Source organism: Homarus americanus, unplaced genomic scaffold, assembly GCF_018991925.1.
Source record: "Homarus americanus isolate GMGI-L3 unplaced genomic scaffold, GMGI_Hamer_2.0 scaffold58748, whole genome shotgun sequence".
Lineage (NCBI taxonomy): Eukaryota > Metazoa > Arthropoda > Malacostraca > Decapoda > Nephropidae > Homarus > Homarus americanus.
This window is the reverse complement of record NW_024729645.1, coordinates 219544-291632: the sequence shown is the minus strand read 5'-3', so window position 1 is coordinate 291632 and position 72089 is coordinate 219544. Positions and strand designations below refer to the sequence as shown.

General features: G+C 43.9%; 1 protein-coding gene across 1 annotated transcript; it reads right to left on the bottom strand.

Moving 5' to 3' along the window:
- Window positions 1–41533: 41533 nt before the first annotated feature.
- Window positions 41534–58587, bottom strand: LOC121866772 (spore wall protein 2-like). The gene is made up of 3 exons (XM_042366469.1): window positions 58428–58587; window positions 56373–56565; window positions 41534–42884 (listed from the first exon to the last, which is right to left on the bottom strand). The coding sequence occupies exons 1-3, from the start codon at window positions 58585–58587 to the stop codon at window positions 41534–41536; spliced, it is 1704 nt and encodes a 567-aa protein (XP_042222403.1).
- Window positions 58588–72089: the final 13502 nt, after the last annotated feature.

The window sequence follows — 72089 nt, the reverse complement described above, 5'->3', positions numbered from 1 at the left end:
CCTCTACCAGGCGATCAATATCTTTTACCTCATACTGCAGTTAACACTCGGTCATCTTTACCCCAACCCTATAACACCGTGTTTAACTCTTGGCCAGCGCATCTAATTGTAGCCTTATCGAGTAAAGGAAATGTTTTGGTATTTAAGGGTTCACCCAGTTTGCCTGACGATCTTGTTCATTGTTATTTCAAAAGAAAGTACTGCTCTTGCTTCCATGTCTTCAGTAGGTAAACTCACATTTTTGGGGAAGAACCATTTTCTTGCAGTATATGTTATGCATGGCGATTTTTCCTGCTTGAACCTTAGACCTATTATTTGTTTGGTATTTTACAGCTTGGAGAAGTAGTTTCGGCTCATGTTTCCCATCTAGTTAGAATTTGAAGGTGTCTGAGATCTGCCTTGTTTCATTGTTTTGCCTCAGTTTTTGTTCCATTTGTCATTGTTTCTTTCATATTTGTCTTATATTTGTACCAATGCTGTCCTTTTATTTGTCAGATTGTTTGTTATTTTGTTTGTTCCATTGTTCATTGTTATTTCAATCTTTGTCTTTTGTTCCCGTGTTTGTATCAGTGTTTTTCAGTTTTTGTTTCAGTATCTCAGTGTTTGTTTATTTCACTGATCGTTTCAGTGGCTCAGTGTTGACTTAAGTTTCGTCCTGGTGTTTCTTCAGTAAATTTGTAATTTTCTGTGTTTGTTTCTTTGTATGTGTGTGTGTTTCTTACCAAGGTTTGTTTGTTTGTTCAAGTGTTTTTCACCGTATAGTTCAAGATGTTGTCATCTGGTGGTTAGACTGATTCAGGTCATCTGGTGATCCTTTGAATTAAGTAAGAGCTTCGTGTGTTTTAATTCACTTGAAACTGTTGAACAAGCCCACAACATCTTTCTTGACTACCCTTTGTAACTCATAAATCTCCTATGTTGGTTCGTGTTCCGCAGTCGACCCAGCTGAGAAAGGGTATCTGATTTTATAGTTGAGGCAGTGCCGGGGGTCGCGTTCAGTGCCGGTTTCATGGTCGCGTTGTGTACTGAGGATTAATATTCTCTGCTTCTCACTCCCCCTAATGGGTCACCAGGCCTATGTGACCCATTTTCACAGATTCAGAAATTTACTCGCCATTGTAGATTACGTTTTACATTGGAACTAAGTTGATTGTGGAATATGCAGGAAAACGCAGTATGAGCATAAACAAGGGTGACGAAGAATTTATTATTATTTATTAGCTGTGTCGTCACCCCTTGATAAAACGTCCCATCACGCGTGGAAAGCTTATCCCAGGCAGGCCAGTTTATGGCTACTAAACATAGCCAAAATTAACGTAAAGATGGTACCAAAGTAGAATCGTAGGAACACATTACAAACAAGTTTATACGTACTGTTGTACTTGCTAACCCACAGTGTAGGGCTGACAGACAGACCCCGGTCATAGTTCCTTTAGTGTGGATGGTCGTACCTCTGGCAGTGTACACGAAACGTAATGTATATGAAAAAAAAAATCCCTCGTTTGTGGGGAAATGTCGGTTAATCGGTCAGAAAAGGCGGGAATTGGACTGACTAATGCAGCCAGAAAACATATTAAACGTTTTCGAAACTTAGCAAAATTCGCAAATTATGATAAAAAAATTTCCCAGTGGAAATTTACCTCTCTGAAAATGTTCCGAAATTTTGTAACTCTAATACAAATGTTTTTTTTTCTGTTTTCTGGTGTTTTTTTTTATATTTTTATCTGGTTGTTTGTGTGTGTGTGTGTTGACCTTGAATGTGTGTGTGTGTGTGTGTTTACAGTATGTCGTGTTTATACTGAATGTATGTATGTACGTACGTGTGTGTGTGTGTGTGTGTGTGTTAGTTAAAGGAGAACGTCCCCTACTAGTCGGGTCAAGTGTGTTATGGTCCTCAGGACGAGTGGAAATTATTTCTTAATTTAACCAATCCTAACTTAATCCAACTTAACTAACCCAATCTAACCTAATATAACTTGACTGATTTAATCTAACTTGATTGATTTAACCGAACTTATCTAACTTCACTGACTTAACCGACCTTATTTAACTTTACTAACCCAACTCAACTTAATCTAACTTGACTAACCCAACCAAAGTTAATTTTACTAGACTGACTTAATCAAACTTGACTGACTTAGCCTTACCCAACAAAGACAATCCTAACCTAACTTGACCAAAGCTAACTTAGCCTAACCTAACCAAAGCTAACTTAGCCTAACCTAACCTTCCCAAGTCAAATCTAATCTCACTCAGCCTAACCTAACCTAACAGGGTATTGACACTTACCGAGACTTGAGTTGGGTGAGTTTTGACCATTTTCGTTCTGTTGGTAAAGAGATTTTGTCCAATGTTAAGATGTTCTAGTGGGATTTTGTTCACTGGTAAGATGTTCTAGTGGGATTTTGTTCACTGGTAAGATGTTCTAATGGGATTTTGTCCACTGGGAAGATGTTCTAGTGGGATTTTGTTCACTGGCAAGATGTTCTAGTGGGATTTTGTTCACTGGCAAGATGTTCTAGTGGGATTTTGTTCACTGGTAAGATGTTCTAGTGGGATTTTGTCCAATGGCAAGATGTTCTTGTGGGATTTTGTCCATTGGTAAGATATTGTACTGAGATTTTTTTAATCATTCGTGGCATCCTTGAGTGATCGTTGTGGAGGCACGCCAGACGCTGTTGACTGCTCGTGCTGGCGCTGTTTTTTTTTACAATGTGGGTCAACGTTACTCGTTTATAAATTAGCGGTGAGCGACTGAGGTCCAGAGTGTTGATTCTCAACGATTCCTACACTGAAATTTCCTCGTAACTGGAGATGTAAGAACGTTGCTGATTGGCTAACTCCAGCTACGACACATACTGTACAGTGTACATGGATTCTCAAAGATTCCTGCGCTGAAATTTCTTCGTAAATGGTGATGTAAATTGAACAGTTGATTTACTCAATAGCTGCTATACAATGATGAGTTCGTAGATATTCACACGCTGAATGTTCCTGGTAAAGCTGATGTAAGACCACACCCATATGGCTAATTGGTGAAAACTGAAGAAACATTGACACCCACAGTGGTATCAGATTTAAATTGAGACTACCGTATATAATTTCATTCTTTTAACACCATTTTAGGAGACTAAGCTTACAGAATCCCCATAATGATGTGAATAATAGCGTCAATACTATACATTTACTCATTTCTAGCTACGGGATAAAGTTAACTAAAATGTGATTCCGGGCCCCGTTGATGTTTATGGTGACGCTTTTCAAACATTCGTGCCTTAAGTTTGAGTAACACCGCTGTAGTCTACGTGATAAAAGTCAGGGGCACTAAATCTGTGCCATCCTGAGTGACTGATTAATCGTGGGTTGGCATCACTGGTTGGTTAGGTCAACAAACTATCTCTACTTTGGGGGGGGAGGGGGGTCGGGTCGATGAATTTCAGAATGAACACTACGACTCCTGTTGTCTTCGGTAGGGATGCCAAAATCCTTCTTCCGCTGTGTCATATTTTTTCAACACAATTTTGTATAGATGGTGTTTTGGAGTGACTATCTTTTTTAACTCACCATTTTTCCCTCTTATAAGAAAAAGAAATAGACGAAAAGAGTTTGGCTTTCTTCCCAGGCACACACTTTGAAGTTTGTCTAATATATATTTCGGAATTTATGCTGAGATTATACTGTACAAGGACTCGTATTACACTGCGGTTAGTCGCCATCTGTGTGTTCTTGTTTGAGTTTAGGGGTCATATTAGTGGTTCAAAGTTAGATTGGTGCTTCTTGTGTGTGTTTGTGTGGTTATGTATGTATGTGAATATATACGAGTGTGTGTGTGTGTGTGGTTATGTATGTATGTGAATATACGTGTGTGTGTATTTTATTTATTTTATTTTGCGTGATATTTAAAAAAAAACGTAAAACCAAAACAGTATTGCATCTTTCCAACTCTCAACTCTTCAATCATTTAAATGCCTTCCAGGTCACATCTGCAGGTGTAGCAGGAAGGTCTAGATACAGGGTGGTGGGGTGTTAGATACGTTCCCACATTTCTAGTTGGTAGGAGGAAAATACAGGGTGGGTGAGAAAACCTTGACCTCCCCCCCACCTGTTTGTCAGTTAGCCCACCCCCCACCCTGTGTAGTATGTAAGCCAAAGAACCTTCGAGAATCCCTTATTAGATCCGAGAGAGTGAGGAGTGAGAGAGTGAGACACAGATAGAGCCACTGTGGGGGTTCTTACATCTGTAGTTGTGGAGAAAATTTAATTAACGAACCTTACAAATCCCAGACCCTGAACCCTGACTCTTCAAAAAGTTCCTGTGTTAATTTTCCTCGTATCCGGGACAAGGGCGGCTCATTTAGTCGCTAACGGTGGAGGATCTGGACAAATTTGACGCCTTGGTTGATATCACTTTGTAGCTGTTAAATTCTTTCTCATATTTTCATTTTTTTCAGGGGGATAGGGGAATTAACTGGAAAATTTTTGGAGAATATATTTTACTGTGTGGGTTAAATGTACCAGTTAATTGCGCTCATAAGTCTCCAGTTATAAGGAAAATATAGCTGATGACATGAAAATTAACCCCCCCCTCCTATCTTATTTCACTCCCCCCCTAACTCGACATGGGAGGGGGGTTAGATAAGGTTATGTTAGATTGGGTTAGGTTAGCAATAGGGTGGTTAATCTTCAGTTGAAATAAGCTGTGGGGAGGGGGGGCAATCTTCAGGTAATCCAATTTACCATATGCATACTTGAGTGTCCGGTCCATCTTAGTGCAGTGAATGTGTTAGCTAAGTACTTAAAGTCTCTAGTTAAGGTAAGGAAGAAAAACAAAATCCTTATATTGGTGTCGTAGCTTAAGTGAATTTGTCAGATGAGTTATGTCTCCAGTTACGGTGAAAATTAAAGGTAGACAGGTGTGAAGGAGGCACTAGGGAGGAAGGAAGGAAGGGTGAGGTAGGGTAAGGGAGGGAGGGTGAGAAGATGTGAGGTAGGGTAAGGAAGGGAGGATATTGAAGGTGATAGAGAGAAGGTGTGAGGTAGGGTGAGAGAAGTTGTGAGGGAGGGAGATGTGAGGAAGGAAGCATAAGGAAGGAATGCTCAGGGAGGGAGGGTAAAGGAGGCACCAGAGAGGCAGGGAGATGTTCGTTGCTCCTCGCCAATATTAATTGGATCTGCGAAACTTGGCAGGTTTTTATTGGTGGAAAAGTTTGTGGCAGTGTGGAGTGGGTCGTGGTGGGTAAGACTGGTTGGAGTGGTGATGGCGGTGGTGGGTTGTGATGGGTAAGGTAGTGGTTGTGATGGTGGGTTGGGATTGTAGTTATGATTGTGGTAGTCAAGATTGTGGTGGCCTATATATATTGGTTGTAGTGATGGTGGGCAGGATTGTGGTTGTAGTAATGGTGATGGTCTTCACCGTCGTCATGATGAGGATGTGGTGGTGTGGATGAGTGGTTGACATGATAGTGGTGGTGTGGATGAGTGTGGGAGTCATGGTAGTGGTGGTGTGGATGAGTGTAGTAGTTATGGTAGTAGTGGTGTGGATGAGTGGTAGACATGATAGTGGTGGTGTGGATGAGTGTGGTAGTCATGGTAGTGGTGGTGTGGATGAGTGTGGGAGTCATGGTTGCAGTGGTGTGGATGATTTAACCCTTGAATATGATAATTTAACCCTTGAGTATGATGATTTAACCCTTGAGTATGATGATTTAACCCTTGAGTATGATGATTTAACCCTTGAATATGATGATTTAACCCTTGAGTATGATGATTTAACCCTTAAGTATGATGATTTAACCCTTGAATATGATGATTTAACCCTTGAGTATGATGATTTAACCCTTGAGTATGATGATTTAACCCTTGAGTATGATGATTTAACCCTTGAGTATGATGATTTAACCCTTGAGTATGATGATTTAACCCTTGAATATGATGATTTAACCCTTGAGTATGATGATTTAACCCTTAAGTATGATGATTTAACCCTTGAATATGATGATTTAACCCTTGAGTATGATGATTTAACCCTTAAGTATGATGATTTAACCCTTGAATATGATGATTTAACCCTTGAGTATGATGATTTAACCCTTGAGTATGATGATTTAACCCTTGAGTATGATGATTTAACCCTTAAGTATGATGATTTAACCCTTGAATATGATGATTTAACCCTTGAGTATGATGATTTAACCCTTGAATATGATGATTTAACCCTTGAGTATGATGTCATCGTACTTTCAGTAGGTTGTAAAAGCAAGTCAGTCTGCTGTATACGACTGATTTTTTTTTAAGAATCAAAAGCTTAATAGAGCAGTCAGCAGGAGTCAGAAGTAGTAGTCAGTCAGTGGTGGTCAGTCAGCAGTGGTTAGTCAGTAATGGTCAGCAGTGAACAGCCAGTAGGGGTCAGTAGTGATCAGCCAGCAGGAGTCAGCAGTGATCAGCCAGCAGGAGTCGGTAGTGGTCAGCCAGGTCATTATCCAGCGGGGGTTGGAGTGGTAATCAGCGTGAGTGAAACAGTGAACCAAAAAAATGTGTGTAGGTTTAACACGCTTATTAACGCCATAAATATCGTGGTGTCCGCCGTCTGTCGTTGTATGGTTTGTGGTCAAGGCTTTTACTCCACTAATGATGAGGATGATAATACAGTAACGCAATAATAATAATATAGTAACAACAATAATAATAATAAAGCAGGTATAATAATAATAATAATAATAATAATAATAATGATAATAATAATAATGATAATAATGATAATAATAATAATGATAATAATAATAATAATAATACAGTAATGCAATATTAGCAATAATAATGATAATAGTAATAACGCAATAGTAATAATACGTAATCTGTAATATTAAAACGCAAATAACTGGACTTTAGGAATTACAGTAAACAGTATATTTGTCATTAGTTTCAGTGACCACCGGTAGGCTAGGTTAGGTTAAATTAGGGTTGTGTCTGCCTTGCTCTAGTTAGGTTTGGATAAGTTAGGGTTTAGTGAGGTTAGGATTGGTTTAAGTTAGGTTTAAGGGCTTGGATAATTTATTCTAGGTGTGGGTGTTAGGTCAGGATTGGATTAAGTTATTTTAACTGGTTAGGTTTAGTTAAGCTAGGATAACTTAGATTTGGATAAGTTAACTTTGGAGATGTTAAGTTAGCTTTGGATAAATTAACTTACCTCTGCATAAGTTAATTTACCTTTAGACAAGTTAAATTAGGGTTAGTTAGGTTAGCCGCACATCGCTGGGGGGTAGGGGATTAGCATCATTTTTTAACCCACCTTTAAGGCTGGTTCGAGGGTTCGTGGTAAATTTAGTTGGTTACGTAATTGGAATGTTTGAAACTTTAATTAGTGTGTTCGAAATATTGTTTGGAACATTAATTGGAAAGTTGGTTGGTGCCTCAGTTGCCATAGTGATTGGTGCCTCAGTTGCCATAGTGACTGGTGCCTTAGTTGCCATAGTGATTGATGTGTTAGTTGCCATAGTGATTGATGTGTTAGTTGCCATAGTGATTGATGTGTTAGTTGCCATAGTGATTGATGTGTTAGTTGCCATAGTGATTGATGTGTTAGTTGCTATAGTGATTGATGTGTTAGTTGCCATAGTGATTGATGTGTTAGTTGCCATAGTGATTGATGTGTTAGTTGCCATAGTGATTGATGTGTTAGTTGCCATAGTGATTGATGTGTTAGTTACCTTATTGAAGGTGCGTTGTTGAGGTAAGGGATGGTGTTAGTGGTGGTAAGGGTTGGTGGTAGTGTTAGTAAGGGATTGTGGTATTTGTAGTAAAGGATGGTGGTAGTGGTGGTAGGGGATGATGTTAGTGGTAATGAGTGTAATGGTAGTAAAGGATGGTTGTAGTGGTGGTAAGGGATAGTGTTAGTGGTGGTAAGGGATGGTGGTAGTGGTGGTAGGGGATGATGTTAGTGGTAATGAGTGTAATGGTAGTAGTGGTGGTAAGGGATTGTGGTTATGGTGGTAATGATAGTGTTAGTGGTGGTGGGATGGAAATAATGGTGGTAGTGGTAATGAGTGTAATGGTGGTAGGGACGGTGTTAGTGGTAGGGACGTGGTAGTGGATGGTGTCAGTGGTGGTAAGGGATGGTGTTAGTGGTGGGGACGGTAGTGGTGGTAAGGGACGGTGTTAGGTGGTAAGGATGGTGGTAGTGGTGGTAAGGGATGGTGTTAGTGGTGGTAAGGGATGTGGTAGTGGTGGTAAGGGACGGTGGTAGTGGTGGTAAGGAATGGTGTTAGAGGTGGTGGTGGGAATGGTGTTAGGTGGTAGTGGTGGTATGGTGTTAATGGTGGTAATGGATGGTGGTAGTGGTGGTAAGGGATGGTTGTAGTGGTGGTAGTGGGTGGTAAGGGTGGTGGTGGTGGTATAGTGGTGGTAAGGGATGGTGTTAGTGGTGGTAAGGGACGTATAGTGGTGGTAAGGGATGGTGTTAGTGGTGGTAGGGATGGTGATAGTGGTGGTAGGGTGGTGGTAAGGATGGTGTTACTGGTGGTAAGGGACGGTATAGTGGTGGTAAGGAGTGGTGATGTGTGGTGGGGTGGTAGTGGTGGTAGTGGTGGTAAGGGATGGTGTTAGTGGTAGGGGGTTAGAGATAATGGTAGTGGTGGTAAGAGATGGGGGTAGTGGTGGTAAGGGATGGGGGTAGTGGTGGTAAGGATGGTGGTAGTGGTGGTAAGGGATGGTGATAGTGGTGGTAGGGGTTAGAGATAATGGTGATAGTGGTAGGGGGTGGTGGTGGTAGGAATGGTGTTAGTGGTGGTAAGGAATGGTGTTAGTGGTGGTAAGGGTTAGAGATAATGGCGGTAGTGGTGGTAGGGATGGTGATAATAGTGGTAGGGATGGTGGTAGTGGTGGTAAGGGATGGTGGTAGTGGTGGTAAGGGTTAGAGATAATGGTGGTAGTGGTGGTGGATGGTGGTAGTGGTTGTAAGGGATGGTGGTAGTGGTTGTAAGGACGGTGTTAGTGGTAAGGGATGGTATAGTGGTGGTAAGGATGGTGTTAGTGGTGGTAAGGGATGGTGATAGTGGTGGTAGGGGTGGTGGTAGTGGGTGACGGTGATAGTGGTGGGGTGGGTGGTAGTGGTGGTAAGGGATGGTGATAATAGTGGTAAGGGATGGTGTTAGGTGGTGGTGGGTTAGATAATGGTGGTAGTGGTGTTAGTGGTGGTAAGGGTTAGAGATAATGGTGATAGTGGTGGTAGGGGTGGTGGTGGTAAGGAATGGTGTTAGTGGTGGGGTTAGAGATAATGGTGGTCGTGGTGGCGGGATGGTGGTGGTGATGGTGGTGGTGTGGTAGTGGGGTAGGTAGGGTAGTGGTGGTATGGTAGGTAAGGATGGGTGGTAGTGGTGGTAAGGGATGGTGGTAGTGGTGGTGGTAGTGGTGGTGTGGTGGTAGTGGAATGGTGGTAGTGGTGGTGTGGTGGGGTGAATGGTGGTAGTGGTGGTAAGGGATGGTGGTAGTGGTGGTAAGGGATGGTGGTAGGGTGGTGGTATGGTGGTGGTGGTATGTAGTGGTGGGTAAGGGTGGTGGTGTGGGGTAAGGGACGGTGGGTGGTGGTAAGGTGGTGGTAGTGGTAAAGGATGGGATGGTGCTAGGGATGGTGGTTGTAGTGGTAAGGATGGTGATAGTGGTGGTAAGGATGGTGGTAGTGGTGGTAAGGGATGGTGGTTGTGGTGGTAAGGGATGGTGGTAGTGGTGGTAGTGGTATGATGGTGATAGTGGTGGTGATGGTGGTTGTGGTGGGTGTGATGGTGGTGGTAAGGGATGGTGGTAGTGGTGGTAAGGATGGTAGTGGTGGTAGGGTGGTGGTAGTGGTGGTAGACGGTGGTTGGTGGTGGTGGTAAGGAAGGGACGGTGGTAGTGGGTGGTAGTGGTGGTAAGGATGGTGTTAGTGGTGGTAAGAGATGGGGGTAGTGGTGGTAAGGATGGGGTAGGTGGTAAAGGTGGTGGAGTGGTAGTGGTGGGTGGTAGTGGTGGTGGGGACGGTGGTAGTGGTGGTAAGGGTGGTGGTGGTGGTAGGGTGGTAGGGTGGGGATGGTAAGGGGTAGTGGTGGTAAGGGATGGGGGGTAGTGGAGGTAGTGGTAAGGTAAAACAATCAATACGTGACAAGCGACAGAACAACCACGACTCAGGAAACAAACACTGTCCCACTCACCTTGACTCACTCCCTCACCTCACATTGACTCACTCCCTCACCTCGCCTTGACTCACTCCCTCACCTCGCCTTGACTCACTCCCTCACCTCGCCTTGACTCACTCCCTCACCTCACATTGACTCACTCCTTCACCTCACATTGACTCACTCACTGACTCACTGACAGCCACGCGTCCCCCTCTGCTCCTTCTACGTCTTAATGCAGCGCGCTTGTTGTCTGTTGCCTCTGTTATCTACACTTCCTCCTCCTCTTCATTCCTTTGTCTTCCGCTTTATCGTACACCTCCTCTTCTCCCTCGTTCAACTTCTCATAATTTAGTATTTTTCTTTATTGTCACTTCTTTTCCATTTCTTTCCTTTTCGCTGTTTCTTTTACGTTGTTGTGTCTCCTCTTTTCTTTCTTCTGCTATCTCTTCTTCTTCCTTTCATATTCATCTTTCTCTTCCCCCTCTTCTCTTTTTTCTCCTTCATTTTCTTCCTCTTACTCCTCTTTCTTCCTCTTTTCCTCCTCTTCCTCCCTATCTACTTTACCTTGTTTCTCCACGTACTCCTCCTCTTCTTGTTTTCTGTCATCCACATCATCATCCACTTTGTCTTTATACATCACTTTCTTCTTCATTGATTTATTATTAGTTGCCTCCTCTCGATTTTCCCTTCCTCCTTCCTTGTTTCCTCCTTCTCTTCTATCTCTCTCTCTCCTTCCTTCTAGTTTCCTACGTTTCCCATCTTGTTTCCCCCTCTTCCTTCTCTCCTTCATTCATTATCTTCTTGTTTCCGCCACTTCCTCTCTACTTCAAGACTACTTTCCTAATTTTTCTCCAATTATTCTTCCTCTTCCCTTCTTGTCTCTTCCTTCTTTCTTTCTCTTCTCTTCCTTCTTTTCTCTTCTCTTCCTCCATCTTTGTACTTCTTGTCTTCCTTCTTATTTTCTTCTCTCTGCTTTCTCTTCTCCTCCTACTCCACCTTCCCCTTCCTATCTTCTCTTCCCCACTGTCCTCCTTTTCTTCTTTAATTCCTTCCACCTTTTCCTCTCCGCCTTCTCTTCCCTTCCTCATCTTCCTTCCCCCTTTTTACCCCCTCCTCTTCCTTCCTTTTTTCTGCTACTTCTTCTTCCCCTCCTCTTTCCTCTCTTCCTGTTTCCCTCCACTTCCTCCCCTCCTCCGTTACTCCCTCCTCTTCTTTCCCCCCTTCCTCTCCCCACCAAGAGGAGAGTTACAACCCCCCCTCAAGTGAGTGTAACTCATAAGTGACTCACTATGGCAACAAAATTGACCCTCATCACCCCTCTCTCCTTGGCTCTTCCTCCTCATTATGTCTTCCTTACATCCTTCTTCCTCATTATGTCTTCCTTACCTCCTTCTTCCTCATTGTGTCTTCCTTACCTCCTTCCTCATTATGTCTTCCTTACCTCCTTCCTCATTATGTCTTCCACCTCCTTCCTCATTATGTCTTCCATACCTCCTTCCCTCATGTCTTCCCCTTCCTCCTCATTATGTCTTCCTTACCTTCTTCCTCATTATGTCTTCCTTACCTCCTTCCTCATTATGTCTTCCATACCTCCTTCCTCCTCATGTCTTCCATACCTCCTTCCTCCTCATTATGTCTTCCTTACCTCCCTTCCTCATTATGTCTTCCCTTACCTCTTCCTCATCTCCCCTCATTATGTCTTTCTTACCTTCTTCCCCATTATGTCTTCCTTACCTCCTTCTTCCTCATTATGTCTTCCTTACCTCCTTTCTCCTCATTATGTCTTTCTTACCTCCTTCCTCATTATGTCTTCCTTACCTCCTTCCTCCTCATTATGTCTTCCTTACCTCCTTCCTCTTCATTTGTCCTTGTCTTCCTTACCTCCTTCTTCCTCATTATGTCTTCCTTACCTCCTTCCTCATTATGTCTTCCTTACCTCCTTCTTCCTCATTATGTCTTCCTTACCTCCTTCCTCATTGTGTCTTCCTTACCTCCTTCTTCCTCATTATGTCTTCCTTACCTCCTTCTTCCTCATTATGTCTTCCTTACCTCCTTCCTCATTGTGTCTTCCTTACCTCCTTCTTCCTCATTATGTCTTCCTTACCCTCTTTCCTCGTCTTCTGTCTTCCTTACCTCCTTCTTCCTCATTATGTCTTCCTTACCTCCCTTCCTCATTATGTCTTCCTTACCTCCTTCTTCCTCATTATGTCTTCCTTACCTCCTTCTTCCTCATTATGTCTTCCTTACCTCCTTCTTCCTCATTGTGTCTTCCTTACCTCCTTCTTCCTCATTGTGTCTTCCTTACCTCCTTCTTCCTCATTATGTCTTCCTTACCTCCCTCCTCATTATGTCTTCCTTACCTCCCTCCTCCTCATTATGTCTTCCTTGTCACTTTCCTTCCTCCTAAGTGTGTGTTCCTTCCAGATTATGTTTTCCTTGCCTCCTTCTTTCCTCCTGATTCATCTTCCTTGTCTCTTCCTTCCTTCTCAACCAGCACAGGGAATGGAGTTAGAATAAAAATCTTTGTGTGTGTTACTCATCAATAATTCACTGAGGCAACACGATTGACCTTCAACCTCCCTCCCTCCTTGTATTTTCCTTCCTTCCTTCCTTCCTTCCTTCCTTCCTTCCTTCCTCTCTCTTTCTCTGTTGCTTCCTTCCACTCGCTCACTCCTCCAGCTGCAAGGATGACAACCTTTAAAGTGGGTGTTACTCATACAAGACTCAGTAGGGTATGAGTGTTGACCTTCATCAACCTGGCAGTGACCTTTGTGTTACTGAGTGACCTTTGTTTAGCTGTCACTTGTTAAATGTGTCGTCTTCCTGCCGCTCCTCAACACTACTCAAGGTTTTTTTTTATTATTATTATTATTATTACCCAGCCCATCACAACAGAGGGACAGGGTATTGTTTTTGAACCTCTGTGTGTGTCTGTCTTCAAAATAACTTGGTAGGTTTTGATGAGCATGTGACAAGGTCCTCATGATAAATGTTTGGTGGGCAAATCACGTCAAAATATACCGGTTGTTGCATTGATAACGGTTCGCGTAGTTCCTCAGGTGTCAAAGAAAACGATGACATTAGATAGTTTCCAGCGGTAATTACATCAGTTTACGGTAACTGCGTCACAAGTTCGGTATTTAACCATCCTTGGTAATGGGGTGCGGATAGGTTATGCTTCCGCTCGTGTTATCTTAAATTTTAAGTAAAATATAATTTTTTTCTCTAAGTGGTAACGTGGTTGTAAGTGTGTGTGGGTCTGTCTGTCTCTCTGTCTGTCTGTCTGTCTGTCTTTGTGCTTTTGATTTTTATCTAGTCAACAATACAAAACTGTGTGTCATACAGTATTTGGATTTTTGTTACAATTCATTATTATTATTATGAGCATCGGTCTGTTAGTATCCTACCCGGCTACACGCCATGAGATATCCCTTATATTGAGAGTTAGACCTGCTGTGTTCGCTTGAGGTCGAGTTAGGCCATACTCCCAGGATTTAAGGTCAAGGAGTCAAAGGTCAAATTAAATTCTTGAGGTCAGAACTTAAGTAAAAGAATTATATGTCAAAATCTTAGGGCCAAAGGGTAGGTTAGATTAGGTGATGGCAGGGTCAAGAGGTCAGCGGTGGCAGGGTCAAGGGTCAGCGATGGTAGTGTCATGGGTTTAGGGGTGGCAGGGTCAAGAGGTTAGGGGTCAGTGGTGGCAGGGTCAAGAAGTCAGTGGTGGCAGAGTCAAGAGATCAAAGGTCAGTGGTGGCAGGGTCAATGGTGGCAGAGTCAAGAGATCAGAGTTGGCAGGGTCAAGGCTCATTCAGCAGGGCTCATGAGCGATGATCAAGAGTTTAGCGTGTGAGTGAATGTTCGTGGAGGAATTAGGAGTATTTTACCCTCCCCCCCTCCTGGTGTGGCGTGTGTGGTGCTGGTGTGACCTGTGTTGTGCTGGTGTGACCTGTGTTGTGCTGGTGTGACCTGTGTTGTGCTGGTGTGGCGTGTGTTGTGCTGGTGTGACCTGTGTGGTGGCTGGTGTGACCTGTGTGCTGGTGTGACCTGTGTTGTGCTGGTGTGACCTGTGTTGTGCTGTGTGGCGTGTGTTGTGCTGGTGTGACCTGTGTGGTGCTGGTGTGACCTGTGTTGTACTGGTGTGACGTGTGTTGTGCTGGTGTGGCGTGTGTTGTACTGGTGTGACCTGTGTGGTGCTGGTGTGACCTGTGTTGTACTGGTGTGACCTGTGTGGTGCTGGTGTGACGTGTGTTGTGCTGGTGTGGCGTGTTGTGCCGGTGTGACGTGTGTTGTGCTGGTGTGACCTGTGTTGTGCTGGTGTGGCGTGTGTTGTGCTGGTGTGACGTGTTGTGCCGGTGCCGTGTGTGGTTGTGCTGGTGTGACGTGTGTTGTGTGTGCGTGACTGTGTGTGACGTGTGTTGTGCTGGTGTGACGTGTGTTGTGCTGGTGTGGTGTTGTGCCTGTGGCGTGTGTTGTGCCGGTGGACGTGTGTTGTGCTGGTGTGACGTGTGTTGTGATGGTGTGAGTGACGTGTGTTGTGCCGGTGTGACGTGTGTTGTGCTGGTGTGGCGTGTGTTGTGCTGGTGTGACGTGTGTTGTGCCGGTGTGACGTGTGTTGTGACGTGTGTTGTGCTGGTGTGTGTGTTGTGCTGGTGTGACGTGTGTTGTGCTGGTGTGACGTGTGTTGTGTGTGTTGTGCTGGTGTGACGTGTGTTGTGCTGGTGTGACGTGTGTTGTGCCGGTGTGACGTGTGTTGTGCTGGTGTGACGTGTGTTGTGCCGGTGTGACGTGTGTTGTGCCGTGTGACGTGTGTTGTGCCGGTGTGACGTGTTGTGCTGGTGTGACGTGTGTTGTGCTGGTGACGTGTGTTGTGCCGGTGTGGCGTGTGTTGTGCCGGTGTGACGTGTGTTGTGCGGGTGACGTGTGTTGTGCTGGTGTGTGTGTGTACGCTGGTGTGACGTGTGTTGTGCCGGTGTGACGTGTTGTGCTGGTGTGACGTGTGTTGTGCCGGTGGACGTGTGTTGTGCTGGTGTGACGTGTGTTGTGCTGGTGTGGCGTGTTGTGCCGGTGTGACGTGTGTTGTGCCGGTGTGACGTGTGTTGTGCTGGTGTGGCGTGTGTTGTGCTGGTGTGACGTGTGTTGTGCCGATGTGACGTGTTGTTGTGCTGGTGTGGCGTGTGTTGTGCTGGTGTGACGTGTGTTGTGCTGGTGTGACGTGTTGTGCCGGTGACGTGTTGTGCCGGTGTGACGTGTGTTGTGCTGGTGTGGCGTGTGTTGTGCTGGTGTGACGTTTGTTGTGCTGGTGTGACGTGTGTTGTGCCGGTGTGACGTGTGTTGTGCTGGTGTGACGTGTGTTGTGCTGGTGTGACGTGTGTTGTGCTGGTGTGACGTGTGTTGTGCTGGTGTGACGTGTGTTGTGCTGGTGTGACGTGTGTTGTGCTGGTGTGACGTGTTGTGCCGGTGTGACGTGTGTTGTGCTGGTGTGACGTGTGTTGTGCCGGTGTGGCGTGTGTTGTGCTGGTGTGGCGTGTGTTGTGCTGGTGTGCGTGTGTTGTGCTGGTGACGTGTGTTGTGCTGGTGTGACGTGTGTTGTGCCGGTGTGACGTGTGTTGTGCTGGTGTGACGTGTTGTGCCGGTGTGACGTGTGTTGTGCTGGTGTGACGTGTGTTGTGCCGTGTGCGTGTGTTGTGCCGGTGTGACGTGTGTTGTGCTGGTGTGGCGTGTGTTGTGCCGGTGTGGCGTGTTGTGCCGGTGTGACGTGTGTTGTGCCGGGTGACGTGTGTGCTGGTGTGACGTGTGCCGGTGTGACGTGTGTTGTGCCGGTGTGGCGTGTGTGTGCGGTGTGACGTGTGTTGTGCTGGTGTGACGTGTGTTGTGCTGGTGACGTGTGTTGTGGTAGTGACGTGTGTTGTGCTGGTGTGACGTGTGTTGTGCCGGTGTGGCGTGTGTTGTGCCGGTGTGACGTGTGTTGTGCCGGTGTGACGTGTGTTGTGCTGGTGTGACGTGTGTTGTGCTGGTGTGACGTGTGTTGTGCTGGTGTGACGTGTTGTGCCGGTGTGGCGTGTGTTGTGCCGGTGTGGCGTGTGTTGTGCCGGTGTGACGTGTTGTGCTGGTGTGGCGTGTACAGCCGGTGTGGCGTGTTGTGCCGGTGTGACGTGTTGCGCTGGTGTGACGTGTGTGTTGTGCTGGTGTGACGTGTGTTGTGCCGGTGTGACGTGTGTTGTGCCGGGTGACGTGTTGTGCTGGTGTGACGTGTGTTGTGCTGGTGTGACGTGTGTTGTGCTGGTGTGACGTGTGTTGTGACGTGTGTTGTGCCGGTGTGACGTGTGTTGTGGCTTGTGTTGTGCTGGTGTGACGTGTGTTGTGCTGGTGGTGATAAAACTGGTATATATTCATAATTACTGTTATTTGATTTCATTATTGTGATTTTTTTTACCATTATTATAATTGTCATTATTATTATTATTATTATTATTATTATTATTATTATTATTATTATCTATAAATTGATGAAATGTGAGAGAGGGAAAGAAAAGTAATGGATGCACTGAGAATTGTATATGGAAAGAGAACTGTATCAGAGGGAAAGATTAGCACATACAGTACAGGAAAACTCTCAGCTACCTGCTATGGGTGTGAGAGAAAAGATCACATTAGAAGCTTCTGATTATGAGGAACTGGAGGGCAATATGTTGGGTGAATAGGCTGTAAAGAGTTAAGATACAGAAATAAGGTGATGTGGGGGTTGAGAGAGAGCTAGTTATGGGTGAGTTTCATCGTGTATTGAGAGGAATAGAAAGTGAACGAATGGTAAGGAGTGTGTGTGTGTGATAATATATAATGAGGAGGTTTGACATAATAGAGGGAGAAAAACAAATCTAATATTAATATTCTCTCTCTCTCTCTCTCTCTCTCTCTCTCTCTCTCTCTCTCTCTCTCTCTCTCTCTCTCTCTCTCTCTCTCTCTCTCTTCCCTTCATTTTTTCCTCCTCCTCCTCCTTTCGTCATGTCTCATTATTTTCTCTTATAATATTTTTACCCTTTTACTCTTCTGTCTATCCTTCTCATTTTTCCCTTCTTCACCTTTTACGTCATCCTTCACATTCTCTCTTTCTCTTCCCTACTTTCCTCTCTGTATCTCTCTCCCATCTTCCCCTTTGTTCTCTCATTTGCTTCCTTCCTAGCTCCTCTCTTCACCCTCCTCCTCTTCCTCCTTCCCACCACCTCTCCACGTTCTCTTCCTCCTCCTTTCTACCTCCTATCTCCTCTCCTTTCACCTTATCTCTCCTCAACCTTCCCCCTCTCTCCTCTCCTTCCTCCTCTCTCCAATCTCTTCGCCTTCCTTCTCTCTCCTAGCCTTCTTCCTCCTCCTTACCACCTCCTCCCTTGTTCCTCTTTACACCCTCTTCCTCTACCTTCTTCTCTTTTCACTCTTACGTTCCCTCTTCTTCTCTTCTTCCCTCTTTTTCTCTCCTTCCCTCTTTTTCTCTCCTTCCCTCTTCCTCCTCCTGGCATGAAGGTACTCAAACTTTAAAGAAAACTTGCTCATAAAAACAGTGAAAAGTTGGACCTAAAAGTATATTTGGTCGGCTACATTAATTCCAGCGTTTTTTATTTTCTCCTTAATTTTTTTTTTCCATTTCTTTTTTTTTCCATCTTCAGTTTTACTTAGATTTACTCTTTTTTTCCCTTTTTGTATATATTTTAGTATTGGTCTAATTTTTTACGTTTTCGTCTTTTGTATGTACTGTACTGTATATATTTTTGTGTTTTCTTCCTTTCATGTATATTCTCATTTTATTTATTTTTATTTTTTTCCTGTGTTTTAGTACTGCATCTCTTTTTTTAACTTATTTTTTTTCAACCCTTATTTTTCTTATTGTTTTTATTTTCTATTTTCTCATTGTTTATAATTTTTCTTTTGTTTTATTCTTACTTTCTCCGTTTTTTTTTCATTTTATTTACTTTTCAATTTTCTCATTATTATTTGCTATTTAATACTGTATACTATCCTGTACTGTATATATAATGTATTTTATTTATGTTTTGATGCATAATTAGAAATTTGACGAAAACAAGTAAAATACTGAAAATACTGTAGTAAGAGAATGGCAAAAGCAGTAAATTTGGAGAAAATATTGAAAATAAGGAAACAGAAATTTTAGTAAATAGTACATTAGTGGACCCAGGATAAACAATGACAGCAGGAAAACGAAGAACCAGGGAGAAAACACATCTAACTTTAAAGAAGGAAAATGGAAAAAAAAGAATGAAAACGGAAAAGTGGTAAAAATGGTAATCCCTCGAAAAGGGGAAAAATGAGTCTGGTCCAGTATATAATCGTGTGTTAAATATCAAGCAGTTGAACCTTTATCTTTAGTAATAGTAACTGTAGAGTATTTTATTGTCCAAGTTGTTAATGCACTGAACCTGCTAGTGTAGTGAAGTGCTTTTGTCGATACCTTGAGGAGTTGGTTCATGAGTTATGCATGATCAAATTTCACGCAGGGAGTTGGTGTATTGTACAAGGCCAGCAGTCATCGATATAGCAAAAATTGATCTGTCTTGAAGATAAACTAGTAATACGTACTTTGAGTTTTTTTTATTTGGTGGCATGGGAAAACAATATTACTGATAAAAATACAAGTAAAGTTAGTAATGATCCAAGTTATAATTATAATTCGCAATAGGTTTATCAGAGATCAATAATAATAAAGTAGTAATGATTATAATTATGTTATGATCTGGCTACCTGTATCGTTATATCATAGTTAAGCAACATTATTAATAGCAGTTGTTTGGTCATAACTACAGTATTGTTAGGACATAATTATGATTAGGTCATTACTGCTATGTAATAGTTATTAGTTGTAACTTAAAACAGCTGTTAAGTGTTATTTTTAGTTATTAGCTGTGTGATCATGACGATGTGGTATACAAACAGCAAAATACAGTATAGTACAACACCCCAATGAAGTATTTAATTCCCCCCAAAAAAACTTATATGTATGGCAAGGGAGTTAACAATACGTGTATAACGGAGTGGTAACATGAGGCACCACACCAGCAGATTTGTCCGGCGCTGCGCCTCGGGGATGTGACAGTAATAATTGACTTGTAATGGACAGCAGTACACTCGTGCCTCCAGCCTCTTACCCTGTACAGTACAGCAGCAGCACCTCTCATCACCCGTCAAATTCCGTCTGGACTGCTATTCCGACCCGACAAAAATCCCATCACGCAATTTCCCTTTGGACAGGTATAGCCAACAGGTCAAAATCTCACTGGGTCAAATTATTACTGGATTTTTTACAACCAGAGAAAATCCCACTAGATAGAAATCCCACTAAAGAAAATCTCAATTGGGTAATTTTCCGCTGGACAAAATTTTCTCCATTTGTAAATTCCTTCAGTTAATTTTTAGTCCTGTTCATTTTATTGAGAATTTGACCATTACTGGCATTTTGTATTTAGAAATTTGTAACTACTTTATTGGAATTTTATAAACTTTTTGTTTCTCGTGTTTTGTGACTTGTTTACCATGTTACTGGGATTTTGTCCACTATAAGGATATTTGACGTATGCGATTATGTCCAAATTCTGATTTTGTTTCATGAGAATTTTTTCCTTGTTATTTGTATTTTGTCCGATTTGTGGGGGTTTGTTTACTTTGGGGAATTTTGTCTACTTTGTGGTTTTTTTTGTTTACTTTTGGGGGATTTGTCTGTTTTTGGGTGGGGTTGTGTACTTTTGGGGAGGTTTTGTCTACTTTTGGGTTAATTTTGTTTACTTTTGGTGTTTTTGACTACTTTTTGGGACTTTGTCTACTTGGAATGTATCTACTTTGTTATTGGTACCCGTAATTGTTTTCATTTTTAGGTTTTGTACAGTCATTAGGATTAAAGTTCATTTGAGGATTTGTGTTTACCCTTTTACTAGGATTTTTTTTAATTTTCGTCAATGGATTTTTGTCATATTTTTCATCTGTTGGGATTTTGCTAACTCGTTCGAATTTTGTCCACTATTATTAGGGATTTGTTTTCTTTTTATTGGGATTTTGTTTACTTAAATCACAGTTTGTCTATTTTTCTGGTAAGATTTTGTCCATATTTTTTTTTAATCTTGGTATTTTTGTTTAATACTTATCTTTCTTTGCTTATTTGTGCGAGTCTGTCCGCGTAATGGGATTTTCTTCACTTATTAGGGTTTTTGTTCGGGTATTGAGATCATGTCTGCGTAATGAAATTTTGTCCGCTTTATTTATTGGGGCTTTATTGTTAGTATTATTGGATTTTTTTTCTTCGTTATATTTTGTCTGTTGGAATTTTCTATTTGGGGATTTGTACTTTTATTAGGATTTTGTACTGTACTCAATGTTTTTTTTACCACTAATTGGATTTTGTTCACGTCTTGTTTAGTGTTGTTGAGGTGTCGCAGTGGTTCTCTTGTCCTGTCTTCCCCTTGTGAACTTTCCTTTTATTTCTTTACCTCTAGTTCCTCCCCTTCTCTTCTTCCTCTTCCCCTTCCTTCTCCTCGTCCTGTTGCTTCTCTTGCTCTTCCTTCTCCTCCTCCTCTTCCTCCCTCCCCCTCCCTCCACAGTGTAGGCAGGGAGGGAGAGGGAGGCAGACCAATATGTGCCACAGTTACTTTATCTTATTATCAGTGGGCGAGGCGCCATTACTACCTACACCCGGAATTAATAATAATTTTTGCCCCATCTCCATCTTTATTAATTCTTGCGTTGGATTTGTTTCGTTATTATGTAGGGTCGTTGGTTTATTAATGTTATTTAAAAGCCTCTCTCTCAGGAATAAGTTCTATTGAAGAGAAGCTCGCGAGCAAGAGTGTATGAACCGAGCTCAGCTGAATGGGTGGAAACTCTGGGTAGTGTTGAGGCAATGTGAGCCTTATGGCAGGAGGGACATAAGGTCGACGCTCCTGCTCGACGCGCGCCAACCTGGCAACTCGCGTCCTCCGCCGCCGCCAACGTTGCCGCAACCAGGGAGAATTTCATATGATTTCGTAAGGTAAATTTTCAGAATGGTTCGTTTCAGGTGCCTTAGTGTTGCGTTCTCTGAGTTTTGGCGACGGTTTTCGACGGAGTTCTGTCTATTTTTGTGTTCTGAATGTTTCACAGATTATTAAACCCGTCAATTTCTGTTATAGTTGGGATGATATAAAGAAATAATTTTGACGTAATTCGTCTTATATCATATGAATTTTCCTGGAGAATTTGGTGATCATTCCCGTGGCTGCTCTCTATTGATTGGTCGGCGGTGCGACGTTGCCACGCTGCTCAGTCATTAGCGCAGCTCTGCCAAGTCTCCTCTTGCTCTCACTACAGGTCAAAATTGTTTCCTATCGCGCGCATTTTTTTTAAGTCGTTTGAAATAAATGCATATCTTGATCCATGATAAAGTATGTAGATATAATTAAATTAAATCTGTTTTAAGGAAGCTTAGATAATATTTTGGGTATTTGTTTTTGTTGTACTGTATATTGTTGTGATGTAAGTATCGGGAGATATAGCACCACAACATGACGGTATGGTGATAATACAATGTGTTTGGGAGTCGTCGTGTGCTGGACAAAAGCCAATGATTTTTGTTCCTAACTTGTCATATTACCGGCCAGGAATAAATTAACCAGCGTTGTCGGATATATATCAGCTCCCCCGCGAAACAAAATAGTGTACATGTTAAAATGAATATTGCTCAAGTGTACACTAATCATTAACCCCCGGTAACGATTGATCACTAAAAAAAATAGAAAAAATGAGGTAGAGATATATAAATAAGGTGTAATGATGGAGTAGGGGAGCATGAAAGATATAAAATGTTGATAAATTCATCCTTGTTGAACAAACGCAGGTACAGAGACCCCGCTTAGCACGCCCTCCACCCCGACACTGTGAACGACGCGCTCGAGCCTGGCTTCAGAATTTCCAGTCCTAACGTGAATTGCGCTCCCCCCCTCCCCTCCATCCCTCTCCCTAACTGCCCCCAGTCCCTAACCCTCCTTGCCCCAGTCCTCTCCCTGTCCTCCCTGCCCCCGTCCCTTCACTCCCTCTCTCCCTTCCCATTTCTATTTCTCTCCCTTGTTTCCTCCTCTCTCCCTCCCTCCTCCCCCTTGTTCCCTCCATCCTTCCCTCTCCCTCCCTTCTCTCCCTTGCTCCCTCTCTCTACCCTCCCTTGTTCCCCTCACTACCCCCTCCCCACCTCCCCTTGTTCCCTCTCCCTAACCTCCCTCCCCAACACACGCCGCTCTGCTTTTGCATTTATACATTTATACATTTGTGCCGGCTCACCCTTTTGCCGTAGTGCTGGTGACGGCTCGTGGGATTTGTTACAAAGCAATGGTGATGGTGTGATAGTGGTAGTGTATGGTGATAGTAGTCGGATGGTGATAGTGGAAGTGTGGTGGCGGCGGCAGTGGTAGTGTGATGGTGTAAGTAGGTAGTGACAGTGTAGTGAGTGTATGGTGATGGTGGTACTGTTATGACGATAGTGATGTATAGTGATTGTGGTAGTGTTTTGATAGTTCATGGGGATGGTGGTAGTGTGGTGATGGTTTGATAGTGAAGTGATAGTGTAGTGATGCATGTTAGTGTGCTGACATTGTATGGTGATTTTGGTTAAGGTGTATGGTGATATTGGTGGTGTGGTGTTCGCGTGTAGTGACTAGTTATGGTATTTTGATGGTGTGTCGTGATTAGTGTGGTAGTGATGGGTGGTGCTGGTGTGGTAGTATTGTAGGGTAATTAGTGATGCGGTAGTGATATATGGTGTTAATATGGTGGTGTGGTAGTGGTGTAGTTGTAGTGTGATGCCTTGTGTGTGGTGATTGAGGCGTATTATGATGTCAGGTGATGTTATTATAGTGGTATGTGGTGGTAGTCTGTTGTGGTGATGATGTGAGGTGGTAGTGTGGTGATGTGAAGTGGTAATTGTGGTAATGATGTGAAGTGATAGTGTGGTGATGTGAAGTGGTAGTGTGATGTGAATTGGTAGTGTGGTGATGTGAGGTGGTAATTGTGGTAATGATGTGAAGTGATAGTGTGATGTGAAGTGGTAATTGTGGTAATGATGTGAAGTGATAGTGTGGTGATGTGAAGTGGTAGTGTGATGTGAATTGGTAGTGTGGTGATGTGAGGTGGTAATTGTGGTAATGATGTGAAGTGATAGTGTGGTGATGTGAAGTGATAGTGTGGTGATGTGATGGTAGTGTGGTGATGTGAAGTGATAGTGTGCTGATGTGAGGTGGTAGTGTGTGATGTGAAGTGGTAAGTGTGGTGATGATGCGAGGTGGTAGTGTGGTGATGTGAAGTGGTAGTGTGGTGATGTGAAGTGATAGTGTGCTGATGTGAGGTGGTAGTGTGGTGATGTGAAGTGGTAAGTGTGGTGATGATGCGAGGTGGTAGTGTGGTGATGTGAAGTGATAGTGTGGTGATGATGTGAGGTGGTAGTATGGTGATGTGAAGTGATAGGGTGGTGATGTGAGGTGGTAGTGAAGTGATAGTGTGGTGATGTGAGTGTGGTGATGTGAAGTGATAGTGTGGTGATGTGAGGTGATGTGAAGTGGTAGTGTGGTGATGTGAAGTGGTCATTGTGGTGATGCTGTGAAGTGGTAGTGTGATGATGTGAGGTGGTAGTATGGTGATGATGTGAAGTGGTAGTGTGATGTGAAGTGGTAATTGTGGTGATGCTGTGATAGTGGTAGTATGGTGACGTGAACTGGTAGTGTGATGATGCTGTGTGGTGGGAGTGTGGTGATGATGTGAAATGGTAGTGTGGTGATGAAGTGTTAGTGTGATGATGCTGTGAAGTGGTAATTGGAATGATGCTGTGAAGTGGTAATTGTGGTGATGATGTGTGGTGGTAGTGTGTTGATGTGAAGTGGTAGTGTGGTGGTAGGGATATGGTAGTGTATTGTTTATAGTGGTATATAGTAATGGTGATAAATGTGTTGTAGAGTAGTGGTGGTGGTGGTTGGTTATGATGTAATGATGGTGGTGGTGGTTGGTAATGATGGTGGTGGTTGGTTGTGGTAGGGGGAGACTTGGTAATGATGGTGGTAGTGTGGTTGTGTGTATGGGTGAACACTTCCCGACCATATATAATAAATCATCACATATTAAAGTACAAAATGTGTGTATTTACAAGTTTCTGTTTATACCTCAGCTTACACGAGCTTAGCAAGGTATTGACTCCGTGGGGGGGGCTTAGAGGAGCAGCGTCATTCCCAGTGAAAGACAAGGCAGGGGAGGGGGCGAGCTGGCTGGTGTTTACATGCTGATCAGCCGCAACACAATGGGAACTTATCATAACTATAGCTGTCATAGTATCTGCTCCATAGTGCTCGGTCAGTTACATGTGATGATGGTCTCAGATTGTATATACAGTTTGGCCTTCGTAGTGTGAGGGAAGTAATGACAATGGTTAACTTAACACTATTATAAGAGGATATATAAAAACTGTGATTCAACATTTGTACATTTATGTTATTAATGCGTAGATAATTTTTTAAAAGCAGACATGGTAGAAAAAATAATATTGAACGTGGTATTATAGAAAGAATATAATGGGAGGTGGTGAATCAGGTATAATATAATAATTATATTGACGGACTAAAAATAGAAAATAAAAGGGATTGAATCTGATGATAAATATGATACGAGAATATATAATAGAGTGAATATATATGACATGCAAATTACTCAAAGTTCAGTGAGTATAATACTTATAAAAAATAGTCGTGGTTGCCATTTAACATAGAGACAGGTAGAATGTTTGGTTAGACAAGAGTGTTCATGTTGAGTATTATCACCGTCATGTTACTCATCACAGCTGGGGGGGGGGGTTACGTGATGGGTGGCTAGTTGAGCTTATTACTGTGTTTCTCTAGATAAATAAAAAAAAATATTGTATTACATGAATATTACACCACAGTTTATATCAACTTAAAAGTGACCACCACAACGTCAACCTAACCTAACCTACCCCCCCCCCTCCAGGTAGCATTAGGGTGGATAATCTTCAGGTGATATAAGGTGTCAAATTTTCAGGTGATTTAAAATACAGTTAGTTATGAGTAAATTTTTTTTTTTCGTTTTTTCTTCACTCTTAAGCCTCTTTCTCGATTTAACAAGAGACACACACACACATTCTCTCTCTCTCTCTCTCTCTCTCTCTCTCTCTCTCTCTTTTTCTCTCTCATTATAAAGGCAAAGTGTAAGGCATTGTACCAGAAGTTTCACATAACACGACAGTTCTGGTATATTATGGAAATTAAATCCAAAGTAAGAAATGGAGACGGTATTAAATTTTACCTGGGAGTGTGGAAGTATTTTTATGGGGATTATTATTATTGTTGTTGTTATTAATTGATAAGGACAAAGGGTGTAAATGGGATGTGATTGAGCTGTTATTAGTCGATGATAACGCCTTGGCGGGTGACAAAAAAAGTTACATATCCGAATGAATGAGTTTAGAAGAATGTGTACTACTGTAGGATGAAGATAAACAGTGAATGTGAAGAAAAGTAGAACGATAAAACAGAGAAGTATTATGGTATTGGATGTGTCTGCAGAGGGAACAGTGAGTAGGTGAATCACAGACCAGGTTAGGAAAAGAAGGTAATAACAGCATTGAGAAATTTGTGGAGAGAGAGAGAGATGTACACGGGCATAATTAAGTCGACATTACTATATAATGTAGGGGTGTTAAACATGGCGTGTGGAAGCAAGAGAAAGAAATAAGTCAGTAGCTTCGGGATAGTGTGTAGTGGAAGAGTAAATGTTATGGGGGGGGTGAATACGATGCAGCAGTGAAGCCACAACACGGAAAACAAGATGGTGTGGCACATAGGTAAATAGAGAGAATGGAAAATGGACGATTGGTAAAAAGAGTGTGTCCGTGTGTGTGTGTGTGTCCTTGGTGGAGATGGGATAGTGGGGATAGAAGGGGAGGGTGATCACTTAGGAGACAGCGGTGTGTGGTATATAGAGAATGTGTTGTTGACTAGTGTATAAGGGGTAGGATGTGGCTGCTGCTGGTGCTGTACGAAGCGACAAGTGTACAGTATACTAGGGGGAGGGGGGAGGTGTTGGGTTAGTTCATGTGGTGGAGGAAAACCACTATAGGAGATTACACGTGTTATATTAGTGAGTGGAGGGAGGATCTGTAGTAGTGTGTGTGTGTTGCCTCCTTCCCTCCCCTCCCCAACCACCCCACAGCAGAAAGGTCTTTGAGGAGTAAACAGAAAATATTACTATTATTATTTTGTAAGTTGTTGTAAAGATCCCCATACTACTTTGTTATGCCAATAAGCATTAATGACAAAACAGTAACTGTATTGTAGTTGTTTTGTCAGTACATTGGAAAGTGCTAAGTCTCACAGTAGTAAACCTAAAAGATTATTTGTGTTAACCTTTCAGAGTCTAGTAGATCCACAACAAATTACTAAGTGCTAATTTGGTATCACCTGAAAATGGCACCCCAGTTTACAGTATTAAACGTGATGATTAAACACCTTAACACTAACCTAACCTAAACCCTAGATAGTGTTAGAGTGTTTAATCAACAGGTGAGATAAGTGGGGTGTCTAATCTTCAGGTGATTTCTGGTTTGTATAATAAGAGGAGCCTCATAGTCTCACATCTTCCAGTCGTCTGTTACAAAGTGAAGTACACAGTATGGAAGTTATTGGTAGATCATGGCGGGAACTGTCACTCGTACAGTATTTAGTTCAGTACTAGATGAGTTAACCAGGCTATTGGGGACGCATGACCATTCCCAAGGTCACCCGCACCTCCCTACCAAATATCAGCTTTATCTTCAAAATTGTGGAAATGCATAAGGAACACACTAACACATAGACAGGGTTGTATATTATTGCACCTGCTATAATTTACGTAAGATTTGGTTGTGAAGTGAGCTGTGGCGCCATATCGACAAATATTAATCTGGAGAAATATATATATGTTTAAGGCTGTAAATAAGGTGATACGGAATCGCGACTCACATAGCAACCAACAGCCAATCAACTTGTACGAACGGTTGCTAGGGAAGCCAAAAAGTTGAGTGGGGAGAAGCTTAGCGGGATAGTTCACCACCGTGGGAGTTGACCAAGTAATGTGTTTGTAAGTGAGTGAAGCATACGGGAGTTACAGGGGTAAAGCTGTTGTCTCGTCACCAAAAAAAAGTTACTCGGGTTTAACTTTTATCTTGGAAATAAATGAAACCGGGAAAGTAATTAGCTGTAAGTGATAGGGAGTTGAGTGTGTGTACAAGTCAAATGATGTAGTTGAAATATTCCCCCGTCTTTTGTTCAGTTTGGGAGAGATGGTAGATTAGTAATATTACGTAACGTTCAATTTAATTAATCTCATATGCGAGGATATTTTGGGGGGTATTTTTCACATATAATTGATAGTTGTTTATTTTGTTGTGTTGGGGTTAAAATATGTGTAGATGGATCTGAGTAATATCTCGACTATCCTCGGTTGCTAAGCCAGATATTGAAGGTTAGGGTCATTCTGGTAACTCAAACACTTCAGTCTCTCTTGGTGCTGTATGAGTCTGGGTTAAAGTGGCGACGGAATCGGCTTAAAACGTATTATTTGTTTTTTTATGACTGTCCTTTTGTTTGTCACTGGACCATGAAGGATGAGATGTAGAGAATGCATTAAGCTTGGAGTAGGTCAGGTCAGGTCAGTTTAGATCAAGTTAATTATGTTTTAGGTGGATAGGGATAGCGTCATTAAGTTAGGTTAAGGTAGATTATTGAGATCAGTTGTTATTGCAGTTTTTAAGAAACATGTTGACGTTGTTGACAGTGTAACTCGACTGTGGTAGTGGTGATGGTGGTTGAGTCTCTCGGACACTTCACCAAGGGAGAGGATGAGTATAATTTGCCGAGTGTAACGCTGCCTTACTGAACACTGTCTTCTCTTTCCTGGCAGCTTCCTCTGGTGTGGAATTTCAGCAGTTTCTCTTGTCATGTCTTTAAGGATTTCAGATTTAGGATATCCGGTTATTTTATTGTTCGAAGGTATTATTATTATTATTATTAAAGATTTTGTTAATTTCGAAATTAAATATCTCCCCCCCCCCGATTTGGTCAATTTGGAAATTTTGTGGTTGATTCATCTGTATTGGGATTTTTACCCAATAGAATTTTGTCGCGGTAGGAATGTTCTCAAATGAGATTTTACCCAAATGGGGATTTAGCACGAATGCGGTTTTGCCCAAGTGGAAATTTACATCGATGGATTTGTGTACGAATGGGATTTTGTCCGGGGAAATATATATATTTGTTTTTACACTGTTTTGAGGTCTGTAGGACTTCTGGTGCATCATGGTGGCTGGACTAGACCCTACAGCGAATGAGTCACTCCTCTGAACTTGGCTTCTTCATTATGTAAATCCCCCCTCCCCCTCCCCCTCAGTCCAGGTGTTACACTGCCTCACTCCCTACACGAACGGGACAGTCAAGTGTAAGAGTGAAATAGTGATAGAGGCGTTGAGAGTAGTATGGGTAGGGAAGGTTAGGTTGAGTGAGTTAAGGTAGGTTAGATTAGGTCGCTTGTAGATGGGTCAGGTCAGTTGAGATAGGTTGGTCAGGTTAGGTTAGATGCGATAGGTAGGGTAGGTTAGGTTAGATGAATTGGGTCAGTTTAGATTAGGTTAAGTAAACAGCTGTTCGATGATAGATTGAAAACAGCTGACCGACAGTAAACAAAGAAACAGCAGATGGTTGTAAATTAGGTAAATTATCACTGGTAAATCAAATTTGACCAAGTATGACCACGTAAACCCAACCCAACCCAACATAACCTAACCCAACCCAACCTAACCTAAACCTAACTTAAACCTGAACATTTATTGATGTTTTTTACTTAATATTTTTGTTATGTGAGCGAAGGAGCCGTGAGAGACAGTAATATAATGATAAATATTGTTCTAACAGACACAGTGACGCAGCCTAGGATGATATAGTGGCCCGGCAAGTGTGTAATCATACCTCAAGTGACGGGATCCCAGCTTAGGATGATGAGGGTGGTGATGTAGCAGGCTGAATAGAAGGTTAGGGTGATGATTTGGAAGACAGAAGGGATGGTTAGGGTGATGATTTGGTAGACAGAAGGGAAGGTTGGGATGATGATTTGGTAGACAGATAGAAGGGAAGGTTAGGGTGATGATTTGGTAGACAGAAGGGAAGGTTGGGATGATGATTTGGTAGACAGACGGGAAGGTTGGGATGATGATTTGGTAGACAGATAGAAGGGAAGGTTAGGGTGATGATTTGGTAGACAGAAGGGATGGTTTGATGATTTGGTAGACAGATATGAAGGGACAGAAGTTAGGGTGATGATTTGGTAGACAGAAGGGATGGTTAGGGTGATGATTTGGTAGACAGAAGGGAAGGTTGGGATGATGATTTGGTGATTAGATGATTGGAAGACAGAAGGGATGGTTAGGGTGATGATTTGGTAGACTGAAGGGAAGGTTAGGGTGATGATTTGGTAGACAGAAGGGAAGGTTAGGGTGATGATTTGGAAGACAGAAGGGATAGTTAGGGTGATGATTTGATAGACAGAAGGGAAGGTTAGGGTGATGATTTGGTAGACAGAAGGGAAGGTTAGGGTGATGATTTGGTAGACAGTTAGAAGGGAAGGTTAGGACGATGATTTTGTAATTCAGAAAAGATCTTAGCTATGGTGAACGTTCAGCAGAGTGATGGGAAGGATGATGATGTTCTCGCAGACAGATGGACGCTTAGGATGATATATCGGCCGTGTGTGTAATCCAAACTCAAACAACCCGATCATGGAGGCAGAGGCAGAAAGGCGCTGTCCAATGGCGAAAGCAAAACAAACATATCCCGGTTCATAATGACAGGTTGAGTCAACACCGTCCCCCCCACAATGCCCGGGTCGGCTGCAGTCTCGCTCACCCAAGCACGTGTTTTAACCCCCAGACCTTAATGAGCAAATATACCTGCTGTTTCCCGGCAATACCTCCATCTACGCCAGACCAGCAGGAGGAGGAGGAGGAGGAGCATGAACGGTAACAGCACCAACAGTAGTAATGTCACTCCTAAGAACAGCGCCAGCAACAGCACCTCAACAACAGGGTTTAGTGGAATCTCTCAGTCGGGTGTTTTGAACCCAGCACAAACCCCCGACCTTTAATGAGCAAATATACCTCCAGTTCCAGGTACTGCCACCACCTTCACCTCCTCTACCTCCGCCTCAAGCACCGCCCTCACTACTGCCACCTTCACCTCAAGTACCACCACCACCACCACCACCACCTCAAGTACCACTACCCTAACCACCTCCACCTCAAGTACTACCACCCTAACCACCTTCACCTCAAGCACCACCACCCTCATCTCCTCAACTTCCACTTCAAGCACCACTACCCTCACCTCAAGCACCACCACCCCCACCTCAAGCACCACCCCCACCTTAACCACCACTACTAGATTCTTCTCAAGCAGCAGCACCACCAGCCACGGCAAAGCAAAACAGAAAATAAAGCGTTATTAAGGAGGAGAATAAGAATCAACGGTGATAACAGTGAGAGAGAGAGAGAAGCAGAGGCAGAGGTGTTGCTGTGTGATGGTGGTTGGGGTCACGGGTACTTGAGATACACTCTTAGATTGTGTTAGGTTGAATTACACGTTTATTTAGCTTCGGTTATTTGTCTCTCAATCTTTCTCTTATACGTTTTAGGTTTAATTAGATGTTTATTTAACGTAGGTAGATCGTCCCCCCCTCTCTCTCTAACTTACAATCATGTATACGTAAAGTACATAATACAGAGCATTTATACATACGTAGTACTTGCATTTATATGTATACCTACGTTATCCATGCATATACGGTATATACACATGTGTATTACGTACATACACACTCGTACACGCAGGAAGATACTATAACTTTACACTTCCATCCATCACAAAGGCTTTAAAAACGTAGAACAGGGTGACGCTGTGTCCGTCGGTGTGTACAGTACAACCAACACAACACTGGGCTGTGACCACCACGCAATCCGATTTTGTCTAACACCCCAGAGGCTATAGAGCAGAGGTCTGCCCGGCGACCTGGCAGAATACACATGGATGAGGGCGTGGCGTGCGCTGATTGGTCCGCGTCCTCTTACTGCGTGACGTCAGACACGTATTCTACCCATTGCGAAGTTGGGTTTGTGTTGGACTACTGTACATTAAAGTTTGGTTCGGGATGGATCATTAGGATAATTTGGTACTTTATGTGGGAAAAATATTAGCTGATGCCGAGGTTGAAAGAACCAGTCAGCATACCTAATGCCCGCATAAGCGTGGATTTTACTTTTTTAGCGCTGGATCACAACGAGAAGGTGATGGTGAAACTTGAGTTCCTGTCTCACTGTGAAACTTGAGTTCCTGTCTCACTGCTGCTTGATGTTTGTCCTCCCTCTGGACACCACTCGGGGTGGTACAGCGGTACACGTGTGGTCACGTAGCGCTAGACACACACACTTGACCTCTGTACCTTGTTTACAAAGTCCCCTGAGGTTAGTGTTGACAGAGTCCTGTGGGGAATGTACACATCCTGAACATAAGTATGTTAACCATCATTTTTATATACAACTGCCTTTACCATCACTTGAGCTTCAGGCGTAATTTTATGAACGTTTCACAGCCTTCCCTAGTGTGGTCTTTACAACTCCGCCAGTAAGTAGAATTAAAACGTCACAGTAGAGATACATGGTGAGGAGAAGACAGTTGTGTTTAGAAAATGATGAATAACATAACACTATAGGAGGTGTAAACTCCCCCACGGGACTCTGCCAACACTAGGGGACTTCGTAAACAACGCGTGGGCAGGTTATGATGGTGATATCACTTGTGTGTACATTTAGTTTTATGTGAATCAACTTTTTGTCATCCTAGGTTTCTTACACACACACACACACACACACACACACACACACACACACACACTACACCACGTGAGGTCCCTCATAACACCATCTGTGAGGGAATTACTACACCACGTGAGGTCCCTCATAACACCATCTGTGAGGGAATTACTACACCACGTCAGGCCCCTCATAATACCATCTGTGAGGGAATTACTACACCACGTGATGCCCCTCATAACACCATCTGTGAGGGAGTTACTACACCACGTGAGGCCCCTCATAACACCAGGGAATTACTACACCACGTGAGGTCCCTCATAACACCATCTGTGAGGGAATTACTACACCACGTTCAGCCCACGTCATAACACCATCTGAGGGAATTACTACACCACGAGTTCCTAACACCATCTGTTACTACACTGTTTAATCTGTATGTTCACTGTATGTTCCTTTACCTTTCTCTAATGAAGGCTTTTGTTAAACCACCATGTATGTAATAAGTCATTTATGTCCAATGTATATTTTCAGCATTCGGGCTGCAGAATTTTTTCAATAAACCGTTAATTATTATTATTATTATTATTATTATTATTATTATTATTACACACACACACACACGGGTTCTAATACAGTTAGAGTGTTAGAAGATATTACGATTTAAGTTTTCGTTAAAAAAATATTACAATCTCCATTTTTCGTCTGGGTGTAAAATCATATTATTATTATTATTATTATTATTATTATTATTATTATTATTATTATTATTATTATTATTATTATTATTATTAAATCAGAGAATATGTAAAATGGCCTCCCCAAATCCCGGTCGTTTAATTCTTATACATTTTTACTTGGGACACGAGAAGGACGTGAGACATGTGTTCTCTGATCATTAGCTAAGGGTGAAATTTTAATGTGACATCATCATCATCGTCGTCATCTCTCTCTCTCTCTCTCTCTCTCTCTCTCTCTTTCTGCAGATGCGTCTCTAATCAATAAGGAAAACATTTGACATACAAACAAAAGAGGAGCCATTTTGTTAACGTCAGAACTTATGTGAGAGACAGACACGTTCACAATTTAAGAGAAAAATTTTAACTTGCGACCCTTTGAGAATAACACTGGTGCCGGGGATCTGATGAAAGTCAGTCAGCTCGTTAATAATGAGCGTGAAATCGGCATTGCAGCAGCGGTGGATTTTTTGTGTATGTTTATCGTGTAAATATAACAGAGCCTGGCTGTGTTGACGAGGCCACCTGGAACACTACTGGAGCCTGACTGTGTTGACGGGGCCACCTGGAACACTACTGGAGCCTGACTGTGTTGACGAGGCCACCTGAAACACTACTGGAGCCTGACTGTGTTGACGAGGCCACCTGGAACACTACTGAAGCCTGACTGTGTTGACGAGGCCACCAGGAACACTACTGGAGCCTGGCTGTGTTGACGAAGCCACCTGGAACACTACTGGAACCTAGCTGTGTTGACGAGGCCACCTGGAACACTACAGGAGCCTGACTGGACGAGGCCACCTGAAACACTACTGGAGCCTGACTGTGTTGACGAGGCCACCAGGAACACTACTGGAGCCTGGCTGTGTTGACGAAGCCACCTGGAACACTACTGGAACCTAGCTGTGTTGACGAGGCCACCTGGAACACTACTGGAGCCTGACTGTGTTGACGAGGCCACCTGGAACACTACTGGAGCCTGGTTGTGTTGACGAGGCCACCAGGAACACTACTGGAGCCTGACTGTGTTGACGAGGCCACCTGGAACACTACTGGAGCCTGGTTGTGTTGACGAAGCCACCTGGAACACTACTGAAGCCTGACTGTGTTGACGAGGCCACCTGGAACACTACTGAAACCTGGCTGAGTTGAGACCACATAGAGCACTACTGGAGCCTGACAACTACATTAATATGGAAATTGATAGATTGAGCTTGGGAGAGTATAATAGATGGATAGATAGACTAAAGAGCTTCCTAGAGAGGGATTGATTGATAAATAACTGATAAGAGTCGATAGATAGATAGATAGATTGATTTGGAAAGAGAGGTAACTTAATTGAGGAAGAAGGATAGAGAGAGCGTATTAGTGGATGATGGATAGATAAATAGAGCATAATAGAAGATGATAGAACGATATAGAGAGAGGGGCGGTGAATTAAGTCACAGACAAGAGTGAGGTGGCGAGTGTGTTGGCCGACCTCCAGGGTGTGGGACGAGAGTATGGGGCGGTCCTGTATACACCACACACCGGGACGGCCCTGTATACACCACACACCGGGGGGCCCCTGTATACACCACACACCGGGGCGGCCCTGTATACACCACACACCGGGGCGGCCCTGTATACACCACACACCGGGGCGGCCCTGTGGACACACACCGGGCGGTCCTGTATACACACACCGGGGCGGCCCTGTATACACCACACACCGGGGGCCCCTGTACACACCACACACCGGCGGCCCTGTATACACCACACACCGGGCGGCCCTGTATACACCACACACCGGGGCGGCCCTGTATACACCCACACCGGGGCGGCCCTGTATACACCACACACCGGGGCGGCCCTGTATACACCACACACCGGCGGCCTGCATACACCACACACCGGGGCGGCCCTGTATACACCACACACCGGGCGGCCCTGTATACACCACACACACCGGGGCGGGCCCTGTATACACCACACACCGGGGCGGACACACACCACACACCGGGGCGGCCCTGTATACACCACACACCGGGGCGGCCCTGTATACACCACACACCGGGGCGGTCCTGTATACACCACACACCGGGCGGCCCTGTATACACCACACACCGGGCGGCCCACACCACACACCGGGCGGTCCTGACACACCACACACCGGGGCGGCCCATACACCACACACCGGGGCGGCCCTGTATACACCACACACCGGGGCGGCCCTGTATACACCACACACCGGCGGCCCACACACACACCGGGGCGGTCCTGTATACACCACACACCATACACCACACACCGGGCCCTGTATACACACAACCCTGTATACACCACACACCGGCGGCCCACCACACACACACACACACACACACCGGGGCCCTGTATACACCACACACCGGGCGGTATACACCACACACATACACCACACACCGGGCGGTCGCACACCAGGGCGGCCCTGTATACACCACACACCGGGGCTGTATACACCATACACACACACCACACACTGTATACACCGCACACCGGGGTTCTACACCACACACCAGGGCCTTGTACACACACCGGGGCGGTATACACCACACACCAGGGCGGCCCTGTCTACATCACACACCGGGGCGGCCCTATCTACACCCCTGTATTTTACACGTTACAAATATTTAAAAAAAATAACGTAATGCTTTAAACAGTTGGCGTTGGGAGCGTCATGATCGATGATGGTTGAGGGGAGCATGAGGAAGGTTCCCCCTGTCTCCTTGGCGGCGAGGTGGTCCACCATCTGTGCAATGTGTGTGTGTGTGTGTGTTTTCTGTGTGTTCGTATGTGTTTTTTCTGTGTGTTCGTATGTGTGTTTTCTGTGTGTTCGTATGTGTGTGTGTGTGTTTTCTGTATGTTCGTATGTGTGTTTTCTGTGTGTTCGTATGTGTGTGTGTGTGTTTTCTGTGTGTTCGTATGTGTGTTTTCTGTTGTGTGTTCGTGTGTGTGTGTGTGTTTTCTGTGTGTTCGTATGTGTGTGTGTGTGTGTGTTTTCTGTGTGTTCGCGTGTGTGTGTGTGTGTTCGTATGTATGTGTGTGCACGAGTTTCTCTTTGTGCTGAATAAAATCGTCTCACTTAACCCAAATAAAATATCCAAAGTGGCGTCCAATAGTGAGATACACCTTCAAGAATATAACTGCTATAATACACGATGGCTGGAGTCTACATAACCCCATCCTTCGGTGTCATTCATTTGAACTGTTGTAACTGATGTGTTCTATTATTTTGTTCACTTTCCACAACAGTATTCTAAGTTTCTTCACACTAAAAAAAATAATAAATAAATAAAATTAATAAATATTGAAGTGATAACCGTGGTAACATTATGAGATGATCTTATTACCACCATGCTATTGTACTGTTCCAGATGATACTAAATGTTACATAATACTTCCTTGAGATAAATGTATAGTATATATCAGGTGCCTAAAAGAGAGCTCAGGTTCTCAACTGGCTCAGCCATGTAAATATTGTTATTATTCTCCACTCTGTATCTGTGTTATTCTGGCTAAATAAACTGTTTCAATTCAATTCAATTCAAGGTAGCACCACCACCCAGCAACACTACCCATCAATCACTCTACGTCGGGTGTCATTCACGCACACACCTGCATCCTGGACGTTCTTCTCCCCCCACCCCACCCCACCTCACACGTTGGGTTCTTCACTTCATCCATACACCACCTTCTTGGTCTTTCTGATTTTCCTTCTACTAACCTGAGAATTAAACCTGTATCCCCCCCCCCCGCCCTCCCCTTTTTTACCAATGTATCACTTGTCATTCTCGCAGGTTGTCTATTAATACTAAATTTGTCTCTTAGCATTATTTAAAGTTTTATTGATACATGTGTAATAATTATTTTTGTTTCTCCCACAGGTAAGGACCGCATGAAGGTGTTTGTAGTGACGGCTCCCTGCATGGTGAGTGTTGAGTTGTTGATATTCTTCTGTTTTGTTCGTGAAAGTAGAGGAATTATATATATCGAAGTACATACAGTACCTATTCCAACGCTTGGGGAAGCAGGAGTTGACCAAGAACAAGAAAAACAAAGTAAACCGTGTAGGGAAATAACTGTTGATATCTGTGGTATATTTGGTGTGTGTGCTGACGGTTCTGTCCTGGTGTAAGTCATTGTCGAGAAGGAGATGTTAATACGAATTTGACAGGGTGATAAAATTTACTTGCGTTAAATTTTTATGTTAATGGGAATGTTAATAATGCTATAATGGTTAATTTAGATAGAACAATATTTTAAAACTGAAAATCTACAAAAAAAAGGAAGTACTGTACTTGTAAAATTAATATCAAGGTGTGAAGTGGGTGAGGGAGGGGAGGTTGAACATAATCCTTCTGAGTTATATTGATTATTTTTACAATGAGTAGAATGTTACTGTTCTCGAAGCAGTCTGTGTGAACACGTATGGGCATGATGTGGTTTTGGTGTCGAATTGGAACTCTTTAAGGCGTGTCACTTCAAGTGGCTGGAGGTGGCGGTGGCGGCAGCTAGGGTAGTGCATTAGTTTATTCTGAGACCAACGGATGTAGTCATGATGATGGTTAGAGAGAGCTGAGAGGGCCAGTGTCATGAGCGCCTATTGGTAGGTAGTATAAGAGGGGTCGGAGATTGATCTTGTATATGGCTTCTGCACTTAGTTTCAAGAAGTCTTGTGGAGCAGTTACGAAGAATACCAGGCAGGGAGGCGTCCATGAGTTTGGAAAGCATGAACGTTAAATACAGAAAGTGAAGTCTCTGTGTGTATGTGTTTAGGAAGTTAGTTTGTTAATACAGTCTACAGTAAAAAAAATAAAATGGATAATTTAACACTAGTAACCTGGACACCTCCCACTACATACTCTTTCAGCCTGGCCACTGTTACCACAACTACAGGGGAAACTAGAACTCTCCTGCTCTACCTTATTTATTACTCCAGGTCTTGACAACAGTGGGCTGGTGTGATACATGCTCGTGTTAGTGTTTTTAAATAATTGTATACGTTTTATTCGAAATAGGAGAAGCACCTGTGTTTGTGATTAAATTTATCTTTACATCCGTATTTACTTTTTGTCTCTGTCAATGTTTGTATACCAGTAAAGTGTATGTGTGTTTGTAACTGTATCTGTATGTTTATTGTCTATATTTATATATGATGTCGAAGTATAGGTACAGTTATCCCCCACGGTATGTATTACAGGTACAGTAAAATCCATAACGACGACAGCTGTATCATAAAGGAGACACTAACCTAGACACCATAAAACATCATTCGTGACTACAGTGAGGTGTGGATAATGCGTAGCTTTGTGATCGTGTTGAAATATCATTAACCTTTACTCGAGTTTATACCTGTAGCTGTACTGTAATCTGAGTGAATAAATGAACAAATGTAGTGCATTAATCTAGACACGTTTTAGTAGTGCTGCTCTGTTATAAGCTAAAGGAAGAGTACTTTATATACATATATATTGTACTGCACTTGCGTTTCTTATGTGAATATACAGAGGAGGTACAAGTTGTTCTTATATGGTTTGCATTACAGAGTCCAGACATGAGGCTGGCTATAATCATATTCCTGCAGCCTTAATTTATAAGTAATTCATATCTATATAATCGTAATCTAATCATAAGCCAACATTTTCAAAAACCTGTAATCATATAATTATCATAATCTTGCTTATTCTTTAATTTGTAATCGTAATCCACCCCAAAATCGTCTTAGCTTCGGATTAAAATGTGATTACAAGTGAATTATATTTAATATTCGTTTTACTGACAGGATTTCAGTACATGTCAATGGACATTTAAATTTTTCCCGCCACTTTGAATAATCTGTCATGTCAACTTGGCGCCATGTGACTAATGTAATCTGTAACCATGTGACCAGCAGGCTACTAATGATGCCTCAGTTGTCTCTCCACCACCAAAGGTCCTTCATGCCCTTCTACCCCGAGCCGAGGCAGTGTTCGAGTCAAAGCTGATTTTTTTAGTTTATTCTTATTATGTAGATGCCATATAGTTAACTTTTAATTTCATGTAGCTGAAATCACGAATGTAATTGGAATCCACAGAAATTGCAATGCTAATTGAATGTATAGAAATCAGTATAATCACAATCGTAATATAATCAAGAAAAATCACAGGAACCAGATATTGATGCTCGGTTTACGTAATCTTAATCGCAATCAATAAAAACGAAAATCTTACTCACGGGATTTTTATATTTGTGTCTTACCGTAGAGTGTATCATTAGCATAAGAGTTTTTCACCACTTCCCGGCATTCAGTGTGTTGAATACTTGATAAATGATGATTTAGTGAAGTCCATTAATTCCAACATCCATCTCGGTTACTGGTTATACTTTAACCAATCTGTCATTAACTTTAGTAAAATAGGGATCACATACGGACTGATAATTGCACATATATTTATTTGGCAAAGTTCCATATACTAATTTGCAATTTGCATGGACATATGAGTCATTCACTCACATTTACAGCGCAATACAAGTAATGTTATAAAGAGGGAGTTTGTCAACGTGGAGACTCACATTTAATTACACTACTATGGGTTGGCTTATCAGAGCCTTAATTCCTCCACTGATGCATGAAAGTCTTGTTCATCATTACCATTTGAAGGATAGGTTACTTGCACAGCAGGTTCTTCATGGCGTTGAATGAATCCTCTAGTTCAGGTTCACAATGTACCTTGTTCGGGCACCCACCACAGCAAAGTTTGGAATAAAGTTTTATTAGTCCCCTGGGAGACCTAGAAACGACCTCACTTGCTTTGTGGTAGTGGGTCGTGGTGCATCTTGGACCCTCTTGATATTTTGCATTTTGACAGCTGCAGCGTTCCCCACCGACAGTGTGTCCGAGGAACTGTACTGCTGCCTGACCGATCTCGCACTTGCTTGGCTTCACGGTCATGTTTCTTTGTTGGAACCTCCGGAACACCTCCTCTAGGAGTTCCAGGTGCTCCTCAAATGTGGCCGATTGGATTAACACATCGTCTACAAATGCCTCAACTTCCTTGATGCTTTGTAGGACTTGCCTCATGACACGGTTGAAAATGGTGGGGGGGGGAGAGTTGGTGATGCCGAAGGGAACCCCCCTCCCCCCCCTGGCGTACCAAAGGCTGTGATCTGCCTGCTCTTGGGGTCTAAAAGGACTTAAAAAAAACTTGGTCAGACGAAATTTGGTAAAAATCGTGGAACTAGCCAACCTTGGTGATCGCACATGGGTTCAGCATCTATCTTAGTGATGGCGTTGACCCTCCTATAAACACCAGAAATCCTGACACCCCCGTCTCTTTTGTGGAGGACTACCTTTAGGACTCCAGTAGGGGGGGGGGGATGAATTCTCGATGATCCCTATTGCTTCCATCGTTACTTTCTGATATATTCATTTAACTGAAACTGATTGTCGGTAGATTAATTTTTCTTTTTCCAATGGACAGTTAGATTTTTTTTATTTGGGTTGGGTTAGGTCAGGGTAGATTAAGTTAGGTCACATTAGGTTCGCATACGTTTAGTTAAATGAAACTTCATGTCATTGAATAGGATGTGGATGATGGATATATCTTTCATAACTTTGGGATCTGTTGCTTGTATTTTGTATTTGTATCTGTACTTTTATGGGCCCCTGTACTATTTTCTTTGAACGAGTAATAGAGATTAAAGAAACAAAAAAAACATTGGTCTCTTAATGTAGGGCAGTGAATGTGTTAGATAATTCATGGCACCATCACAAAGCACAGGTGTAGTAACTCCCATAATGGTGACGGTATCATACAGGTGGTGGCCTTAACGTAGACATGTTGAGAGAGAGAGAGAGAGAAAAAAAAATATTCCTATGTGTCACAAAGGAGTATGATTGTTGGCGGGAGTGGGGTGTGGATGATACATGGTGAGGGGCAGTATCATCCGTCTGGTTATTGTGGAGCCTGTCCTCCCTTGACACTCATACAATAGCCACAAATCATACTGTATGAAGTAATGAAGGTAGCACCGTCATACTGGTATACTACGGGGGGGAGGAGGGAGGGAAGGTAGGTGTGGCAAGGAGGGTGGGGTGAGGTGGAAGAAGAGAGAGAGAGAGAGAGAGAGTATATAGATAGATAGATAGACATAGATAGATGTACTGTAGATAGATAGGCAGGGAGTCGTTTGGGAAGACATCTCCGTGTTTATATTACGGACTAAAGGCTGATAACGATTATATGGCGTTATATATAAATAAGTCTTAGTATAGTGTTAGGTGCGTTCTGAAGTGTCCGGTTACCAGGAATGATTTATCCTTGGAAAATGTTGAGTCCGGTTTAGCGAGTCTGGTGTTTTAATCCGGTTTTGTGAGTGGTGTCTTTAATCCGGTTTTGTGAGTCCAGTTTAGTGTTGTTTTTTATCCGGTTTTGTGAATCGATTTTAGAGAGTTTTTTTGTGAGTCCGGTTTTGTGTATCCGGACCCTGGGGCGTTTCTCCTTTCTTTATACAGCTGGATCTGAAATTTGGTACAGTAACATATTTATTGCAAGCGACTGTCTGGTGTGGAGACTAAGTGTGCTCGCTGTTCTCGTGAGTTGTCCTCGTGGTTGTCCTCGTCTTCATGTGCCGTTCTCGTTGTCATCTTCGTTGTCCTGTGCTGTCCTCGTTGTTCTTGTCGTCCTGCCCTCGTCATCCTGTACTGCCCTAGTTGTCGTCCTCGTCATCCTGTACTGCCCTAGTTGTCGTCCTCGTCATCCTGTACTGCCCTCGTGGTTGTCCTGTAGTCTTGCCCTCGTGGTTGTCCTGTAGTCTTGTCCTCGTAGTCTTGTCCTCGTGGTTGTCCTCGTGGTTGTCCTGTAGTCTTGTCCTCGTGGTTGTCCTGTCCTAGTCTTGTCCTCGTGGTTGTCCTGTAGTCTTGTCCTCGTGGTTGTGTAGTCTTGTCCTCCTGTAGTCTTGTCCTCGTGGTGTGTCCTCCTGTCCTAGTCTGTCCTCGTTGTCCCCTTGTCGTGGTTGTCCTGTAGTCTGTCCTCGTCGTCCTGTGTCCTGTAGTCTTGTCCTCGTGGTTGTTCTGTAGTCTCGTCCTCGTGGTTGTCCTGTAGTCTTGTCCCTGTAGTCCTTGTCCGTGTCCTTGGTTGTTCTGTAGTCTCGTCCTCGTGGTTGTCCTGTAGTCTTGTCCTCGTGGTTGTCCTGTAGTCCCCGTCCTCGTGGTTGTCCTGTGTCTCGTCCTCGTGGTTGTCCTGTAGTCCCGTCCTCGTGGTTGTCCTGTAGTCCCGTCCCTCGTGGTTGTCCCAGTCCCGTCCTCGTGGTGTCCTATAGTCTTGTCCTCGTGGTTGTCCTGTAGTCTCGTCCTCGTGGTTGTCCTGTAGTCTCGTCCTCGTGGTTGTCCTGTAGTCTGTCTTGTCCTAGTCCTGTCCTCGTCATCCTGTCCTGTAGTCTGTCCTCGTGGTTGTCCTGTAGTCTCGTCCTCGTGGTTGTCCCAGTCCCGTCCCTCGTGGTTGTCCTGTAGTCTTGTCCTCGTGGTTGTCCTGTAGTCTCGTCCTCGTGGTTGTCCTGTAGTCCGTCCTCGTGGTTGTCCTGTAGTCTTGTCCTCGTCATCCTGTCCTGTAGTCTCGTCCTCGTGGTTGTCCCTGTAGTCTCGTCCTCGTGGTTGTCCTGTAGTCTCGTCCCGTGGTTGTCCTGTAGTCTGTCCTCGTGGTTGTCCTGTAGTCTTGTCCTCGTGGTTGTCCTGTAGTCTTGTCCTCGTGGTTGTCCTGTAGTCTTGTCCTCGTGGTTGTCCTGTAGTCTCGTCCTCGTGGTTGTTCTGTAGTCTTGTCCTCGTGGTTGTGGTCTCGTCCTCGTGGTTGTCCTGTAGTTGTCCTGTAGTCTCGTGGTTGTCCTGGTCTCGTCGTGGTTGTCCTGTAGTCTCGTCCTCGTGGTTGTCCTGTAGTCTCGTCCTCGTGGTTGTCCTGTAGTCCCGTCCTCGTGGTTGTCCTGTAGTCTTGTCCTCGTGGTTGTTCTGTAGTCTTGTCCTCGTGGTTGTCCTGTAGTCTTGTCCTCGTGCTTGTCCTGTAGTCTTGTCCTCGTGGTTGTCTCGTCCACGACCCTCACTTAATTAAGCACATTCAAGTTTTGCTACACCACACATGGGGGTTCACTTGAGGGTCGGCCTCTGAGAATTGGATAAACAGGGGGAGCTCTTGTTGTTGTCTGTGGCCGCCTTCACGTTTTGTCTCGATGGTGTCTGATGTTGGCGTCTTTGTCTCTGTCGGTGTCTTTGTGTGTCTGTCGGTGTCCTTATTTCTGTGTGTGTGTGTCTGTCGGTGTCCTTATTTCTGTGTGTGTGTGTCTGTCGGTGTCCTTATTTCTGTGTGTGTGTCTGTCGGTGTCTTTTTTTCTGTGTGTGTGTGTCGGTGTCCTTATTTCTGTGTGTGTGTGTCTGTCGGTGTCCTTATTTTTGTGTGTGTGTCTGTCGGTGTCCTTGTTTCTGTGTGTGTCTGTCTCTGTAGATGTGTCTGTCGGTGTCCTTGTTTCTGTCTCTGTCGGTCTTTCTATGTGTGTGTCTTTGTTTTCGTCGGTGCATCTGTACTGTCTCTGTCGGTGTTTCTGTCTGTCTCTGTCTCTTGGTGTCTGTCGGTGTCCTTGTTTCTGTGTCTGTTGGTGTCTTTATTCGTGTCTGTCTCTGTCAGTGTTTTTGTCGGCGTCTTTGTCTCTGTCGGTGTTTCTGTGTGTCATTTTCTCCGTCGGCGTTTTTGTTGGCGTCTTTTTCTCTCGTTTCTGTCGGCGTCTTTGTCTTCATCGGTATTTCTATCGGCGTCGGGGTTTCTGTCGGCGTCTTTGCTTCCGTCGGTGTGTTTTGTCGTCTTTGTCTCTGTCGGTATTTGTGTCAGCGTCTTTGTTTCCGTCGGTGTCTTTCTATTCGTCTTTGTCTCCGTCGGTGTGTCTGTCGGCGATATAGACGAGTTGTGGGTTCAGACAAATTTGCACAGTAGGAGGAAGTAAGACGTAGTTTGGTACGGTTATGTGACCACGTTAACCCGAGGCAAATAGCGGGTCTCTCATAGTGGAAAACTGAAAGGTAAACATACATACATATACATACATACATACATACATACATACATACATACATACATACATACATACATACATACATACATACATACATACATACATACATACAGAGATGAAACTAGGAAGGGAACCGAAGTGACACGGGTAGATTATTCATTAGGTGTGTGGGTGACTGAGGTAGATTATTCATTAGGTGTGTGGGTGACTGAGGTAGATTATTTATTAGGTGTGTGGGTGACTGAGGTAGATTATTCATTAGGTGTGTGGGTGACTGAGGTAGATTATTCATTAGGTGTGTGGGTGACTGAGGTAGATTTATTATTATTAGTGTGGGTGACTGAAGTAGATTATTCATTAGGTGTGTGGGTGACTGAGGTAGATTATTCATTAGTGTGTGTGGGTGACTGAGGTAGATTATTCATTAGGGTGTGGGTGACTGAGGGAGATTTTATTCATTAGGTGTGGGTGACTGAGGTAGATTATTCATTAGGTGTGGGTGACTGAGGTAGATTATTCATTAGGTGTGTGGGTGACTGAGGTAGATTATTCATTAGGTGTGGGTGTGATTATTCATTAGTGACTGAGGTAGACTGAGGTAGATTATTCATTAGGTGTGTGGGTGACTGAGGTAGATTATTCATTAGGTGTGTGGGTGACTGAGGTAGATTATTCATTAGGTGTGTGGGTGACTGAGGTGATTATTGTGTGTGGGTGACTGAGGTAGATTATTCATTAGGGGTGGACTGAGGTTATTCATTAGGTGTGGGTGACTGAGGTAGATTATTCATTAGGTGTGTGGGTGACTGAAGTAGATTATTCATTAGGTGTGGGTGACTGAAGTAGATTATTCATTAGGTGTGTGGGTGACTGAGGTAGATTATTCATTAGGTGTGGGTGACCGAGGTAGATTATTCATAAGGTGTGGGTGACTGAAGTAGATTATTCATTAGGTGTGTGGGTGACTGAAGTAGATTATTCATTAGGTGTGGGTGACTGGAATACATTATTCAGTATATTGTGAAATATATGATTTTTTATTTTGTTTATTTTTTTCCCGCCCTGTCATCATGTCTCTGCAGTACTCAAGTGGCTGATGGTCTGAAGCATGAACAAACACTGTACTTTCCCGTCATTTCGCTGTCTGTTTTTCTGTCTGTCTATCTTTCATTCACTCACACTGCTGTAACATGTGTTTTTGTACGGTGTTTCCCTGGTGTAACAGATGTGTTCTGCTATAGTGTTCTGGTGTAACAGATGTGTTCTGCTATGGTGTTCTGGTGTAACACATGTGTTCTGCTATGGTGTTCGGTGTAACAGATGTGTTCTACCATGGTGTTCCCCTGGTGTAACAGATGTGGTTTGCTATGGTGTTCTGGTGTAACAGATGTGTTCTGCTATGGTGTTCTGGTGTAACAGATGTGTTCTGCTATGGTGTTCTGGTGTAACAATGTGTTCTACCATGGTGTTCCCCTGGTGTAACAGATGTGTTCTACCATGGTGTTCCATGTGTTCCTATGGTGTAAACATGTGTGTCTACCATGGTGTGGATGTGTTCTGCTATGGTGTTCTGGTGTTTTGCTATGGTGTTCTGGTGTAACAAATGTGTTCTACCATGGTGTTCCCCTGGTGTAACAGATGTGTTCTACCATGGTGTTCCCCTGGTGTAACATGTGTTCTACCATGGTGTTCTGGTGTAACAGATGTGTTCTACCATGGTGTTCTGGTGTAACAGATGTGTTCCCCGTTCCACAACAAGGCCCCCAAATATATACCAGTTTTACCTGTGTCGCTCCACACACCCAACATCACCTGTTAAAAAAAAACACTCGACAGAATTTTCAATATCAATATGAATTTGATTTCACTTTGGCAGGAGTTGAAGAATCTTTAAAAAAAACATTAACTAAATAAACTCGTATTGGGGTTTAATCTTCAAATTAATGTTGAAATCAGGTGATGGAGTGTGTGTGTGTGTGTGTGTGTGTGTGTGTGTGTGTGTGTGTGTGTGTGTGTTGCCGCAGGATCAGGTGTTGTAACTCAGTATATTGAAAGAATAAACTATATATATTATAATCTGTGATCTAGTTGGGGAAATTAGTTGAAAATGATATCTAAGTGTTAGTTAATCTGCTGGTAAGGTCTTGTGCTCATAAATCATTTAATTCATTGTTTATTTACTGTGAGAAAATAAAACACTGGTCTGGTCTGGGAAGGAATTTGCAACACAACCTACTACAAACCATTTCATGGCTTGAATACTATACTGTACGATGAGAGGAGAGTGATAATGTTTTTAAATAGAAGTTGCAACACACACACACCCACCTGACCAACACCCACCTGACCAACACACACACCTGACCAACACACCCACCTGACCAACACACACCTGACCAACACACACCTGACCAACACACACACCTGACCAACACACACACCTGACCAATTGCTTCATGTAAGTTCATTTTCTATTGTGCGAGAATTGGATTAGTTTATTACATATCAAATACAAAAATAAGAAGGAGGAGGAGGAAGGAAGGAAGGAAGGAAGGAAGGAGGAAGAAGAGTTACAAGTCCTGTAGATCATTTAATTCAGTGTCTTATTTAGCTACCAAGAACGTGAAGGTGATTTATCGTAAGTCATCGGTATAATCCAAGGAGGAATTCCAACACTTTCCTCCCTCTTGCTGTCAGTAATATTGACGTTTGGATCTTGAAGGTCTGGTGCGAATCACTCCGTGTCTGAGTGGTTAGGGAGTGTGAGTGAGTGAGTGAGTGAGTGGTCCCTCAGTACTATGAGGGTGGCGAGTAGTGAGTGAGAGTGAGTGGAGCAACATACTCTATACACCACTAACAGTAATGGGGGTGTAATGGGTATGTTGTATGTGAGTGAGGAGGCAACATAAACGAAATAATGGGGATAAATGATACCCCCCGAAAAGGTAAACAAATGGGGAACGCTTCATGGGGTGTATAATGGGGAAGACATCATGGGGGGGGGGAGGAGGTATCATGGGGGTATATACCGTATAATGGGTGGGGAGTGTACGCAATTGAGGGAGAGGCACAAAATAGGGAAGGTTCGTCTCCCCATGTAAAATTCACGGGTACTCCCTATGCTACCTTCACCCCCATTTCCCCCCCCCTCCTCCTTTTCCTCCCCATTTGCTGTTCTTAGTGGTCTCTCTCTCTCTCTCTCTCTCTCTCTCTCTCGTGCTGGTCTCCGGGTTATGCTCTTGCTTATTCATGAACGATCGATCTCCTTCTCTCTCAAACCATGTTTTACAATCTGTTTTTATTCCATGTTGACTTACTTTGATGTTGACTTACTTAGATGTTGACTTACTTAAATGTTGACTTACTTAAATGTTGACTTACTTAAACTTACTTAAATGTTGACTTACTTAGATGTTGACTTACTTAAATGTTGACTTACTTAGATGTTGACTTACTTAGATGTTGACTTACTTAGATGTTGACTTACTTAAATGTTGACTTACTTAAGAGTCTTAGATGATGACTTATATTGACTTTGATGTTTACTTAATTGTTGACTTAATTAAAATTAACGTGACTGGATATATTAATATTGGATTGGCTGTTAAGTTTGGTTTGGTTAGTAAGTTAGGTTAGGTTACGTTACGTTACGTTAGATTTGTTACGTTACGTTATGCAAGATTTATAGCGTTAGGTTGCTTAGGTAAGGTGAGAATATGTTAGGATAGGTTTGATTTGGTTAGTAAGTTAGGTTAGATTATATTACGTGAGGTTACGTTAGGTTAGGTTAGATTATGTTACGTTAGAATTGGCTGTAGGTTTAGTGCCCAAGACACTCACTCACTCACACGAGGAAAACACACACACACACACACACACACACACACACACACACACACACACACACACACACACTCTCTCTCTCTCTCTCTCTCTCTCTCTCTCTCTCTCTCTCTCAGTAGGAATGGCTCGCACTGAACTGACTTATAGTGGGGCCCATAGCCTTACACAGCCCAGAATAAGTATACAATATAACGATATAGGCCTATGTGAAGTACTGAAATATATCGAACCATATATCAAAATCTCGCTATATGTTTCCAAAAATAAAAAAGAACTCTCCAGACTGGCTCAGCTTTAAGATGGCGTCGATATTGCTCTGGGACTCTACAGTATTTGGGATTCTACCGTACTCTTAAGATACTATATGTGTATCTCCAATTAACTAGCAAGATCACCTAACGTTAGAACCTTTGAGAATTATCACCCATGATTCTGAGTTACGAAGATTTATACACAGATTCGTGTGGTGGCCTCAGTCAAGCAGTAGTACTAAAATGGTGGCTATATTGCGTGGAGACTTGAGTGAGGCTGAGTGTGTTCTCTTGTGTAGCCTATACTCATGTGATAATCTGGTAAGTTTCATCAAAATCACCTCAATAAAGTTTCCCTAAATTCACCCCAGCAAAGTTTCCCTAAATTCAGCCAAGCAAGTCGCCCTAAATTCACCCCAGCAGAGTTCCCTAAATTCACCAGAGCAAAGTTTCCCTAAATTCACCCCAGCAAAGTTTCCCTAAATTCACTACAGCAAAGTTCCCTAAATTCACTACAGCAAAGTTCCCTAAATTCACCCCAGCAAAGTTTCCCTCAATTCACCCCAGCAGAGTTTCATCAAATTTACCTCCTCCAAAGTTTCACCAAATTGGCCTCTAGAAAGTTTCACCCAATTCTCCCCGGTAAAGTTTTAATTCGTACTAATAAAGGGTCGTAATACAGCGAGTTACAGTGAACGGTGCTCAAAGTTGTGTAACCCGGAGCTATTATGGTTCACCTGATGTTAAATTCGGACAGGTGAATGTTAGTTTTGGGTTAGTATGGCTGAAATGTGTTAAATTATGGAGCTCTGAATGTTAGTTGGGAGTTAAAATGTCAATATGGTCCACCTGATGTTAAATTAGGTGGCTATGAATATTAATTGGGAGTTAAAATGTTAGTATATTCCACCTGATGTTAAATTATGTGGTTTGGAATGTTAGTTACAGGTTAAAATGTTAATATGGTCCACCTGATTTTAGATTCGGACTGGTGAATGTTACTAATGGTTTGAGAATGTTATTATGACCCACTTTATGTTAAATTGTGTAGCTCTGGATGTTAGTTATAAGTTAAAATGTTAATATGGCTCACCTAATGTTAAAACTATTGAGGTGAATATTTGTTATAGGTTAACTGTTAATATAAATGTGAGTATTGGATGGAAATGTTAATGGGACATAGTTAATGTTGTAGAGAGAGAGAGAGAGAGAGAGAGTTTGTCTTAACTTTCGCCTTCTCTCATTCTTTCACTGTCTTTTCTCCCTTCCTTCCCATCTACTGTATATTGCCTCTCTCTCTCTCTCTCTCTCTCTCTCTCTCTCTCTCTCTCTCTCTCTCTCTCAGGCCACCCCTCCATCACCACAGTTTTGTGTTGCTCCCCTCCTCTTGACTTTGCACACTTCTTCCCTTTTTATCATCATCCCTCCACACTCGCTTTTTATTGTGAGTTGTGCTTCTCCCCTCTGACGTACACCTCTGGCTCCTACTGTACACTTGTACTCTCGCCCAGGTGTAGTACACAACTCGGTAATCCTGCCTATGGTGCTCGAGGTATATTGTACTTTAGCTCAGGGGATAGTACAGTACACTCGTTACTGTACTAAAGCTGTGTACTTTACCTTTGATTCATCCTGTACACTGATCTTGATGTGGTTTAGGACATGATTGCGTTCATTTCATGTCGTGTTCAGGGGTTGGTATGCTCGTTTTTTGTGTTATTGATGTACACATCAGATTACCCTTTACACTTGTTGTGTCCTCGGGGTGTAGTACACAATTACGTACCCTCGTGATTGTGAATGAATAAAGAGTACACTTGTCTCTGTACTAAATATGTACATTTCTGGCTCCTCACTACACTTTTCGTTTTTCTGAAGCGTAGTACACAATTATGTACACTTATTACTGTGCTGGGGTGTAGTATACTTGTCATGTCAGCATATTTAATCGTTGTGTACATCATATTCTCGTGTGTACACTTTAGAGGTTGTTTTTAAGTTGTTGACAAATGCATATATTTGTACTTCGAAATCCAATTCTTGTGTACATTTGGTAGTGCTCATTTGTACACCATCGCCCTCCAGGTGTACTTGCCACAAAGACATAAAGAGGGAAAGTACTGTTTGTTGTTGTCACTTCAGACATGTTGCTGGGAACACTCACTGTGTCACACCAGGCAGATGTGGGGTGAATGGGCGTGAGACAGTCATCTGTTAGACATGGTGTGAAGAAATGTGTTGGACATGGTAATGAGTGACGTGTAACATTTATTCAACCGGGCAACGTTGAGACATGCTCTAGCCATCTTTGAGACAACAGCCAAGACATGACACGCGTATATATGTAATTTAACGAGTCATAGGAGGACACGGATATACGTCCCTCAGACATAGTGTCGAGTGTCTTGCTATTAGACACAGTGTCGAATGTCTTCCTAACCAAGCACAGTGTAGAATAGCTTGTTAGTCAGACACGGTGTCGAATGTCTTGCTCGTCAGACACGGTGTCGAATATCTTGCTATTAGACACAGTGTCGAATGTCTTGCAAGTCGGAAACAGTGTAGAATGTCAGACATGGTGAAGGGAGACAGACATACTAGTAAGACATGGGTGGAGGGTGTCATATACCTCGAGCGTCCTGGGAATACAATAAGGTGTTTTGTCCCGCTGTCGTGATTACAAGATGTTGTTTGTCGTAAAATTTCCTTCATCCTGGGGAAAAATATAATTTGACCCTCCTGACGGCTTAGCATTTGTCTTTACTCGGTTGACTCTCTCTCTCTCTCTCTCTCTCTCTCTCTTTCTCTCTCTCTCTCTCTCTCTCTCTCTCTCTCCTTTTTTTCATATATTCTCTTTTCTCGTCTCTCACTCTTTTTTCTCTCTCTCTCTCTCTCTCTCTCTCTCTCTCTCTCTCTCTCTCTCTCTCTCTCTCATCAGACCTAAGTGGTGGATTTCCAATTTCAGGCGGACGGTCAAACATTTCGGCTAATTATATGGCTTTTCTCTGGGGCTGGTTTGTTTGTTGTTCTTCGCTGTTCTTGTTCTCCACTGTTAGTGATTTTGTTCTCCACTGTCTGTGTTCTTGTAATTGTTCACTGTTCATGCTCTAGTTCGTGATTTGTGTTCATCATGTTTGTGTTCTTGTTCTTCACAATTTGTTCTTTTCGTTCTTCACATGCCGTGTTCTTGTTTTCCTCTGTCCGTGTTCTTGTAATTGTTCACTGTTCTTGCTGTTGTTCGTGTTTGTAGTTCATCACTGTGTGTTCTTTTTATTGTTCAATGTTGGCGTTATTATTTTTGTTCTTGTTCTCTACTGTTCGTGTTCTTTTTCTCCTACAATGATGGCCTTGTTATGCTTTGTTCATATTTGTCTCTGTTCTTCGTCATCCGTCTGTTCATGTTGTTACTGTTCTTTTTTCTTGTTCTCTTTTCGTGTTATTTTTTCTTTTGTTCATGTTCTATGTATATATTTTTCACCTTGTTCTTTTAGTTCTTTGTTCTTGTTCTTCTCCAGATTACATAAAGGTTTTTCCATTTTTTTACATTATTTTTTATCACTACGTTTCCTCTTACCTTCCTTCCTTCCTTCCTTCCTTCCTTCCTTCCTTCCTTCCTATGTTGTCTACCCCTTTACTTCCCTCTTCTGTTTCCCCTCCTCTGTCTTCTCTTTCCTCTTCTCTTTCCCCTCTCCTTTTTATTCTGTCTCCTCTCGCTTCTACCTCTGTTACTCCTCCGCTTTCTTCTCTTCCTGTTCTCTTTCTTTATTTTTGGTTCTTCCTCTTTATTCTGATTCCTCTATTCCTCCTCCTCTTTATTCTCTTTCCCTTTCTGTTTCCCCTCTTTCGTGTTTCCCTTTATCCTCTTCCCTGTCGCTTCTTTTTATCCTCTTTCCCTGCTCTTCTTTTTACTCAGTCCTCTCCCTCCTTTCTCTTCTTCTCTTCATAATCTTCCTCCCCTTTTCTCTTCTCTATCCTCTCATTTTCTACATTTTATCCATTCCTTTTCTGCTTTTTCGCTTCATTTTCTTCGCGCGCGCGCTCTCTCTCTCTCTCTCTCTCTCTCTCTCTCTCTCTCTCTCATATTATCATCTCTCACTTCCTTCTTTATCTTCTCCTCTTCCTTCTTTACTTCCTTCTCTTCTCCCCTCTCACTTCCTTATTTATCTTCTCCCCTCTCACTTCCTTCTTTCTCTTCCCCCTCTCACTTCTTCTTTATCTACTCCCCTCTCACTTCTATTTATCTTCTCCTCTCACTTCCTTATTTATCTTCTCCCGTCTCCTTCCTTATTTATCTTCCCCCTCACTTCTCCCTCTCCTTCTTTATCTTCTCCCCTCTCTTCCTTCTTCTCCCTCTCATTTCCTTCTCTCCCCCCTCTCACTTCCTTCTTTATCTTACCTTGTTATCTTCTCCCCTCACTTTCTTCTTTATCTTCCCCCTCTCCTCACTTCATATTATCTTCTCCCTCTCACTTCCTTCTTTATCTTCTTCCCCTCTCCTTCCTTCTTTATCTTCTCCTCTCACTTCCTTCTTCTCCCTCTCACTTCCTTACTTCCTTCTTTATCTACTCCCTCTCACTTCCTTATTTATCTTCTCCTCTCACTTTATTTATCTACTTCTCACTTCCTGTTCTTCTCACTTCCTTATTTATCTTCTCCTCATTTATCTTCTCCCCTTTTCTTTCTCTTCCCCCTCTGCCTTCCTCCTGTTTATTCTTTCCCGTTTTCACTTCCTTCTCTTTATTCTGTTTCCTCTTATACTTCCCCCCGCTTATTTATTCCTCCTCTTCTCTCCCCTCTTGCTTACCTTGACCTCTCTCTCTCTCTCTCTCTCTCTCTCTCTCTCCTCTCTCTCTCTCTCTCTCTCTCTCTCTCTCTGGAAGTTTAATCTACCAGTCACCCGTCAGCACTGATTGACAGGTCACCACATTGTACAGTAGTTACATATATTTGGGTAATATTGTAAATTAGAACGATTAGTACTTGTTCTGCTACTATTACTACTACTACTACTTTTTTCTAAATGGCATCTAGCCTCCCCCAATAGCCATACCTTCGCCGCCATTACTACTACTGTACTACAGTACTACTTTCACTACTTCCTTTTTCTACTACTGTGCTACTACAACTATTACTACTTACTACTATTACTTACATTACTTAATTTTGTATACTACTACTTGTATTACTACATCTACTAACACTACTACTAATAATAATGATAATAATAAAAAGAATCCTAGCAATGGTTCTTCTCTCTAACTCTCCACCTCTTACTCTCCTCCTTCCTCCTCCTTTACCTGTAACTAGAAATACCAGCTGATGCTTTGTTAGTCGTCGTCAAGTAAGGCCTGTTGGAGCACACCGAGTTTCACGAGAAGAGCGAGTGTGTACCGGCTTGTGGTGCTTGGCTGTGAGTGTGTAAGCGTTTTATATATATATATATATATATATATATATATGTATACACGAGTATGCAGTCCACAAAGTTGTTTGTTATTAACAGGGCAGATACAAGGGCGAGGGACATAGGCCTAACAAAAGTAAAACTATTAAAGTTTTGATTGAATGAGAAAAGTTCAAGTACGTTGAAGAAGTTAGATTACAACCATGTCTTGATTTGTGGTGATAAACCAGGTTTAACACCACAAACAAAGCCTCTCAGAGTTGTGATTTCGTATCGAGAAACCCGCCGTGTTATCTGGACCCTCAGAGCCCGGTCATTGTGGTATCATACTGTGTTGTGGACGGCAACCACCTCACTTCACCCAATAATCACCCAGGTCACCACAGTCATGTCAAGTGGAGGCGATCCTTGGTGGTGTCGGCCTCAAATCACTGGGCGTCATGACCACCAGTAAGTTAAGGTTTTATTCCTGCAGATGTTTTATAAATACCTCTTCTCCAGTTGTCACCGCTGTGGGGAGCAGGCGTACCAACATGACGCTGCTCTGGAGAATATAAGTAAACATATCGTCCAGTGTTTCAAATTGGAAAGACGGAAAGGGTAACTATACTTTTATTTTGGGGGGATGACTCTAAGTTCTCACATCTCCAGTAATAGGGAAGACTTTACCACAGGAACCTTCCTTTGAGAATCTACCCTGTTAAGGTGGACCAACTCACTCCTGCCTTCCTGGGTGTCTGGTCAGTTCATCAGGGGCGTGAGTGTAGGCCTACCTCGACACCTCCTGCACACACACGCGGGTCTCGGGATTGTGTTGTGTGCTATTCTCTTGTGTTTAAGTATTAGGTGTCATTGTTATTGTGTAGTGTTACTTAGCGCTGCCCCATGTTCACCACCACCGAGGGATATATCGGAAGATCCCGTCCGCTTGTTCGTCCGTCAGGTCCACTCGTAGCATATACTGTACGTTTGTAAAATTAGTTATTCATTCAGTTTTCAGAGGATTGATGTGAAACGTACCCAGTCGTTGTTTATACAGTGGACATATGTTTTTGGCACAGTCGGTGGAGTTTTTTATTTATTTTTTGTTTATTTATTTTTTTTTTTTTCTGTCAATATTTTCTCATTAATGTTCTCTTTTCCATGACGTGATATGAAACTGGTCAAGGATATTGCTCACCTGCGGATATTTATTTGTTGCAATAAGAAGATGGTAATTAACGTTTCTGCCAAAGGGAAAATGTCAGACCGTCATATTCCCCGGTGGTGCAGCTGATGGTCTTCCCTCGTCACACTTTGTTGTGTTCTCTGGGGTGTGATGCTTCACCATGACCGATTGTACAACACCACACCCGTGATGTTATACCCATACCTGTCACCATGTGCATCACCACACTACACTCATTACCACCACTATGTGTATCCCCACTCCCACCAGCATGTACACCACCACACCACGCCCACCACACCCACCACCATTGCACCACCACACCACGCCCACCACCATGTGCACCACCACACCACGCCCACCACACCCACCACCATTGCACCACCACTACACCACGCCCACGTAGCACCAACACCACTTCACCCCGCGTAATACCACGGATTTGTAACCTCGAGTTTCCTGACCATCATCCCTGATAGCGTATTAAAACCTTGTCTGGCCACCACTGTTTTACCTCACCAGGATTCCCTTAACTGTAGGTGTGAGGACGCATCTAACTGACTCACTTAAGTTTTGACTCAAACATAGATTGTGAGTGGCTCGTGCATTATATATTCCTTTAACTAGATGGTGTAATAAAACTTCTTACAGATTCCCTTAAGATACGACACAAAGTTTAATCTTCAAAATATCGTAAGTTAGATTATTTCGTAACCTGCATATATGAGAACGTATCTTACTGGCTCTCTTATGCCGCAACACCTAAATGGACTCTCAGAGGTTCCTTCGATAAAATTTTCCCTTAGCCGAGTATTTTAAGAAGTACAGTACATTACCTCCAAAAGCAACTGACCATACTCCGTGTGAAACATTATGAGACCACGGATGATAGATATTGGGATATGCGTGCTCCTGCGTTGGTTGGCCAGTATTCACGAGGTGTCATATGTCGATTACTAGGGACATTTTCTGTTACCCATAGTAAATAATATGTTTGTAATAAAAGAAATATTTTTATACCCACATTGAGACAGCGAATGTGTGTGACCATTATGCAGCGAACAAGGTGTAGTGTAAATGTATTAGTTGATACAAACAGCGAAGACTGTCTACCGTGGTTTATATTGTTGGTTACGTAGTGACCCATCTACTTGATTAACACTACAGCTAGTCAGTAACGTCACGTAATATTTCCTATCACTCATACTATCGATTACTATAACATGTGGCATTCTAGAATATGTTAGCTGTAGCTTATGCATGCATTTATAGGTAAAGAAAGCAGTATTTGGTTGTCACTTTTATTTTGTCAGTATTTGATGTAAACACCTGCTTCTATGACGTAATTAAACCTGCGAGGGATGGATGCCACCAGCTCCGACGTTAGGTCTTGGCCGGCAGGGGTTCGTAGGTGCTCCCATGCCTCGAAGCGTGGTTGCCCAAACAAGCTCATTGTGGTTGAGGTCCAGGGATCTGGGCGGATGTGGCAGCAGTGTGATGTAGGGGTGTAGGCCAAACCACTCCTTAACAACTCGAGATGTGTGGATAGGACTGTTATCCTGGACGAGGTAAAATGGTTCTCCCTCTGGGAAGAACAGCGCTTCAACTGGCGGAAGCAAAACCCCCTCCAATACTTGACGATACTTGTGGCCGGTGAACCAGCCAGGGTCAACATCAGCCAGCGGTGACTCGGCCACTCCTGCTATCCACCACGTTCCGTGCCTCAAATCTGATAGTATAATATAGAGTTATGGATTATTACTAGTTCAAGAACACTTGTAATTGACAAATAAACGCACAAATAAAAATGAAATACCGAAGTTGAGGACACACACACACACACACACACACAGGGGCTTACCTGGTGTCAACCATCCGCCAAACAAATGTTGTAGATGTGGGACCATCTGTGCAAAACGTCTTCTCGTCCCAGAGGACTACCTGGTCCCAAAAGCTAACAGGCTTGTCTGTGTACTCAAGTACGTACTCATTCCTGGCCTCCATGTGACGTTCAGTTAACGCAGGTTTGCTTACTGGTCTACGAGCGTGATGCCCTGTGGAGCGGACTGTTTGAGATGTTTTTTTTTTAATATATATTTATATATATATTTTTTTTTTGCCCCCGAGGGGGCTAGTTTATTGGACACCCCCTACATCCAGTGCATTTGAAGCGCAGAAGCGTTTACTGTGCCCATCTTGGAAGCATGCATGTTGCATCGTAGGCCGGGGTCATTACAGGTGCTGGCAGCAGACTTGGATGGGTCAGCAGTAGTAGCAGCTACTATAGCCTGGTTAACGAAAATACACTGACAGTAATATTACATTAGATAACCTCCACGTTGTCCACATACCCCCCACATTATTTCTTGAGAAAAAACATTCTTAACCCGGTCATCCAGGGATGTGTAGTGTGGGCGGCCAATCCTTCACTTGTCGTCAGTAGCGCCAGTTTCCTACTGTCGTGTCGCCTAATCCATAGTGCCACGGTATGGCGGTGGACACCAACCCGCTGGACAGTTTCACAAATACTGTGTCCTTCATTGTGGGAGGAGACAATAGCTCCTCGTGTTACCTGTGATGTTTCCATTGTAAATGACATAACCAAGACAGTAATGGCTAATGTTGACTCGGATAGGTTTACAACGACTTGTGGAGTGTTTCGTGAAAGGAGTTCCGACACTGTGATCCCTTTCACATGTTTCGAATAATTCATGGTATCGTGACAGCAGAGCGAAAAGGAGAATGTTATGCATTGACTCAAGACTCCATCTACCAACAACGACTGAAATTGTCTTCCTATACTTTATGATATTAATCACTTTACCTTTTATCTTATTCCTATATGGCGACTCACCCCGTGTTGGATACTGTACGAGCGGGTGAAAGTTTACATATAATGTTTTATAAAAGTAGACCAACTCACATGCATTTACTTTGGCATATAGTTTAACAAATAATGTTATGTGTATTTATTTCGGCGTAATTAATATGATGTTCGGTTACCAAATGTAGTGGGATCAGTACGCCCCAGACCCACGCCTGCCAACCCTCCCGGGACATCCTGGCAGATACTTTTTTTTTTATACTTGTATACGTTTGGTTGACACATCTTCAGCTATGGTACAAAGTTAGTGGTCAAAATGACGCCGAAATTGCAGTACGTAACTAGAGGCATTCATCCCTATAGAAGCAGATAGAAGAGAAGATTTCAAGTTTGAATCTGAAATTGTGGGAGTTGGTTGAAGGAGGAATATTGTGGTGTGTGTGTGTGTGTGTGTGTGGTAGAAATAACACTTGCTTCCACCACCACCACCACTACTACTAATATCACCACCACCACCACTACTTCTACAAGACTCCCAGCACCATTTCCACTACCACCACATTTCCACACTACCACCATTTCCACTACTGGCACATTTCCATTACGATCACCATTTCCACTATCACCACCATTTCCACATCGCCATCATTTCCACTACCGCTACATTTCCACTAGACTACCACCACCATTTCTACACCACTACCACCGTCATTTCTACACCACTACCACCACCATTTCTGCGCGCGCCACTACCACCACCATTTCTACACCATTGCCAATACTATTTCTACACCACTACCACCACCATTTCTACACCCACCACCACCATCATTTCTACACCACCACCATCATTTCTACACCACCACCACCACTCTCAAATGTTGGTTGGCCCGGAGTGAAATTCATAATTGATGCTGAGAGCCGGGGAGCTGCTGCCCTGCTGTTGCTCTTGTTGTTGTTGTGTTATTGTTTTTAGTGGTTAAGTCTTGTTCATATTGGCCGTTGTTGTTGTTGGTGTGGTTCTGTTTACGTATTGATTGTGCTGACGCTACTGCTGTTGTCTTCTGTTGATTCTGTTGTTTCTTCTTTTGCTTTTGTTGTCTTCTGCTGCTGCTGTTGTTTTCATCCGTTGCTGCTGTTGTCTTTTGTTGCTTCTTCTGTTGTCTTCTGTTGCTTCTGCTGTTTCTTTTATTGCTTCTGTTGTTTCTTCTGTTGGCTGTGTTGTTTTCTGAGGCCGCCATCCCTGCTTCATCTACCGGTGTGAGGAGTTGTGGCCAGTTGTTGTTACTGCCTCTTGTTGTGCCGTAAGGGTTGTATGAGGGTTGTGTTACCGTTGGTGATCCCAGTGTTGTTGTATTGCTTCTTGCGTTACTGTCCGTTGTTTGTAGATCCCCAGCCACTGGCCTCAGAGATAGAGCAATCGGCATACATGTGATTATCTCTCTCTCTCTCTCTCTCTCTCAAAATCATCCCCGTACGCCAATTTTCGTAAGGAATTTCACACAGCTCGGTACAAATGACGTGTATGGGTGGGTGACGCCCCTACCAAGATTGTGTGTGTGTTGGGGTGGGGGCAGTATTGTGAGGAAGCTTATGGTTGTTTCAAAGCTTATCGCCTGAGTTGGTGGCCAGAGAGGGGGGAGGGGATGTCACCTTCACAAGACATGCTAAATTTTTTTGGCTGTACATTGGTTGGTGGTGGTGATGGAGGTGGTGTTGACTGGTGGTGAATGCTGTGAGTGTTGGTGGTGGTATTGAATGATGGTAGTGGTGGTGAAGATGGTGGTGTTGAATGCTGGTAGTGGTGGTGAAGATGGTGATGGTGTTGAATGCTGGGAGTGGTCGTGTTGAATGCCGGTAGGTGGTTGTGGTGTAACTGGTGTTAAATGCTAGGAGTGGTGATGGTGGTGGGGCTGTTACATACATACATACATACATACAAACATACATACATGCATACATACATACATACATACATACTACTGCAAGCTGGTGGTGGTGGTGGTGCTTGAGGGCAGTGTTGTTTGTGGTGAGGGTGATGACGTGGTCGAGGTCACTTGGCTTAATGTGCTGCATCTTGCTGTTTACTCCTGTGTGCTGTTCCTCTCCTACACCCACCTTACCCCCCTTTTTACACCCACCCCAGCCCTCTCTAAACCCATGTCACCCTTCCCTACACCCACCTCACCCCTCACTACACCCACCACACTCCTCGCTACACCCACCTCACCCCTCCCACACCCACCCACCCTCACTGCACCCACCTCACTCGTCCCCTAAACCCACCTCACCCTTCCCTACACCCACCCCACCTCCCTAAACCCACCTCACCCTCCCTAAACCCACCTCACCCCTCCCTACACCCACCTCACCCCTCCCTACACCCACCTCACCCTCACTACACCCACCACACTCCTCGCTACACCCACCTCACCCCTCGGTAAACCTTCTTCGTTACATCTAGTATACTTGAACCCATGTCCACCATACCTTTCAGTACACCCTCCAGTATAACCATCGCCACACCCAGTACACTTAGCTACACCCAGTACACCTTGTGTACGGTACGTCCTCCTCAGCGTCATCACTACACCCTAATACACTTATCAACGCCGCTGAACACCCCCCAGTTCTACACTTACACCTCTTTACCGTCTCTGCTGTCTCCGAAATCCACCACACTCTACACCCGGTCCACCACACTCTACACCCGGTCCACCACACTCTACACCCGGTCCACCACACTCTACACCCGGTCCACCACACTCTACCCCCGGTCCACCACACTCGACACAAAAACCTTCCCTCCCAGAGTACACCCCACTACACCCATCATTCCCCTTACAACCCGTCCTCCAGTACACCCTGCTAACACTCAACATGACTCTCTCCCTCGGGCGCTCCACTTCACCACAATGTACACACACCCACCACACTCATTACACTTCACAACACACACACACACACATCACACCCAATAACCTCTTTCCAGTACACCTCACTACACCCCAGAGTACACACACACACACACACACACATCAGTACACACTACAAAAACACATACACACACTACACCTGACAGTACACACCATACACATGATAATTGATGCGGCGAAATAAGGACATGAATATTTAGCGACAGAATTTACATATGTAGATGACACAACAAACTGCCTCTTGCTAGCTCCTGGCCCTGTCTTTCTCCTCTTGTTTATGAGAGAGAGAGAGAGAGAGAGAGAGAGAGAGAGAGAGAGAGAACGAACACACAACATATACTAATTTCGTTTTCTCTTTTTTTATGTGAGAAAGACAGACACAGTAATACACAGAACTAAGTATTGGGAATAGCTAAACAAAGAGAACACACACACACACACACACACACACACACACACACACGCCGAAACCCATTTGTTTGGTCTAGTTTGGTTGGTTATGGTTAAGTTTACCTAATTTCCCTAACGGCCACTTCGGGAGGGGTAAGCGGGAGGAGGTTGATGGCCTGTGTAAGATCACCCCCATTGTTAGTGATAGTCTTGTCTAGGGGTTATCTTGAGAAGCCCAGTACTGTTCCTGCTTTCATGGCTTCAGCTGGTTGACTGTTCCAAAAATCTACCTCCTCCTTCCCCTCCCTTCCTCCCCCTCCCTCCCCCTCCCTTCCCCTCCCTTCCTCCCCCTCCCCCCCATTCCCCCCTCAGTGAGAAGAAGTAGTACTGTACCCTCATAATATGTTCGTCCTGTATGACAACTTAGCGAGCTTTAAGTTGTGTGTTGTCTTGTGTTAGGGCTGTGGTTAGGTTAGGTTGGGTTAGGTTAGGTTGGGTTAGGTTAGGTTGAGTTAGGTTAGGTTAGGTTAGGTTGGGTTAGGTAAGGTAGAGGTAGGGAGTGATTTTGCCTTATGTTAAGATAGGTCAAGTAAGATGGGTTAAGTTGGTTAAGTTATGGGTAGGAGTGTCTTACCCATTTGTTAAGATAAAGGTGAATCAAAATAGTCGGGTGATTGAGTAGAGCATCATTAGATGGGTGATGTTAAATGCTGCTTGAAATTATTTATTGGGGAGGGGGGTGAAGGTGGTGGTGCAAAGGGAAAGAGTTGAGTAATCTGAAAGATGGTTGGGACAGACGTTGAGATAGAGTGTGTGTGTGTGTGTGTGTGTGTGTCATGTGTGTGTGTCATGTGTGTGTGTGGTACTCAGACAGTTAAGAGATAACATCCACCAGTGTACACCAACTTAAAACAACATTGGTCATGTCTCACAAATTCTTGGCCGACCGAATGTTAAACAACAAAATCACCTTTGGAATTACTGTCACACAAAAATATAACACCTGTCCATAATTGCGCCGAGTAATTACCTCAATTGAAAAACAGTAAAAAAACAGGAGAACGGTTTAATGACGTGTTCAATTACGTGTATTCTAACAAGGAAAAAGGTGATAGACTATTGGATAAAATATGATAATTGGATGGTCGAGGCTGTCTGTATAACATTGATAAGGTGGTCGAGGCTGTCTATATAACATTGATAAAGTGGTCGAGGCTGTCTGTGTAACATTGATGAGGTGGTCGAGGCTGTCTGTAGAACATTTATAAGGTGGTCGAGGCTGTCTGTAGAACATTTATAAGGTGGTCGAGGCTGTCTATATAACATTGATAAAGTGGTCGAGGCTGTCTGTGTAACATTGATGAGGTGGTCGAGGCTGTCTATTTAACATTGCTAGGGTGGTCGAGGCTGTCTGTAACATTGATGAGGTGGTCGAGGCTGTCTGTATAACATTGATAAGGTGGTCGAGGCTGTCTATATAACATTGATAAAGTGGTCGAGGCTGTCTGTGTAACATTGATGAGGTGGTCGAGGCTGTCTGTAGAACATTTATAAGGTGGTCGAGGCTGTCTGTAGAACATTTATAAGGTGGTCGAGGCTGTCTATATAACATTGATAAAGTGGTCGAGGCTGTCTGTGTAACATTGATGAGGTGGTCGAGGCTGTCTATTTAACATTGCTAGGGTGGTCGAGGCTGTCTGTAACATTGATGAGGTGTGGTCGAGGCTGTCTAGTATAACATTGGTAGGGTGGTCGAGGCTGTCTATAACATTGGTAAGGTGGTCGAGGCTGTCTATATAACACATAGGTGGTCGAGGCTATCTATACTGATGAGGTGGTCGAGGCTGTCTATATAACATTGGTAGGGTGGTCGAGGCTGTTTATTATAACATTGGTAAGGTGGCTGAGGCCGTTCGTATAACATTGATAAGGTAATGAGGCTGTCTGTAGAACATTGATAAGGGTGGTCGAGGCTGTCTGCAGAACATTGATAAGGTGGTCGAGGCTGTCTGTATAACATTGATAAAATGGTCGAGGCTGTCTGTAGAACATTGATAAGGTGGTCGAGGCTGTCTGTATAACATTGATAAGGTGGTCGAGGCCGTCTGTAGAACACGGATAAGATGGTCGAGGCTGTTCGCAGAACATTGGTAAGGTGGTCGAGGCTGTCTGTATAACATTGATAAGGTGGTCGAGGCTGTCTGTAGAACATTTATAAGGTGGTCGAGGCTGTCTATATAACATTGGTAAGGTGGTCGAGGCTGTCTGTATAACATTGATAAGATGGTCGAGGCTGTCTGTAGAACATTTATAAGGTGGTCGAGGCTGTCTATATAACATTGGTAAGGTGGTCGAGGCTGTCTGTATAACATTGAAAAGCAACAACAAACAGATTTCAAGGTTGGTCGGTGATGATAAATATTCGGTTGATGAGGATAATGATCATATTAATAAGAAGGAAAATTAGTTATGAATTATGATGAAAAATAATTACCTAGAATACAAAATAATGATGGTTGAAATAATGACAAAACTAACAATCATAATGGAAATAACAATGATAGCAGCTTAGTAATGATAATGATAAACCTCATTATATACAAGACATACATGAGTGTGTACATAAGACCAACACAGAAGCTAATAACTCACATAGGTGGTGTACACCCCCCCCCCCTACCGTGTATGCATCTTGTGGACGCTACATATCACATGTTAAAGGTAGTGTGTGTGTGTGAGAGAGAGAGAGAGATTAACTTTGAACATCTGAAAATAATCTTATTTAAAAAATCCAGGTGTATTGGGGGAAATGTTGTATCTGTCCAACACACACACACACACACACACACACACACGGGGGGCAGTATGGTGTCACTGTAGCCCGGTATGGTGACCCCTTAACTGCTGCATGAGGAGAGTGAAGTATTAATTGTCCATGCCTTCATTCTTCTTCTGTGTGTCTTTCATCTTTCCTACCCCCCTTCCTTCTCCTCTTTGTGTCTGTTGCCTCTCTTTTTCTTCTCCTCTTCCTCTTTGTGTCTCCTCTATCCTTTCTCCTCTTTTTCTTTCCCCTTGTGTCTCTCTCCACCTATTCCTCCGTATGTCTCTTCCCTCTTTTCCCCCTCTCTCCTTTCTCCTCCTCTTCTTTCCGCTTGTGTCTCTTCCTTCTTTTATCTTCCTCTTCCTCCCTGCTACTCCACCTATTGTGCCTCCTGTTATCCTCCTCTTCCTACTCCACCTATTGTTCCACCTCCTCCTCCATCGCCACCAGTCTCTTCCTCCACCTTCCCTTCCTCGTGTCCAGCTGTACCTCAGTGGTGGGTGAGAGGCATACATCACAACTCTCACTATGATTAAAAGGTGTCAGTATAAAGCATTTTAATCCTTAACACAGCTATTCGGACTACATCAAACTCTTCACAAGGGTTTCTACGTGGACTATATACACTCTGTACACTGATGTTAGGACGGATCTACCTGGGTTAAGTTAAGACACAAATATACCTTATGAGAATCCTTCGAAATTGTTTTGAGACTGTACTACTGTAATTTAAGAGGTTCGGGTTAAAGTCAGAGCTTGGTGGTGGTGGTGGTGTTGAGGGGTGGTGGTTGTTGTGGTATTGAGGGGTGGTGGTGGTGTGGAGGTGGTGGTGTTGTGGTGTGGAGGGGTGGTTATTGTGGTGCTGAGGGGTGTTGGCGACGAATGTTTGTGTGGGGAGAGATGTTGGTGAAAAATGATGGTGGTGGGGACTCATCACGTTATCTAATATACTATAGGAATAGCCGTGGCTCTGTCTGTCTGTCTGCTCTGGGCAGCCGAAACGGCACAATCGTTTTTCATCAAACTTGGTGGAAAAATCGCAAAAAATTCGTAGAGTGGAACAATCCTGGTCCCATGTCGATGGTTTCTTTAGGAAGGCATTAATTAACCATTTTATTTACGATGGAAAACGATGCAAGTCTAGGGACTTGGCGTACCCTCACAAGTCTACGGACTTGGCGCACCCTCATTCGCTGAACGCTAGCCAAGCACTAGCCAAGCACGAGCGTTCAAACTTTCACCGGGCACGAAGGGCCCGCGATCACTTGTTGTAATACTATTAATGAACATTTCTATAACCTACCTCACCTTTCTACCCTATTACTGTCTCTTACACTTAAGAGAGAGAGTGTGTGTGGTTGGGTGTTGCGTGTACCCATAGGGTGTGTTGAGGGGGTAGGTGAGAGTAAGGGGGATAGTTGACAGTTTGTTTCCCCGTGAATGGAAAAATCATCAAAACTTAGATTGTGTTGTGGTCTGTAAAAACGTTGTATGTGGCTTTTGTGGGGGAGACCTATTGTGTCCCGCCCATATATTGTTTCTATATATATATATATATATATATATATATATATATATATATTATCAGTGAAGGTTGTTAGGATACCCGTGGTGTTATAACTTGTGAGGGATGGTTGGTGGTGGTGGAGAATGTTTTGAGTGGGTGGTGGTGGGATGTGGAAGCGTGGTGTTGATGGGTGGATTGGGTGGTGAGGTAGGATATTGAATGTGGGATAGTGGAGTGTGGTGGTAATGAGGTCAGAGTGGAGTGTGGTGGTGGCAGTGAGGTCAGAGTGGGGTGTGGTGTGGCTGGGTCAGAGGTGTGGTTGTGGTGGTGGGCCAGGTGGGTGGTGGTGGTGGTGAGTGAAGTCAGGTGGAGTGTGGTGGTGGTGTGTGGTGAGGTCAGGCAGGTGGAGTGTGGTGGTGGTGGTGGTGAGTGAGGTCAGGTGGGTTGTGTGGTGGTGGTGGTGGTAGTGGGGTCAGGTGGGTGTGGTAGTGGTGGTGGTAGTGAGGTCAGAGTGGAGTGTGGTGGTGGTGGTAGTGAGGTCAGGTGGTGTGTGTTCGTTTGGTGGTGGTGGTAGTGAGGTCAGAGTGGAGTGTGGTGGTGGTGGTGGTAGTTAGGTGAATAAGCCCGACTTGTAGATGATTAGATAGATAAATAGATTTTAAAAGACCAGTAGTAGATAGATGGTACCGTACATGTGTAGAATGATAAATATATCAATAGGTTAATAGGGAGATGGATAGTGGAGACTGTAAGATAAGGTGTGGACAAGTAAGGAGAGAGAGAGAGATGGGCTGACGAATCAACGCGAAAGAGAGAGAGAGAGGATGGCGGGTGAGTCAACAACATGAAGAGAGAGAGATAGAGAGCGTGAGAGCAAGGTAGTCAACAACATAAAAAGAGAGGAGGGAAGCGCGCACGAGAGAGAGAGAAGTGGGTGAACGAGTTAGAGAGAGAGAGAGGTGGGTGAGCGAGTCAGAGAGAGAGAGAGAGAAAGGGGGCTGAACGAGAGATAGAGAGAGGTGGGTGGAGTCAACGAGAGAAAGAGAGGGGTGGGTAAACGAGCCAGCCAAAGAGAGAGAGAGAGAGAGGAATGAGTCAACGAGAGAGAGCGAGTCAACAATAGAGAGAGAGAGAGAGAGAGAGAGAGAGCAATCATTTAGAGGCAGCCAGGCTCGGGGACGGGGTGACCGCTGTGGAGTTTTGTCAAGAGTCTGCTGGAGAGTTGAGCCGAGTGGGAGTGAGAGGGACTGGGAGTGAGGGGGGATTGTGGGAGTGAGAAGGACTGTGGGTATGATAGGGACTGTGGGAATGAGGGATTGTGGGAGTGAGGGACTGTGGGTGTGAGAGGGACTGTGGGAGTGAGAGGGACTGTGGGAGTGGGGAGGGACTGTGGGTGTGAGGAGGGACTGTGGGGAGTGGGGAGGGACTGTGGGAGTGGGGGGGGACTAATGGGAGTGGGGAGGGGACTGGGTGTGGGGAGGGGACTGTGGGTGTGAAGGAGGGGACTGTGGGGAGGGGGACTTGGGTGGGGGACTGTGGGGTGGGGAGGGACTGTGGGTGTGAGGGGGACTGGGTGTGGGAGGGACTGTGGGAGTGGAGGGGACTTGGGATGGGGGGACTGTGGGGAGTGGGGAGGGGACTGGGTGTGAGAGGGTCTGGGGAGTGTGGGACTGTGGGTGTGAGGGACTGTGGGGAGTGGGGAGGGGCTTGGGAGTGGGGGGGACTGTGGGGTGAGGGACTGTGGGTATGAGGAGGGACTGTGGGTGTGAGAGGGACTGGCAGGAGTGGGAGAGACTTGGGGTGGGGGGGACTGTGGGGAGTGGGGGGACTGTGGGTGTGGGGGACTGTGGGTGGTGACAGGGGGGGGGACTGTGGGAGAGAGAGACTGTGAGAGTGATGGGGACTGTGGGGTGAGGGGATTGTGGGGTGAGGAGGTTTGTGGGTGTGGAGGACTGTGGGGTGTGGGGTCTGTGGGGTGGGGAGGTTGTGGGAGTAGAGGGACTGTGGGTGTGGGGAGGGACTGTGGGAGATGGAGGGGACTGTGGGGTGGGGAGGACTGTGGGAGTGAGAGGGACTGTAGAGTTAGAGGGAGATAGGTGTGAGAGGGACTGTGGGAGTGAGAGGGACTGGGAATGGGAAGAGGGACTGTGGGTGGGAGGGATTGTGGTAGTGGGGAGGTTGCAGGGGGTGGGGGGATTGTGGGGAGTGCTGAGGGGGGACTGTGGAGTGGGGAGGGACTGTGGGTGTGGGGAGGGACTGTGGGGAGTGATGGGGTCTGTGGGAGTAAGAGGGTCTGTGGGAGTAAGAGGGACTGTGGGAGTGAGAGGGACTGTGGGAGTGAGAGGCATTGTAAGAGTGAGAGTTGGAAGTAATGTGGGTGCAAGAAGGAGTCTGGGGGAAATGGAATGTGGATGGTGGAAGTAGTAGTATGAACCTATGAGGGGTTATGGTAGTGGCGACCTGTGGTATGATGGTCAGCATGCTCGCCTCGTAAGCGAGCGGACCTGGGTTCGATCCCCGAGCGGGGTGAAACTATGGGCAAGTTTCTTTACGCCATTTGCCTCTGTCTACCCAGCAGTAATTGGGGACCTGGATGTTAATCGATATGCGGATCGTGTTCTCGGGTAATGGTTAGCCAGTGCAGTTGGCGAGTTGTCCGGTCGTCTCGGACTATTCCTTGACACTGGGTCATGCAACTCGTTAACTTAGCGTGTGGTTGTTGTGTTGGCGACAGCTTCTACACCTTAAACAAATTCACGCCTAGGTGGCCCTAAACCTGGCCATCCTCGTTACACGAGGGGCAATCAACCATTATTATGGTAGTGGGTATGGGAGGGATTTTGGGAGAACGGAGAAAGAGCAGTTGAGGGAGTGGGGAGGGATTGTTGAGAAAGGAGTGTGGGAGGGGGTGCGCGGGTACAGTATGGTGTTACAGTGTATTGTTCAGTAGACGTGGGTACAGTATGGTGTTACAGTATTGTTCAGTAGACGTGGGTACAGTATGGTGTTAGTTAGTGTATTGTTCAGTAGACGTGGGTACAGTATGGTGTTACAGTGTATTGTTCAGTAGACGTGGGTACAGTATGGTGTTACAGTGTATTGTTCAGTAGACGTGGGTACAGTATGGTGTTACAGTGTATTCAGTAGACGTGGGTACAGTATGGTGTTACAGTGTATTCAGTAGACGTGGGTGCAGTATGTGGTGTTACAGTGTATTCGGTGGACGTGGGTGCAGTGTAGACTGATGGTTCCAGTGGGCGTAGGTGCAGTGTGGTGTTACAGTGTATTGTTCAGTAGACGTGGGTACAGTGTGGTGTTACAGTGTGTTGTTCAGTAGACGTGGGTACAGTATGGTGTTACAGTGTATTGTTCAGTAGACGTGGTACAGTATGGTGTTACAGTGTATTGTTCGAGTAGACGTGGGTGCAGTGTGGTACAGTGTGTGTTCAGTAGACGTGGGTACAGTATGTGGTGTTACAGTGTATTGTTCAGTAGACGTGGGTACAGTGTGGTGTTACAGTGTATTGTTCAGTAGACGTGGGTACAGTATGAATTGTTACAGTGTATTGTTCAGTAGACGTGGGTACAGTATGGTGTTACAGTGTATTCAGTAGACGTGGGTACAGTATGGTGTTACAGTGTATTCAGTAGACGTGGGTACAGTATGGTGTTACAGTGTATTGTTCAGTAGACGTGGGTGCAGTATGGTGTTACAGTGTATTGTTCAGTAGACGTGGGTACAGTATGGTGTTACAGTTGACTCAGATTTACAGCAGATTAAGTGCAAGTGTGACGTGTGTGTTTACCTGGTGCAGCGCCGAGTGTCAGGAGTGAGGGAGGGAGGGAGGTGAGGCACTTCTCTGGGTGTTGGGGGAGCATGTGCAAGGGAGATGAAGGGCTTCTCTGGGTGTTGGAGGGGGGGCTTAGGTGTGAGGGGTGAGGCGCTTCTCTTGGTGTTGGAGGAGCAGGTGTGAGGGGGAGGCGCTTCTCTGGATGTTGGAGGAGGGAGGTGAATCGCTTCTCTGTGTGTTGGAGGAGCAGGTGTGAGGGAGGCGCTTCTCTGGGTGTTGGAGGAGGGGGGGTGCAGGTGTGAGGGTGGGGGGTGAGGCGCTTCTCTGTGTGTTGGAGGAGCAAGTGTGAGGGAGGTAAGCCTCGTCCTTGTGTGGTGGTTCAAGTGGGTGGCAATAAGTGTAGGTGTTGAGGAGTTACTGTCTTGAGTGGGAGGGATTGGATTAGGTAAGTGAGAGGGATTAGACTAGTGAGTGGGATTAGATGATTGAGTGATTGTGTAAGGAAGAGATAAAAGAAAGAGAGAGAGAGAGAATAATGGATAAGAATTAACGCTCCTACAATATGTAAATGTTATCAGACAGGTTACCATGTTAATCTGCTTAACATATTGATAACACCAGTATCAAGGGAAAGGGTTGTTAACTGGTGGGAGGAAAGCAAGCGAGGAAAAAAATTGAAATAAACAGCCAGAAATAACGTACAATAAAATGAGGGGGAAAAAAATAGGTTTAATTAGCAAGGAAAACGTGAGAAAAAAAAGATGGGAATAAAGTGATGGAAACGTAAAGGAAAGAAAGAAGAAGGAAAATAAAGAGATGGAAATGTAAGGGAAAGAAAGAAGGTGGGAATAAACAGTAATGGAAACGTAGAGGGAAAAAGCAAATGGGAATAAACTGCACCAGAATTATAAAAGGCAATAGAGAAGGTGGGAATAAGCGAGGAGAAAACTTAAAGTAAAGGAGAAAATTGAAATAATCAGTCAAGAAAACGTAATAAAAAAAAAGACGAAAGATTAAACTGATGTAAAAAACGTAAAAAGAGGAGAGAGAAAATGGTTACAGCGTCATAGAAAACGAAAGAGAGAGGAGTAAATATGGTAGATAGAGAAGATGAGAATAAACACCATAAAACACGAAAGACATGACTGAAAATGAGAATAGAAAATAAAGATGGAAATGAAGAAAGGGAATGACAATAAACAGAGATGACAAAAACAAATCCGATAACGACTGTAAATGGAAGAGACCCCGATAATGGAAGAGGGAAGGAATAAGTGGTTAAAGAGGAAGGGATGGGTGAGAGAGAGAGAGAGAGAGAGAGAGAATTTATATTAAAAGAGTCGATAAAGTGAGTTGATGATGCAAGGGAAGAAGCAAAAGACAATAAAGAGTAGAGGCGATGCGAAGGGAGTAGTAAAGGGGATAAATAGTGCAAAGGAAGACGATAAAGATGGTAGATAGTGCAAGGGAAGAACTTAAAACAACAACAAGAAGAGGAGGAGGATAAAAATTGATAAAGGAAAGGAGGTAAGAAGACTCTAATAGTGTAGATGACATAATATAGGAAAAAAACCCTGATAAAGATTGTAGATGCGGCACAAAGGGAAGAGATAAAGAAAGGATAAAGAGTGTCGATAGGGGGAGGAGGAAAGGAGTAAACAGCGGGATAAAGAGAATAAAGTGATAAAGGCAGGGTGTAGACAGGCGTGTAAGGGAGGGAGGGGCTAGTTTAGTTTGTGAAGATGGATGGTGGTAGCAGTGGTAATGGTGGTAGTAGTGGTGGTGATGGTGGTAGTAGTGGTGGAGATAGTGGTAGTAGTGATGGAGATAGTGGTAGTAGTAGTGTTAGTTGTGGTGGTGATGGTGGTAGGTAAGGGTGGTGTTGAAGATAGTGATAACGGTAGTGGTGGGTAGTGGTAATGACAGTAGTAGTGTAGTTAGTGGTAGTGTTGATAATAGTAGTAGTTGTAGTGGTAGTAGTGGTGGGAGGGATAGAGTCATCCTCCTATTCCGCCCTGGTGAGGAAGAGATGGATAGAGGGAGAAGAGGAGGAGGAGGGGGGGGGGACAGGAGAAGTATAGGGAGAGGAGAGATAGAAGTGATAGGAAAAGATGGTAAGGTTGAGGAGATGAATAGAAGGAGGAAGAGGATGGTGAGATGGATAGGAAGAGAAGAGGATGATGAGATGGATAGGAGGACGAGAACAAGGGGAGATGGATTGGAGGAGGAAGAGATAACAGAATAATATACAAAAAGGAATATGAGAGAGAGAGAGAGGAAAGAAAAAAGAAAGAAAGAAAGGGAATTGAAAAAAAACACGAGAAGAAAAAAGGGTAGTGGAGAAAGAGAGGAGGAGGAGGAGAAGGGAGAGAGCTGAGCGTGGGAATATTTACACGGTCAACACGGGAGGGAGACTTACAGAATTAGAAAATAAAATAACCAAAGGAGAGGAAGAAGGGAGGAAGAAGATTGGAGGGCGGAGTTTAGGGAGGGAGGAAGATATGAAGAAGATGGTTAGGGAGGAAGAAGATAAGAGAAAAGGAGGAAGGAAGGAAGGAATAATAGAAGGAGGAAGAGAGAATGGAAGAATAAAGTGAGGTTGTAGGGTAGTAGAAAGACTGAAGGGAGGGAGAGAGAGAGAGAGAGAGAGAGAGAAGAAACGACGATAAAGAAAGAAAGGAAGGGGAGATGGAGGGAGAGTGGAAAAAAGACTAAACAAAATCTGAATGAAGGGCGAGGGGGGAGAGAGGAGGGGAGAAGAGGGAGAGAAAGCAAGAAGGTAGAGAAGAAGAGAAGGCAGACACCAATGATATGTACAGAAGAAAGTGGAGAAGAGCTTAACAAAAGGAGAGAGAGAGAGAGAAGACAGATATAACGAGAGGAAGAGGAGGTAAAATTATTGATGAGGAAGAAAGTGGGAGGGAAGGGAGAGGAGAGAAGAGGTGGAGGAGGAGGAGGGAAAGATCAGAGTCAGTGTCCCGAGAATATGAGAAGGAGGAGAGATGAGGGGGGAGAAAATAAGAGGAGGGAGAGGACAAAACAAAAAGAAGAGGGATATTAAGAAAAGAAACCGACTCAGGGTTGAAAGAAAGAAAAAGAAAGAGGAAGACCAAATAAAGAGGCGAAGAGAGTGAGATGTTGGATAAATTGTGTTTGGTAAGAGAGAGAGAGAGAGAGAGAGAGAGAGAGAGAGAGAGAGAGGAACACGCGATACACCCACCCGCCCACACCCACAATTTCCCAGTTTCCAATAATATAGTTCATGCCTATTTAGCGAACATCATTTACTATCCCCAAAAAAAGACAAGT

Excerpts from the sequence above, each read along its gene's own strand:
- LOC121866772 (XM_042366469.1), bottom strand. The coding sequence starts at position 58,587 with ATGAAGCAGGGATGGCGGCCTCAGAAAACAACACAGCCAACAGAAGAA. Across the intron at positions 56,566-58,427 it reads AGCAGCAGAAGACAACAAAA|GGCATCACGCTCGTAGACCA; the intron begins GCAAAAGAAGAA and ends TCCGCTCCACAG. Across the intron at positions 42,885-56,372 it reads TGGCGGATGGTTGACACCAG|TGAGGGTCGTGGACGAGACA; the intron begins GTAAGCCCCTGT and ends TGCTTAATTAAG.